General features: G+C 38.6%; 1 protein-coding gene across 2 annotated transcripts; it reads left to right on the plus strand.

Annotated features, from left to right (window-relative positions):
- The first annotated feature begins 3527 nt into the window (after window positions 1-3527).
- On the plus strand, window positions 3528-47163 carry ONECUT2 (one cut homeobox 2). Of its 2 annotated transcripts, XM_063456826.1 has the most exons (3): window positions 3576-4623; window positions 41458-41487; window positions 46830-47163. In XM_063456826.1, exons 1-3 carry the CDS (start codon window positions 3576-3578, stop codon window positions 47114-47116), a joined length of 1365 nt encoding a protein of 454 aa, XP_063312896.1. In that variant the 3' UTR covers window positions 47117-47163. The 2 variants fall into 2 exon arrangements, with proteins under 2 accessions (XP_063312895.1, XP_063312896.1); XM_063456825.1 differs by lacking the exon at window positions 41458-41487 and having other exon boundaries at window positions 3528-4623.
- Window positions 47164-72089: the final 24926 nt, after the last annotated feature.

Below are 72089 nucleotides of genomic sequence, written 5' to 3' on the forward strand. Positions count from 1 at the left end.
ACAGACAGATAGATAGACAGACAGACAGACAGACAGACAGATAGATAGATATGGGTGTAGATAGATGTGTGTGTGTGTGTGTGTGTGTGTGTGTGTGTGTGTGTGTGTGTGTGTGTGTGTGTGAATTAATGTATATATTGAGTGTTCTAGAATCTCAGACATATCTGATAACATTCTAAGTAATAACATTCTAAGCCTGCCCCTCCCCCACCCAGCCCAGCCATAATTAATGTTGGGCATTCTATATACAGTGTATCCCTGTGCATTGTGCTGATTTTATTCCCCAGAAGGAGCAGTGGCTGAGGCAGGGCTCAGTGAGAGTTACACTGATTTCTGACTCAAACCAGGCAGATTTTGTAGTTTCCTTGTTTTCTTACCAAGTTTTCTCTAACAGCTGGAAGTGGTCGGAGGGGGCTGTCTTTAAGGAGACCTCCTGCTCGTCCTTTGACAGCTGATCAAAAGAAAATAGGTCACGCTTTTCAAACGTATGTCCACCCTTTGCTTAATTACTGTGCCTTTAAACAAAGGTAACATCTGCGCAACCTCAGCTAGCCCAAATCTCCAGAATGAGGGACACCGACCTGCTCCTCCAGGATCTGTCACTTTCAGCCCTTAGATATCCAGGATCTCCTATTGTCCTCCCTGATCCCCACCGATTTGGCTTTTCTCTAGCTAAATGCAGCAAGATCTCCAATTACATGTATTTTACAACTAAAATGGCCATTTTTACAATAGGCTCTCTCCTGCTAAATATGGAATTATTTGGGGGTGTTTTGTTCCATTTACAATTTTGACCCTCTTGAAATAACGACAAGAAAATTTAACATGAGATCTAGCCTAAAAGACACACATATATACGTGTGTGTGCATGTGTATTTAGAGATATTGGGTATGTGCGTGTGTGTATATATATATATGTGTGTGTATGAGTATATACATAGTTTAAATATACACACAATATATGTAAATATATATCATATATATATATATTGGCCGAATATATCAGCCATAGATGCGCATAATGGCAAAATATCCAATTTAAATAGCTTGTGTAACAGTTTATAGACGTATACAGTTGTTACAGTATATTTTTACAATACATTAAATTATATTTTTAAATTGCGTTGCTTTCCTCTAAACTGGGTGCAGAATGGAAAATGTATCTCTGATTGCATACAGTTTTATAATGATGGTAATACTGGTTGATCAATTTCCCTAAGAATATACAATGCCTTACTATGTGTGGCCTATTACCCAGCTGTTTTAATGTGTAAAATAAATATTAAGTGAAAGAAAATTAATAAATAAAACAAACAGCCTTCACAGCATGTTTACTTCCTATGCATTCTGTCTCTTTGGATTTATTTTAACCAGGTGAATACGCTACATCTTTGGATTTTATTATTTGACATAGAACTGTATGGGGCTAGCTGGGCATCAATTGGCACAGAAATAGTTAATTTATTCATGGTCCTGTTAGAACCGTTGTGGATCACCAGGGGCTGTGGAGCTTGATAAGGACTCTGATGATGCTCAGCCAGCCACTGGTGGCTCAGGACAATTAGAGTGCCAAAGGTTACAGTGACAGCATTTGCACAACATATTTTCTTTTAACTCCGTGTGTAAAATCTATGCAGCCTAACAGGTTAGTAAACAATGAATCATTCCCTTAAAGAGTTAACTCTCACATATCACATAGGACAGACACAGAATAGCATGTTAGACCTCTCTGGCCAGGAAAATGTTAACCAGTTCTTCACAGGCTGCAGTCTATCCCTGGTATGAGATGTGAAACCCTTTGGGAATCAGAACTGCACAATAACAGACCTGCCTGCAGTGTATGCCCAGCCTAGGAAAGAGTTAATAATTTTTCATGACATATTAACCCTTAAGAGTGATAGAGCTTGACAGGCATCGGGGAGCAATATTAACCCTTTAGAGGGACAGAGTTGTTTAACCCTTCCCTCTTGGCTGTATCCCCACAACCCATATAGTGAGGGTTTGTTTAACCCATTAAGAGGGAAAGGGTGCTCAGTGTAATCAGTGCTGGGCAGGAAGGGGTTAATAATTTTCCTTGGAATGATAACCCTTTAGAGGGACAGAGTTGGTTATTCCTTTCCTCTTGGCTGTATCCCCCATCCCCCATATAGTGAGGGTTTGTTTAACCCATTAAGAGGGAAAGGGTGATCAGTGTAATCAATGCTGGGCAGGAAGGGGTTAATCATTTTCCTTGGAATATTAAGCCTTTAGATGAACAGAGTTGGTTAACCATTCCCTCGTGGCTGTATCCCCATAACCCCTATACAGTGAGGGCTTGTTCAACCCATTAAGGGGGCCAGGGTGCTCAGTGTAATCCATGCTGGCCAGGAAGGGGTTAATAATTTTCCTTGCAATATTAACCCTTTAGAGGGACAGAGTTGGCTAACCCTTCCTTCTTGACTGTATCCCCACAGCTCATCATACTTTAACCCATTAAGGGGGCATGGGTGATCAATGTAATCAGTACTGGGCAGAAAGGGGTAAATAATTTTACTTGGGATATTAACCCTTTAGATGGACAGAGTTGGTCAACTCTTCCCTCTTGGCTGTATCTCCACAGCCCCCATACAGTGAGGGTTTGTTTAACCCATTAAGGGGGCCTGGGTGCTCAGTGTAATCAGTACTGGGCAGAAAGGGGTAAATAATTTTACTTGGAATATTAACTCTTTAGAGGGACAGAGTTGGCTAACCCTTCCCTCTTGGCTGTATCCCCACAGCCCCCCATACAGTGAGGGTTTGTTTAACACATTAAGGGGGCCTGGGTGCTCAGTGTAATCAGTACTGGGCAGGAAGGGGTAAATCATTTTACTTGGAATATTAACCCTTTAGATGGACAGAGTTGGTTAACCCTTCCCTCTTGGCTGTATCCCCACAGCCCCCCATACAGTGAGGGTTTGTTTAACCCATTAAGGGGGCCTGGGTGCTCAGTGTAATCAGTGCTGGGCAGGAAGGGGTTAAGTGCTGCTCGGCCGCTATTTCACCCTTCTACTGAGACTGAAGCAATGTGAAGCTCCGCTCAACCAACCTCCCAGAGGCTAGCCCCGCCCCCAGCCCCCGGATTGGTCCGCGCTCTCAGACGCCGCGCCGGGACCGAGAAGCCGCGCTCCGCGATTGGTTGCAGGTCTTGTCAGCCAAGCGCTGCGCGGCCCCGCCCCCCGCCCCCCTCTCCCAGCGGGTTAGGTAGCAACATTCAGCAAAGCCATTCTGGACAGCTCCGGCTGGCTGCACACACGGCGTCAGAGGAGGAGAGCGGCTCGGACATGTCGAGGAGGAGCGGCGCTGGCCCGTCTGACAGAGCTCGGTGAGCGGACCCTCCCTCACAGCCAACTGCCCCCTCACCCGCACTCAGCACGCACTCACACCTTCACACCTGCACTCACTCACCCTCACACCCGCACTCACTCACCCTCACACAGCAACTTCCGAGGCCTTAAATCCCCCCCCCGGCCCCCAGACCGGCCCCTATGGACTGACTGAGCGCGGGCTGCATGAAGACTGCCTTTAGATGCCTGACCAAGGAGCCGGCAGCGTGCGCCATGAACCCGGAGCTGAGCATGGACAGCATGGGCGGTCTGCACGGCGGGAGCAGCCATGAGCAGGATGCCATGAACAGCCACAGCCCCCACCATCACCACCGCAGGATCCACCACCACCACCAGGAGCGCTCCGCCATGGTCTCCAGCATGGCCTCCATCCTGGACGGGGCCGGGGACTACCGGCCGGAGCTGTCCATCCCCCTGCACCACGCCATGAGCATGCCCTGCGACACCTCGCCCCCCGGCATGGGCATGAGCAGCACCTACACCACCCTGACCCCGCTGCAGCCACTGCCGCCCATCTCCACCGTGTCAGACAAGTTCCACCACCACCACCACCCGCACCACCACCACCACCACCACCAGCGGCTCTCCGCCAACGTCAGTGGCTCCTTCACCCTCATGAGGGATGACAGGGGGATCCCGGGCATGAACAACCTGTACAGCCCTTACAAGGACATGACTGGCATGGGGCAGAGCTTGTCCCCCCTCACGGGCTCCCCGCTGGGGAATGGTCTGGGGTCCATCCACAACACCCAACAAAGTCTCCATAACTATGGACCTCCTGGCCATGAGAAGATGCTCAGTCCAAATTTTGATGCCCACCACACTGCCATGCTGGCAAGGGGGGACCAGCACCTCTCCAGGGGTCTGGGGACCCCCCCTGCCTCCATGATGTCTCACATCAATGGGATGCACCACCCTGGGCACCCTGGCCATGCTCAATCTCACGGGCCTGTGTTGTCCTCCAACCGTGAAAGGCCACCCTCCTCCTCCTCTGGATCTCAGATGAACACCTCTGGACAGCTGGAAGAGATCAACACCAAAGAAGTTGCTCAGAGGATCACTGCAGAGCTGAAAAGATACAGTATCCCCCAGGCTATCTTTGCCCAGAGGGTGCTGTGTCGGTCACAGGGTACCCTTTCAGACCTACTAAGGAACCCAAAACCTTGGAGTAAACTGAAATCTGGGAGGGAGACCTTCAGGAGAATGTGGAAATGGTTACAAGAGCCTGAGTTCCAGAGGATGTCAGCACTCAGGCTAGCAGGTGAGTTACAGGGTGGCTTGCTTACTATGTCCTTCAGGAAACCCTTCTCATACCCGAAATCAGTTTATTTTATCTGACATCAAGGTGGGTTGAGTGTTAGGAGAGGAGCACGATTTACCTATAAAATTATACCAATTCATGGTTTGTGGTGAGTCGTTTAGTGTTTTGTCACTTGCTGTCTGTAAAACTGAACATTTTTTGTTTAAAAATAAGAAGAGAACGCTGACAAATCTTTCCTTTGTCAACAAAAATATTCCTCTTTTTCTGAAATGCAGCATTCTGTTGGTAAAATCTGTTAGCAAAGCACTTGAGGTTTGGGTCATTTTCATGCACTGCCTGATGGCTTTGGAACTCAAGTGTGTTTGCAAAAAATACATGAGAGCACATTGGATTCCTTCATCTAGAAAGTGTAAATTATCTTAAAATAGGAGGATTTTTTTGTGAACGTAATGGTGTTGAATTTTTTTTATATTATTTAAAAAAGTCACACATGATTGTCGTGTGCATGAGCACAAAATTGGTTTACAGACACCTGAAAATCAGAGAAAACAATCGATTTTAGGATTCTGCACTGTACATTGTTCCTTTTTTATTGTGGCTTTATTTGCCCCCCTCTAGTGGTTGTAAAGTGGATTGATTGTGTCTTTTGTTCTGATGTGGTATGCTGGCCTCACCAGTATTAACCAAAATATCATATATATAAAAAATATTTTTCTTTTACGGAGAGAGTTTTGTGAGTGTCAGCATATATATTGGTTAGATTTTTACAACAAAGCATTTTCTGTTAAATTACAAACATGCTAAAAATCTGGGTGTAGTTCACATAGCAAATGATTTCTAGTATTGAAAATAATTCTGCTTTTCTTAAGTAATCTCACAGAGCTTTTTGGACAATGAATACAATTCCTGATGTGAATGAATTATCAGATGGACAAAAGAATTGTACACTCTAGATAGCAGGTCTTATAATGCACCCAATACACAATGTCAAACAACCCTTTAAAATGACACTTGGCTATAGCTGCAAACTAAGACTGTAAAATCAACATTTACCAATTTTCCTTCTACCTTTTACATCATGGTGATCCTAACTGTTGTTTCCTTGTGATAAAATAGTCATTATTGGTTATTGATTAAGTTAACCCTTTGTCATCTGATGTGGTGCATGTTACTCCTCACTCCGGGGATAATAGTAAAGCGGTCCAATGGCCACTTCAATGCATATTCTTTTAAACTGTATGCATTCAGTTGAAAGAGGATTTATTATTTTTCTTTGTTCCATATATAGTAGCAATTTATATTTTGTTGTCACAAATGCATTTACTGTAGAGTACTGATTTACAGAGTAATGTGCCATGCACAACCTCATAAAATGCAACGTCTTGCTTCTGCAATTTTGTGTATGGTAGGAACAAGAAGATTTTGTTGTGGGCCACTTGAAATTTTAAACACACAATACCTTTCTTTTTGCACTTAATTATTGGCCTGTAAAGTGAAGCCCATGGATTGAAAAGGAAAATGGCCAGCGATGTATGCTGGTCACGTAGAAAGTCAGCACAGAGTAGAGACTTGCTATGTGCTTCTGATTTTAATCATTTGGAACAAATTAATATCGATACAATATTTAAAGCACATTTTACTAGCTGAAAATGTCCTGTGTTACTGCTAAACATGTAGACAATTATTGTCTCAAGTGATCGCACAATTTGCAATGTATGCACAGACCTTGAATGGGCATATTAGAGACATAATTACATTATATTATTAACCCTTTATTTTCATAAATTCCAACTGCATCTCATAGACCGGTAAGTTAATATGGGTATTCTGTAGTACAATTAAATTGCATTTTATGTAATAAGGAGGAGCTGGACATGGGCAGAGAAGAGCATTGTGTGCTGGTTTAGCTACAGGGAATTAAGAGAGAGTAGAAGCCATTTCTATGAATTATTGATAGAAATCTCAGATCTGGAGAGACCAGTGTCACTTGCTTTGAGTTAAACAGGCACAATCCTGCAGTGTGGGGGTCTGCAGATCAGACACTGTTCTGTAAAGCCCCCAAGCTGAGAGACTCTTGCAAGGTGAGAGATGTTTAGATACAGAGCTGTCCTGGGCACTCATGATAAATCTCTTTTGTTCTGGCCCCTTTACAGTCTGTATCTTCCAGCAGTAAAATCCCCAGTACGCAATGATTTATACACAATGTACAGAGAACTAATGATTTTTATATAGATAGATATATTTTTGCAAGTGCAAAGCAAAACATTAACTAATATATAAACAAATCAGACAAAAACATGACACTGGAAGGTTCTTCAAATACGAAATGAAAATGAAAGTACTAATATTAATGTTTATATATTTATAAATGGTAACATTATTGAGACACCCATATCTATCTATCTATCTATCTATCTATCTATCTATCTATCTATCTATCTATCTATCTATCTATCTCTCTATCTCTCTATCTATCTATCTATCTATCCATCCAGAGACAGGACGAGAGGCTGGTATTGCATTTAGTGTTTTGGTAGTACATTTTGATGTTTTGTGTGATTGATTTTTCTTAGATGGAAATGTTGAATATGTATTTTTTTATTGAGTGATCTAGCTGTCATAACATTACAATGCACCTTGTTTTGCGGTTTCCTTTCTGAATACATGCCTATAATTATACCATAAAGGCATGCTCTTTTTCTTTTCTGGATATTCTGAAAGGTGCTGGTTCTTGATTTATGTATTTATTCCATTCTGGAAGATCTACAAGTTTATTGTCTTGAAGGGAACTCCACTTCTTCTGTTCTCATTGTTAAGCCCCCACCACCAAAAGCCTGACCGCTTCATGAAGTTAGGTGTTATTGTCCTTAAACCTTGTTTGCCTCATGACTGTGTGATCACTAGCATTTTAGTAAAATGATTTATAAATTATTTTATATATCCGGTTTAGATTGTAAGCTTGTTGGAACAGGGTCGTCTTTACCTCTTGTCTTTGTTTATATCCTGTATGTAAATAACTTGTAAAATATACCCATTCTATAATTGTAAAACACTGCGGAATATGTTGGCGCTATATAAATGATGATAACAATAAGTTTAACTCAACATAATGAATGCTGGCCTTTTTAAAAAAAAATATTTTTTTAATTGCCATTGTTTTTGTAGTTTAATATACACCTTTTCTGCATACTAGGGCACTTATTGTCAAAAAGTTCATGCCAGTATACTGAGTGTAAGTGGTTTAAATGTGTGTGTATGTGTGTTTAGAGGGTTCACACATTGCTTCAGTTTCATTACTGCCAAAGCAGAATATTTATTTTTTTGGTTAATTTCATGAAAGATCAAATGGATATCCTGCATGGGCAAAAATACATTTGAAAAAGGACACTGTTGGAATTACAAGGGAATGGCTGATATTTTTTTCCTTTTTGTACAGTAAGCATTGTATTCCCCCACATGTTCAGCTTGTTGGGCTGAATATATAAATAATTAAATATTTTGCCGCTTGACATTACCATTGAAACCCCCTATGGATCACTAACAGCTTTTTAATATGCGTTAGTGCGGGGGGTCTCTTTAAATATAGGTCAGTGTAGCGGGAGCAAATCGGCACACAATGGCCAGTGAATTATAGGGGTTCCACATTTGTCTCGGTATTTAATCTGTAGGATTTAATGTGTCTTGCGTCTTTCGTGATTTTTACAAATTACATTTTCCGCACAAATCAATGTTGTTGCTTCTTAGAGTTCCGCTGCCCTCCATGTACTTGGATATGTTGGACGATAATTTGTATGTTTTTTATGTAAAATATGAAGATGGTATTATCCGTTATATTGGATAATGCTATGCATGTATTTAAAATTAATTGATTATACTCGCGCACACGTATGTATGTGTATAACGCACCATATTCTACTTTGTTAAAATGATTAGATATTTGGATGTTTGTCTTTACTAGTTACGGTGTTTATTTAATGTGTTTGAATTTGAATGAGCTACACCTTTCTGATATTCTTCGCTCTGACGTACATTGACATTAAGAGCAGTGTAAACCCCAGACTAATTTCCATAATCAGGAATATTTAGGCGGGGTGGGGGGGGTTGTGTCTACCCTCTCACTGTCAGAATTTCACACATTCTGTATATGGTGCCAATCGATCCACACAATGTTCAGAAGATTAAAAGAGCACTAATTCTACGAGCAATATTACAAATGTGTGGACCCAGTTTCGATTGATCTGGAAAGCGATCTGCCTTGTTTCCAGTAAAGCAAGATGCATTTCCAGCATGAAACCTCCTCTGATGCCCCCCTCCCCCACTTGTCTCTCTTTCTCCTCCTGTCCCAGGACATCTCCAATTCTCTGGGATCAATTTGTTGAATAAGCAGATTGGGAGAGATAATTGCTCCAACGTGGCATTTCCTCTTTTCTCCTGAATTCATGTTCCTATCACACACAAAGATACGTAGCACTATGACAATAAAGCAGTCTGCCGCCCTTAGGAGTCCTACACAGTTTGGTTTTAGTATTATACGATGACAGTTGTGCTACACTGAAAGGTCCAATGTCCAAAGTTCACGTTTATTCATGGTTACTTTCAGAACTTCACTTGACAAACTTTATACAACGCTCTACAAAAATATCTTTACGTACTATAGCCAAGGCTTATTCTCTGCCACAGAAATAACCATGTGCTATGACCCAAACCTCATTGCGTCCTACAGAAATAGCTGCACAAGCTAAGAGAACATCATTTACATGTCCTACAGAAATATCTGTATCTCCTTTAACCAAGCCTTACGACTTGCCATGCAGAAACACCTGTGTGTGCTATACATTGTATTGGATACCCTAGAAGTATATTTATATGCTATAATAGTTTATCTCACAGAAACCATAGGATCATAGGCTATATCAAATATATATAGGCTAGTAAGACAAATGTACATGATATATACATATATATAACATTATTAAATAACATTTATTTTTACAATATAAATACATGTTAAAACAGAGTTTTAAAATGTGTTCTACAGCAATTCCACTGAATTCCCCCAACAGGCCTTTAATAAAGCCCTATAGACCTCTATGTACAAATTTATTTTCACACCGAGAATTAAAGTAATTTTCTGAGATAGGTGAAATTACATGGAGCATAATATTCTCTGCTTTATGAGTAAACGTAAAAAAATAAATAAATACATTGAAAATCAATATTCTTCCTGTCTCTTTGTCTGTCTACATACATACCCAAACCCCAAATATAAAACACTCATCTTTATTAAACTAACAGGTATTAAATTAAAGGTGGGTGGCCTGTATTCAAATCTAAAAGCAATAAAGACATGCATACAAAATACATGGTTGATTAATGTTTGCTGGTATTTTATACCCACCATGAGCAGTGATCTGTTGACTGTATTTCTAAACTTTATTAGCATTATTTTCTAAGTATTTAGCCAACAATAATACGTTTAGCCGTTTCGATTTACAGGTGTAAATAGGTAAAACTAGTATGTTGTAATACCTATTTTCCAGTAAAATATATCTCTTCCTAGCCTTGTATGACCTTTTTAAAACTCTTGTTTATAAATAATAATAGACATAGAACTAATACAACCATTATTATTAGAAACAAGACAATCCTGCTTAAACAAGCTCCATCGTTTAATAATGTGGGTACCAACATTCATATACATATTGAAAAAGATGAAAATGTGTATTAGATCATTGATATTTAAAAGGGGAATGTAAAGGCCATTCTTGAGAGCCAGGCATATTGTTTTCATGGTTGTTACATGTAGCAATTACTAAATCTGTGGCCCCTATACCGAAATTGAGTAGTATGAAGTGGCCAGGCATGTTGTTCTCAGAAATTATTGGTGGGGTTTTTTTTTTGTTTTTTTTACAATTTCTTGTTCTATGTAAGACTGGCACTAAGCTGGAAAATATGTTCATGTAAACTCAAATTAGAATCATTGACGTACTGTATATGGGAGAAATAGGGTATTTGCATAGAAGGAACCAAGTTATAAACTATAGTAAAAAAAGCTGCTTCTTAATATGTTTGCATAAGGATAAGAGCCTAAGAGAATTTTTTTTTTTTTTTTTTTGCTAAAATGTGGCTTTATGATTCTGCAATAAGACAAGCTCCGTCCTGCACAGAGTCTACACAGAGCTCAGCGTTGGAGCTCAATGTGCAGGCTTTGAATCTCTTGTATCCTGCAGAGAGGTGTGTTTATCTGTAAAGAATACAGCTTGATGCTGCTCCAGTCTGTTCTAGTGTGTTGTGCAACATGATTGGTTGAATGTGTGAGGTTCGTCGAATGCAAAGAAATCCTTGCCCATTGGCCTTTGCTGATTAAATATTTGTATTTTCTGCAACGTAGAAGTTAAAATGATTTCAAATTCTGTAGCTATAACGCTTTTATTGCTATATGAAGAATGTTGGATAATTCCAATCTAATAATTGCAGTTGGGTAATTCTTCATTCCATTGTTAGCGACATTCTGCGTTGTTTTGTTTAATTCTATAGCTACCAGGGCTGAAATATGATGTGTGTGTGTGTGTGTGTGTGTGTGTATATATATTGGAGAATCACAGTAGGTTGATGGGGAATCTCAATTCATGTAGATATTCTATGAAAGTAATTCAATGAAACGTGCAAACATTTGAGTTATTTCATGTAGTGTCAGACTAAATATACTAAGGTCATGAAATATCATGAAATCCCAATTTTCCTTATAAGAAAAGTGCTTTATATAGCTTTCATAGATCCTTTCATGTTTCTTGATTTGAATTATTAAATAAAGACACAGAGGCAGTGTAAAAGGCACAAATAACGTGTCTACAATATGTTGGATCTTTGTAAATATTCAATAGTGGTTTGGTATATTTTAACTGAATTAAGATAAGTATATATACAAATATACACACAGAGACCCATAATATGGCAGAAAAGAAACTATATATGCAGCCTTTCAACAAATGGTATGTCATTTTATTGTAACACTAATAGAATAAATCTGGCCTTACAGCTTTAGTACTCTTTATCATGCGTATATATATTTTAACGTATCCACTCACTATCATATAAAACAAGCGCACCCTCTCTAATTGAGGTCATGGAGAAAGGCAGGCTTTGTGTAGGCTATAAAGACCGTAAGATAATTTAATCAGGCCTGGACTTTGCCTTTCCTAATCAAATATAGATATTTTCCCTCACAGGGGATGGACGAATATAAAAAAAAAAAAAATGAGTCTTTGTGTTTGTCTTTGCAAGCGATTTTATAACTCACAAAGGATACTGAAAGGGTTAAAAAAATGCAATTAGCTGATCAATAGTTGGTATTTTTTTTATTGGAGAATATTTATATCCTGGGATTCTGTATTGGGATTTCTGTATACCGTGATAGCACATGTGCCATTTTTTTTATTTACAGTCATAAGAATGGATTGTAAGCTCTTTGGGACAGTCACGATTCCTTGGTTACAGAGCAGGTGGGAGGTGCCAAGGTAACACAAGAGGGGGAATTGTGTTGGCAATGGGAGGGCTAGCCTGTTATTGAGTGTTGTAAACACATATTCATTGATTTACATTTGTCAGAGAAGAAAGTTAACGCACTGAATAGAAACCGTTAGCATTTTATGCAGGGCGAGGGAAACCTTTCCTATTGATCTTATTGATGTTTTCTATCCCTTTTACAAAACCACACAGTTAAAGACCCCTTGTGCTCAATAGATTTACCTCTCCTGCTAAAGACACTCACTTTAACTGGTGTAATGTTGTAAGAGCTCATTCCAAAGGCTTAGATACAGGCAATTGATACTGAATTGCATGGCAGACTGATTCACGCATTTAACTTTCAAAAAAAAAATAGAAAATATAACTATTTTCATAGCGTACAATAAATATCAAGCCAGGATGCCTAATTTTAATTTTATGAAAAAAAGAAGTTTAAATTTTTTTATCTCTACTGACTTTAATAATCTGAATAATAAAGCAATAAGGTATAATATCAAACAAAGAAACTAAGAATTCTGTTCGATTTCATGCCACAAAGCAGTAATGAAAACTATCTTAAATAAAACAAAATATATATTTTTATGAAAAACATATACCATGTATTTTCACACATCATTTCAAAATAATTGACAGATGTCATTATAGTTTCAGATTGAAACCTAGACTTTATATCTATCCGGGGCCACTACAAAGAGAATTATGCTAAATAAAAATTGTTCACATTTGTGTGTCTTGAAGTGCATTTATTATAATTTAGAGAACAAAATATTATTCTTCATATATATTATATTTTTATGGAGAATTCTGTGCCTTGTAAGTTTTGGTTTGTTTGTTTGTCTGTTTTTTTTACAAACTCCATTTTATTTAGTTAAATAATATTTTTTTTAAATCTTATATTCGTATTGAGACACCCCTGTGCTCTCATATATATATTTAGACTTATTCAAAGTGATATATGCTATTGTGAGATTTTGTATTTAGGATGGGTGTTCTTTATAAAGCATTCTAAGATTCTAAGGCCAAGTTCTAAAAATGGAACAATCCATTTGTTTCTGTGCTGACTACATCAGTTTTACACCTTTGTCCCAATATATATGTCTTTTATTTAAGATACACTTCTGTTTGTAAATAAAATATCGCTAGACTATTACATTTACGATACATTATTTAAATGTGGCTAAATAATTATGAGCACGGTGATAATTCGTTATTCTTGTGTAAGAAAAGTAACCAGAACTTTTGAAAATAATGTTTTAGAGACAAGTGTATAAAGGACAACTTGGTGAAAAACGTTTCAGATACTCAATAATAAATTATTTAACGTTTAATAGATTTAATCTACATAAAGCGTGTACAACATTTTATTTATATCAAATGAAGTAAATGGAAATTAAGAAGGAGATGCTTGTAAAAACAAAGAAAACAAATAATTGTATGAATATTGTTACAATGGCAGGCAGTCTGTAGAGGGATGTATAGGAGTTGCATGGTACCTGGTGGGCCTCTGGATGAAATATTTCTTCTTTAAGTATGGGACACAGTATTTAGCTTTGGCCTTTTCCTGTCACTTTTCGAGTGCCACCAACGCATTACTAGTGGGCAGGTTTGCTTCATTTGTCCTCCTTTTTGTACCCAGGATTGACCATTAGCTTGCATACAAAGTATTACTTTACTTTACCACTTCACCATTAAGCTGATGCATAACTGACCTGATTTAGCTTTGATACAGGAAATCATAAGACATTGCCAGGGACAAATGTTGGGAAAGCCAGACCCTTAATCAGGACTCTGTCACTAAAAATAAAAAAAAAACATTTGTTAAATCAATCACAAATAAAGCTCATTTTTTTTGTATTTATTTTTATTATAGAACCATCATCTCCTGCACATATATATATATATATATATTATTTTTTTTATTTTTTTTAAGGTGGACAAAGTCTACTATAAACAATTATATTTTTATTATTTATATATGCCAACTCCTTCCTAAGTACTGGACACCATGAGGCTCTGAGCCCAGACAAAAGGATAACAATCCGAACCCTGGAAAGATTTGCATTTCTGAATAAAAGCACATAAAAGAGAGCATATTTTAGTGTTTGATTCTTTATTATATATATATATATATTTAATTTTTATTATTTTCTTTAATGTTTCTTTAGGTAGTATTTCTTTCCATTTACTCCTGGCCTGGAAAAATACAATGGAGGTGCACAAAATATATTGTTTCCCCCATTACTCAGTTAAAATATGCAAATGCTACATCTCATTCAGAAGAAAGACATATTTGTAATATTTTTTTTTTATTTGTATATTATATTATATTATACTTTTCTAAAACCTAATACTTCCATAAGTAAATGTGCTTAAATACTCTTTCTCATATTATTTTTATATTAAGTACAACATAAGATTATTCATTTATTTGTTTAATACTAATGGACATTATATATAGGAAGTGAGAATTCGAAGTGAATTTCTAATTTAAGGCCAGATTCTCTGGTCTGCAAACATAGCTGACATAGAGAATTTTTCTAGTTTGGTTAGTTTGACCTCAAATTTGAAATTCACTTTGAATTCTAGTAAATAACCTTATGCATCGTCTGCACATAAACATGTATACAAAAGAAAACAGTATGTTAAAGATTTAATGTTTATTGATTTTTATTTAACTGCATCTTTACTGGTGATTTTAGCGGAACTCCTACAGTTTGTGTGTATTTTGTTTTGTTTTTGGTTTATGCATTCTGCTCACATTTATAAGGAGCATATATGTCCTGTAATCATGTATTTATGTTTATATGTTCCTTACATGTATTGCTACACTATGTAGACTTTATGATTTTGTTTATCTCGCTCTCATTGCGCCGGTCTTTTGATAGAATATAAATATGATTCATTCTTATGCAATAATAGGTGACTGTTTGTTTTACTGAATTCAAAGGGCAGAGTTCATCTTGGGTTGTTTGTATTCTGAACACACTTAAGTTTTCCTGAAATATATATTCCTGTATAATACGTTATATTATTTTCTCAATCCAATATTTAATTTGCAATCTCAAATATTTATATTTATCATATATGAAAGAGAGTACAGGTAATTTTTATTGTGTCCCCATTAGCCCATAATATATCTAATCAATTTGTGCGAATAAGAACCTAGAAGAGACACTTTTAAACATTTTGCTTATTGATCCATTTTCATTACCAGAAGACATTCTTTTTATGTGTTTGAAATCAGATTTCTCAATATAACCTATTCTACTAATTTGTGATATTTTTAATGGTTTTAGTCTTGTGTTTTCTATGTAACTGTAAGCGTATCTTTTTGTTGTACGGTGTATTGTATGCAAACCTGTTTAGGAGGAGGGGTTTCTGTTCTTGGTTTCAGCCGCCATACAGGGCCAGATCATTTGACCTTTCACTTCCCATTCTCTGTGCCAAATGCCAGAGTCTGTCGTTTGTGTAAAACGCTTGTAGACCTCTGCCTTTCCTTGCGACGCTGGACTCTGCTGCATCAGAATGACAAGTGAACTAATCTATTTTTCTACAGATCTGTCCCCGTATAAAATGGAATTTTGTAATAATGGAAAAAAAAAAGCAAATGAAAAATGTAAACTCAGAATGTATATTTAAAAAAAATATTTGATGAGTTAAACCACATAAATAGATTTATGAGTGTATTAATAAAATATTTGGAAAAAGAAACGCATGGATTGAGAGAGATGTGTGATTTGTTGAATCAAACCTGTCCTATAAAATACACACATATATTTGTTTATCAAATGAGCAATACCCACACACACTATTGTTAAATGAAATTCAAAATTGATTCTTCTGTTTATACTTTGACACTACTTATTTCTTTGGATTTTCTATTATTCTTTTTCCTGTTGTGTGCATATATATCTACATGTCTTTCTATCTGCCTGTCTACCCTTTCATCTGTACGTCTGTCCTTAATTCTATCAGTCCGTTTCTCTACTCTCTACATTTATTAATTTACCACCCTTAGTTGATATCGTTTGGTAATATTAAAGACAAGGTTTAAAAAGAGGAATAATGATTTGGAACCTCATATCATATAAAAGGAAATACATGAACAGGGTCTAACCCTCCCTGCCTAATACAGTGTAAACGGTAAATATTAACTTCTTATTGACCAATGCCTAACTCCTAGTTTTGAAGGAGGTATATTTCACTCGAAGTCTTCAGAGTCCAGTTTAAAACAAAATTCCATTCTCTCTATTTCCCCCCCCCCCCCTTCTTTGAATCCTAGTTGATGGGTATTTTATATATCGTAGAAGGACAATTCCAAACACTTGATGAAAAGGACCTAGTTGTATTCATGTTAATATTAAATGAATACTGTACTTGTATAACATGCTTCTTATATTAATATTAGTACATGTTTGACATGGTTTATTATTGTCTATTCGCGCAGATTCTTAATGCGACAAAAATATATACTGATTGTATGTTAATTAATGCATGATTGTATGTTTGTGTGTTCACTAGTCATCCTCTGTACACTAAGGTTCAAATATCAGAAATATTTGACAGTAGAGAGTCTGGATTATTTCATTTTTCTGAGATTTTTATAATTACTAATGCTGAAAATATTCAGTGCGAAGAAGCCATTTAGGCAATTTTAGGGTGATATTTTCAAGATTAATGATTTAATCTTTAAAATATTTGACATACTAAGGTACAAATGTTACAGTAATTTGACTAACAGTGGAAGGAGGGGGAAATGATGGTCAAACAAAACAGGAGTATATATAGGAAATGTTTAAAAAGAAATGGTGCTATTCCGGGGCAAATGACTAAATAAGGAGCAGTCACCATGGAAATGAATAGAACATCTCTCATCATATATCACTTTGCACCCAAAGTAGCAACAGTTTTGCTCTTGATAAATCTCCCTGTGATTTTTTTTCTGAGCATTATTTAATATCTATACAGTTTTCATCAATATTCACAAAGCCAAAAAAGTAATAAAATTTGGTTCATGGAACGTTAACCCTGAAAAATGCAGTTCCACCTAATATAATTAAATATTATTTGGTATATATGCCTTTCATTGTTAATGCTATTAATATGTGTTCTAGCTATCACTCTTGGTACATAAATAATGTATTACATAGGGTGATCCCAGGGTTTATGTGCTCAGAGTAGAGTAGAGGTCAAGGGAATGGAAGGGTTGTAAAGCAGTACTGTCACCGTCTGGGGACTATGCATAATTTACCATGCCATTTCTAGTGGCCAGGTGTGGCAGAGAGATTTTCTCACCTGAACCTGTCCCTCGCGGGTGCCACCATCATCTGCTGTCCAGTCCTCCTCCGCTCTTGGCGTTTTCAGCACAGGAGCCAACGTCACTGCTGTACTCTCATGCTTGTGCAAGACTATAACATTGAGGTCTATGGAGGACCCGCGAGACCGCAGGATCCTCCATAAATACAGCTGATATCTCTGCAGCCATCACAAGTGACAGGTGGATGATTGACACTTCTAGATGGTGATAGCGCCACCAAGTGTCTAGTAGTGCCAGGTATAGTCCCTACTTTGTCTCAGTCCATCTTTTAACTGGGTTTTTAATATCAGTGAAGTTCTAAAACAGTCAGTATGGGTATTTCATAAAGATTTTATCTTTATAAAATGCCAATTTTTCGGGGGGTGGGTGTGTGTGTTGTGGTGGTGGGGGGGGGGGGGAGAGTAATAGTGTCACTTTAATTAGGGTATGTTAAGGGATGATAAATGGGGATGCCCTGTTGAAGAACCAAGGTTTAGTTGACTGAAAACTGGGGTGGTTCTCTGCTCTGATTGTGAGCTTTGTGGTTCCAAATGAGATGATCAGAGGTTGAACTTTTTATTTTTGTGGTTGTTTTGTGCAGTGTCCTTTGTGCTATGCGTAAAGAGCTTAAAGAAGTGGATTGTTCCTTCACTGGCGTAGTTTGAACAGGTTAATGGATTTTGTTATAATTGATATGAAGGTAACTTGATAGCAAATCTTGAATGCAGAAGGTGTTCTTGTCACCTAGGTATACAACGACATGTAGAGTAATGGTCCATTTTATTTAATTTTTGCTGCTTCCCTTGTTTTAGACTTATTCTTCATATAGAGTGCCTTGGCTGTGGTTCTGTGGAGGGGCAATCTAAAGGACATAACCTATTGCATTTTTGGTGGAGGATGCAAGGTCCGTAACATCTTTCATAGTCTATTAACTGGTTTTGTTCATCTCAATACAGGGGGTATAGAACAGGTCCACATCCCTTGTATATGTGTATTGTCTTTTCAGTGCTGTGTTATAGGCAAGCATTAGTGGCATTAGCTGTGACTCTACTTTTGTTTGACTGTGACTCATGTCACTCTATTTGTCTAAGGTGTTGCAGTCCATTACCCGAAAGGTCATAAGTTGTTCATATTTCCCTAAGAATTCTAGAAATAGACTGAACACTCTGCAACTCACTCCCTTCCAGAGTTTAGCTCAATAACTATTGAAATGTTTTTGTCTTAGTCCTCACCTGGGTGCACAGAGGTCATTTGTTGATGGCTATAAATGTGCTACACAAAATGACACTATACCAAATGACACACTTTATGTAATATCCACCGGAAAGAAGTCTATCAATTATTTACATTTCCTCATTGCTGAATCACACCGGGAGAAGAGAAGCGATTAAGCTCGTTAGCACATGAAAGACATTTGTTACCAATTTGTAGGAGATGAAGCCACAACTAATCACTGTAATATCAATAGTCTAATCATTTATATTATACATTGCCGAAAGGAATTAATCTGCAAAGGCGCAGTGATGGAAGAAGCACATATGTATCAAGGGAAATGACGACAAGATAAATACAGGATCTTCTCTGGAAAAAAAACCTATAACTCTGCATTGAGATCAAATTGTACTACTGCACTATTGGAAATCTTGACAATAGTGCCATCTACTGATTTAACATGGTCATCATTTTCAAAATTCTCTCTTTTTTTCCAGTATAAATGTTTTTTTCCAGAAAGGAATTACAAAACAAATTACACTGCTTACAAATATAGTATTTGCAATAAAGCTTCTGCACACAAATCAGATCATTTGTTTATAATATACAATATACAATATATATATACATTTATAGGTACATGTGGCTGTTTTCTTAGAATCTCTTTGTAAATTACAACATTTTGGTACCTTCCAGTATTTGATATGATGATTATTGTCTCTACATGCACACTTTTCCATTCCCTTGTATTAGTGGGCAATGCCCATAGTTAGCAGTGCAGGTAGTGTGTTTGCAATTTATTTGGAGTTTTCTGACAATTTCAGCACCATGGACAGTAACATCCACCACTTTCTCAATACTCAGACTCTTTAATGCAGCGATTCCTAACTTGTGAATCAGGATCAAATTGGGACCACATGCTGTTTTAAAGGGTCATACTGGTTGAATTAATCACACACCAATCCACTATTACAAAAATGTTTTATTATAGCATTGATGCTATCCTCTGTGCAGTGCTGGCCTCTGCAATACTAGCAAGTGTCTAATTAAATTATCTTTTATGGCATTTTATTTTCGTATGCATTGTATTGCAAGAACTGGCCACATTTCTAATTGTGCGATTTAAAGAATGGTCACCATGTCAATGCCATGTACATAAAAAAAGGATAAGAACCCCGCTGAACAAAATATCTCTAATAAATCTTGCTTTATTTAAAAAAAAAAAAAAAAATGGTTAAGAACCGCTGCCTTGGTGATATGTATGCCACATTTGTAACACTGACAGGTTCTGCGGGCAGTTTTAGAATAATACTAGTATAATAACCATGTGAGAGGCTATAAGATAAATGAATTACCTTACATTCTGTTACATGGGGGAATATGCTTTACTGTTCCGGAGATGACTGATCAATGTAGTAAAATAGAGATGAATAATTCTTGACACTCAGCCATTTCCTGGTAGCATGAAAGCTATGTGCACCGTTTTCGATACTATAAGCTGATGTGTGGTCTGGTGGAAAGGGATGTTGAATAGGCCTGTGTGTTTTTATCGATGTGTGTGATGTAGTTGACATTGTTTAACAGGAGTTACAGTAAATTGTGCTTTAATGGAAAAATGTAAGTTAGTGTAAAGTTTTTCTCATAAGTATGTGGCATTACATGAGTGATGCCTAGCCAAAACACAACATATGTTTGTGAAGCACATTGTCACAAAGAATGCCACTGGGCTATGTGTAGCTTTTCACAGGTCTGCAATAAATAAAGCTAGATTTTGGTGTGTGTGTGTGTGTGTGTATGCATATATGTGTATATGTATATTTGTGTGTGTGTGTGTGTGTATATATATATATATAAAACTTTTGCAGCCCTCACTGTCACAGGTGCCCTCTTCCAGGGCCCTATTTAAACTTGTACTGCAGAGCCCTAGGAGGAAGCATTTCCCAAGTAAGTGGGTTAATCTCATAAGAGCAAGCATTAGGTTGCTACAGTAGGACCTGCTAAGAATGGGGTACATTGACGTTGGCAGGCTTATGCAATGTATAATCATATACTGTAACTAAAGCCCCATTATTTTTGCCTAGATTAGGTGTGTTAAAAAAAACCAAAAACATTCTGTGAGCTTTGATATTGCCATTTAGTAAATGAGTGTACTGGATCTTGTACATTTTATATAAATATATATTATATATCATACATACACATATACACAAGGTAAAATTCCCTCTTGCCTCTAGCCATTGGCAAGTTCAAATGTGACGAGTAGAAAATTCACCCCATGTGAGCATATGATGACTTGCAGTGGCGAGTAACTTTGAAGTCCTGGCTAGTAGCCATGTGCATGAGTATATATAGCACCAACAATATGTCTAGTGTTGTATAACTAGTAATCAAGACATATCATTTTCTGTGATTCAAAATATCAACATATGAGATGTACTAAAGATGAGGAAGATCTCTTTATTATAGTCTATGTGTTGTTTATTCTCCCATTAGCTCTCTGTCAGTAACAAATATGGGATAGGAAAATCAGTCCTCAACTGCAGTTCCACTCATGGACATGGTAAATGAACTGATGGAAGCGATATCACTGTTTGTGATGTATTTCTTAAACAAAATGCTGAAAAATATATGCATGTCTAAAGCAGGGGTAGTCAACCTTTTAATACCTACCGCCCACTAATGTATCTTTTTTTGATGGTCTAATTTCCTTATCGCCCACCGGTGCCACATTAACTCTAATATAATTTACATTTAATACATTTATTCCCCCCCCCCTTTTATTACAAACACCAACAACGCTGTATTATGTGGCCATTTTTATTATGTGTCACCATAAAAAGAAGCTCCCCTTTTCTATTTTTTTCCTTTTTCAAAAATGTTTTCCTTTTTTTGCTTTTTTTATTTTTCTCCTTTTCCTTTCTTCTTATCTTTTATCCCCCCTCTTTGCAATCACCAGCAGGAAGGCTGAACTAGGTAGCCCAATTTATTATTAGCCAACAACAAAAAATAAAACAGAAAAATTGAATATCTATATATCAGAGGTCTCTTTTTCCTTTCTCTTTATTCTCTCCTCCTCCTTCCATTACTTCTTTTTCTTTTCTTTTCATTCTTTCTTTTATTTTATGTTAAGTAAACCAAGTAAACAGAAAATAACTGAAGTAAGCTTGCTAAAGTCCAATATCACCCATTTTAAACGCCACCCTTCTTCCTGTCCCTGCTTTCACAGTAAGTGCATCAGCTCCCCTCCTCTTACCATGCGTTACATCATCACGCCTCTGTCCATCCCAATCAGGAGTGCAGCTGCTTGCGCCCTTTCCTTTAGCCATCAAGAGAGATTTAGCAAGCAGAGGTGTTTACGCAATGTATTTAAGCATTTTTCTGACGTCCCCCTCAATGGCTGGACGGAGGTGTCACTATAGCGTGCCTTTAAAACTACTGAACTACAACTCACATGATTCTTTGAATTACAGAGATAGACAGAGAATCATGGGAGTTGTAGTTCAGCAACATCTGGGGGGCCGGAGTTTGAGGACCCCTGATATAAAGGGTTATTACAATGAAATGCTGCCATGTTGTATTGAATAATATTGTTAAACCAGGATACCAATTCCACACAGATCTACCAACAAATGATTATTTTTAAATGTATTATTTTTGAATCCCATAGTTCTAAAAAGTAAAAAAAAACCCTATACTAATAAAAAACAAAAATTTTGTGTAGTTTGTTTGCATTTTTAATTATAACAGTAGGACACCATTTGCCCAAAGAACAAAATGTTTTGTATTTTATATTTGTGCTGCATACCAAATTTATCAGAAACAGCAAAACTCTTAAAGGACCACTCTAGTGCCAGGAAAACATACTCGTTTTCCTGGCACTAGAGTGCCCTGAGGGTGCCCCCACCCTCAGGGACCCCCTCCCGCCCGGCTCTGGAAAGGGGAAAAGGGGTAAAACTTACCTTTTTCCAGCGCTGGGCAGGGAGCTCTCCTCCTCCTCTCCGCTTCCTCTCCGCCCCGTCGGCTGAATGCGCACGCGCGGCAAGAGCTGCGCGCGCATTCAGCCGGTCGCATAGGAAAGCATTTACAATGCTTTCCTATGGACGCTTGCGTGCTCTCACTGTGATTTTCACAGTGAGAATCACGCAAGCGCCTCTAGCGGCTGTCAGTGAGACAGCCACTAGAGGATTAGGGGGAAGGCTTAACCAATTTATAAACATAGCAGTTTCTCTGAAACTGCTATGTTTATAAAAAAAAAATGGGTTAACCCTAGCTGGACCTGGCACCCAGACCACTTCATTAAGCTGAAGTGGTCTGGGTGCCTAGAGTGGTCCTTTAAAAAGACATACAGAGTCCAACATATTCTCTATTTAAATGGAAAATGGAAAAGATAAATATTATTTGAGGTATATCGATGGTATCCAGAAGAGAACATTAACCTCTACCTGCTACCTTTAAATTCTTTATTTATATTATGCAGCAGCTGACCGACTAAGGCTTCTCTGAGGTAAATTATATTTGTGAATGATACATGCTCTTCTAAAACCCATAATCTGTCATATTCACTGTATTTCTTTTGTTATATTTATTTTAACCCCTCCAGTACCAGGGTTAGCTTCTTTTTCATTGTGACACTTCTATTTCCATTGTGACTTACAGCATTTATTTTAGTGGTTTATTAGAGAGACCACAGACTAGTTATAAAATGTAGGTGTAAGTAGACATATGCCAAATTCTGTACCCAGATTACTGTTTTGCGAATAAACTTAATAAGTGTTATAATGTTACATGGAAGGTAAAACCACGCTCCTATCTAGACCAGTTGACAAATTCCGTAGCCAGAAATGACTGTTTAGCGAACGAACTCTTCGGTAACTCTTCAGTAAGTGATTAATATTACATGGAGGCAAAAACAGCACAGCTATCTATTTCTTTTGGGGTTTTTTTAAGATGTAATACAATATCATTAAAATTTTGGCACGGTGGCCTATATCATATAAATTATTCAAAGTACAGAAATCCCAGCCCCTCTACTTTGATGTATTTTTGTCATTCCTTTATCACATCATTAATTTAACATTGGAAGAACGGACTGTACCAGGCAGGGAGAGGAGAAACAATCTGCTTCTTTTTGTCCCAGCTCAGTACTAAAGCTCATTTATGCAGCAAATAACATGGAACAAAGTCATTACAGGAACAAACTCTGCGGAACATTATTGAACATCTAAAAAAACTGCTTTGAGCAGAAACTATCTTTTCTCAAATGTATGGATTTTTATGTTTGAACCTATTTTGGTGAACTAGGATGAATCCCTTACAACTGAGATTTACTCGGAGACTAAGGCACGTGAAATCTTGCTAAATGTTCTTTGCATTTTCACTTTGCAGAACAGGAAAAAATAATCAATGAAGTTGTATAGCACCTTAAGGCAGACGGTGATTTCAATCAGTTTACTAATTTTACTTGGCTGTTTATTTTTAGATTTTTATTCTGTTTCTATGTATAAAATGTTGGCACCATCCTCGCCGCTTGCCAGTGTTCATATTGTCATCAGTACCAATATGGCCAATCCTTTATCAGATGCTCAGAAGCTGTAAAATCTGCACAGTTATGTAAATCTGACACATGTTCAATAATAAAAATGACTTTAGAGGTAACATTACTCCTCAACGAATCTGCAAATTGAAATACAATAGAACACATATTGCTTACACTTATATCGCTTACACATTGCCGTATGTACATGTACAATAGAAAGATATTGAACATTTCACTAGTTAACCATACTTTATTTCCTACTGCTCAACCTTACCATGCATCATCATATAGATGATCTTAAAATACATAATTTTACATAACAGTGAAGTGCCCTGACTCTACTTATGTATAAAAAAGGGTAGTGCTTTAGTTTCAAGCATCCTTAATAACAGATATGATAAAAAAAAAAAACATAATATGATGTTGGAAAAGTTTCTATCTAGAAAAAAAGAAATCCTTTGGAGATCAGTACACCGTACATAAATTTAATCACAGCGCCACTTGTGGAGTGTACCTTTTTTTTTTACAGGGAGAGGCATTTGCAAGTTCCAACACAGCCTGTATCATAATAAAAGAAAAACGTACTTCAAACGAAGAAGAACGCCTCAATCCACTTGAACGGTTAAAACAAATGAATCATACCTTTATTCGTGTACGTAACATGGCTTGAACACACAGTAGGGAGCACTGGATTCTCTAACGCATTTCACTTGATCAGAGACTGATTTCTGATGAGGTGCTGTCAAGGCCCAAAAATGGTTTAAAGTGTGGATCCAGTGCACCCCACTGTGTGTTCAAGCCATGTTATGTACATGAATAAAAGGTATGATACATTTGCTTTTACTATTTAAGTGGATTGAGGTGTTCTTGTTAGTTTGAAGTCCTGTTTTTCTTTCATACTGTTTCTATCCACGTGTATACAACCGCCTAGTTAAAAAGAAAGATTCTAATGGTAGAACACTAGCAGACAATCCACCTGGAAAACTATACCTACTTATATTTCTCTCCTGTAAAAATATAACTGACTAATTTATAACAACGGATTTTATTGTTACTATTTGTAAAAAAAAAAATATCCTGCTAAACTATACATTCTAATTTATGTATTTATGTAGTCCATTTTTAAGTTAAATAAGCCATTGGAGATGTAGTTGGATTAAGTCTCCAACCAAACTTTCTGTTTCTACACCCCCCAAACCAGGCAAAGAAGGGTTATTTTCTCCAGCATTGTACTAATTGAGCAATCAGATTAGTTTAATTACTCTTCACTTTTACACAATGGTAGCTATCTAATTGTAATTTATTTGCCGAAATCAATTCAACTAAGCCTATTTTTGTGTTTAAAGCAGATCTGTTTGATAGATACTGTTGACTTATATATACATTGACTCAGGTTGGCTCAAGTGTATGCAGAAAATAAGGTACAAATTAGCTACAAGATAACGCTTTCTGAACTTTACAGTCACTATGCTAAACATTTTACGTTAATTTTGGATGAACTGTTTTGATGCAAGTGAGGACTCTGCTTTTCCAGCAATACAGAGGGAAGATAGTATACTCCTTTTTAGAAGGCAGATGCTCTATCATGATGGTAGCTTGTCACTCCACATGTTGTATATTGTTGGTGACTGTGATACTGTGCCAGTCAAATTGCATCCTAGCAAAGCACCATGGGAAATTCAGCCTAGCTCATCTGGACAACCAACTGTTTGCAGTTACTGTATATTGGCTATAGTGTGGGTAGTTGTATAGGTTTAAAAACATTGTAATACTGATGTTGCAATACAATATACTTCTCAGATTAGTAAATAATTGTCACACTGACAGAGACCTGCTTTGTTGCTCAGGCAAAATTTAATGAACCAATCACACACAGTTGTTGTAGGATACACATTCTATTACAACTAGGTAGGTAAGTGCCCTAGGATGGTTATTCTTGAATAACACCAGTTAGGACAGGGAGATGTAATAGTTGTTGTTTTGTTACACCTCTAGAACCGTTCCAATGTAGGGTATATCTAAGGTAAACTTTTAGAAATATATGTATGATAATGGCTGTATCAGAGTATATGTTTGTATTCATGAAATTGCAAGCAAATGTATACATTTTCTTCCTGATCCTGCTTGTGGATTATACAATGCCAAACATTACAACCCATAATGCATGTGTGCTCCCTAAGCATTCTGGGATGTCACACTTAGTTTTGTATGTCTGCATTAAACTGTGTTTGTATTTAACGTTTGTAGACATACTTAAAGGGACACTCTAAGCACAAAAATAACTTTAGTTTAATGAAGCAGTTTGTTGTGTAGACCATATCCCTGCAGTTTCTCTGCCATTAAGAGTTTAATTACTTTGATTATGCAGCCTAAGCCACTCCTCTCCTACATGTGAAGTACACAGTCTTCATACACACTTCCTGCAAAGAGAGATGTGATTTGTAAACCTTATTTATTGCAAAGTGTACAGATGCTCCTCACTTAACGACCTACCTACCTAACGACTGAGGAGTGCCTGTGTAAATTAGAAAATTATTGTCTTTCACTCGGATAATAGCCTGCTAGAGCCTTCAGGATGTTCATGTGTGTGATTAGAGTTTAATTAACAGAGCCGGTGATAAGAACGTCTAGCAAACACACTGTGCTGTGATTGAAAATTAAAACATCCTTTTTTTCATGGAAAATGTGTGAGTCACAGCCAGGGAATATGTAGCTAGTGCTGCAAAACAAAACTAAAAGTTATTTAACTCCTAAATTGCAGAGCAATAAGCAGTGAGACCACAGGAGCTTGATATATACACCTAACGGTTTCATTAACCTAAAGTTGTTTTGTTGCTTTGATATCCCTTTACCATTTGGGACTCTAAAGGGATACTGTTTGAAAGGATGTGCTGGAATATGTTTCTTTATTTTGAATACATATACTGGCTTTGGCGGAGACGGAATCCGTTCACCCTATATGGCAGGTGTTGTTCCCTCCAATTTGTATTTAACTTCATGTAAGCCTGATACTCGCGCTATTCCTAATGATACGCTCTCTTTGTGCGCACACCTACCTTCCTGAAGCATCAGTGATGCATATTGTGTCACTGGTACACCAGCTTTTCAGCCTCACCCCCTTTATAATACGCAGAGGTTCCATAGAAATTTAATTTAAAGTCTCATACTAATATCTGTTGGCAGAATAAGCATGGTAATTAAAATGCCTGTATTATAAAGTGGCGCCATGTCCATTTTGTAACACAGCGACACTCTAAGTATATTTTATAGTTTGCGTAAGTGTGCACACTAGCATTTTTGTCATTGTAATTCTCGTTGCAACTGCCAAGTGCTGTGATCCTGCTGAATAAGACATCCATTGTCATCGTAACTGTATCTGTGATGATACCCTGCTCCCAGCTGGCAGTCACTGAAAGCAATTACAGTAAAATTGCAGCTTCTGCTTCAAAGTGTGACATATTTTCTACCAATCAGTATGACAGACCCACACATGTAATTTTGTGAGACCCTGATCACAGCTGGGAGACTCTGATCCAGTTCAGTGGATACCACACCATTTTGGTCTATCCAACAAACTACATCAGAATCTCCCATCTCCAGGACTCAAGCCAGAGGCATCGCACATGCTTTTTTTGTATCTTTGATAAAATCTAGTGTTTTGTTTTGTATGATACGCATTATATAGCACCATCCCATGGCTTGATTCTGAAACATAAATGGGATCAAATCTAACATCCTTCCCAACAACCTGCAGAGATATAGTATAGGCTAGCTTACTGAATGCAAAGAGGGTGCACCTTGCATTTTCCTGCAACGTTTAAAACAAAATACTAACACATTCAATTCTGAGGCTGTGATAGTAACCCTTAGCGTTCCAAGTGTTTTTGAATCATGTTACCCTATTGACAAGCCTGCTAACAGCTGGAGTGCCAATGGTAATTTATAATAGTAATACTTTTATCAGAGCTGCCTATCTTCTTTATCAGCAACTGGACGCACAGTGGGAAACGTCCTTTCTGATGTCATGCATGACCGACTTGTTTTACAAGACACCATCCAGTGAACAGAATAAATGTCCTTGGAATCAGATTCTAGGCTGCGTGGCCTATTGCTCAGATTTAGTCCCCGTTGCTCCAGCTAAAAAGCCAGAATACTACTGATAGTGGAGAATTGCTGCACTGTTTTATTACAACTACACCTCACAGATATTATAACAGTGGGCCCCGTTGCAATTTAATAAGGTCTCAATGCTTTTAGAAAGGAGCTTATATCATTCGCTAGCAGTATTACAGCAATATGTAGTTACCTATTTTACAGATAAAATAATGGTATAACTAACGTATGTAGGCAGATCATGGTATTTTAAAAAATGAAAATCTTTACTGTCTGTCTATCTATCTCTCTATTTATCTATCTCTCTATTTCTCTATCTATCATCGTCCCATGTTTAGGAATTAATATGTTCTCAGGAAATATTATTTTTCGATAACACGGAAGTTAAATAAATGCTCTGTGACATCACTTTCATGTGTTTCTGCTGTCAATTAAAAATGCTTTGCAGGGTAACCGTTGAATCAATGTCAGTTATTCAATAAGCATACATAGAAAATTGTTATGCATGCACTCTAAGTAAAGATGTCTAAAAAGAGCTGTGTCCATAGTCTAAGACAAATCACCATGCGGCATGGCTTGTATATTCACTGAGAAAGATGTTTTGTTCCGTGTGAAATGCTTTATGTATAAAAAGTGTAGGGTAAGATTAAAATAGCATTATTGCTATTTTGTGAACTCACACTGCCTTAATAACTATCTCCACAGAGTCCTGCTACTGCTATTGGTTATTCAATAGACACACTTACTATTTACACTTTTAACCGCAGGTGGCGGTTATTCTTGCAGTGACACAGTGGTTATGGTACACATATCTGGTCTCATCGTTTAAAATTTGAGAGCTATTCACCAGTGTAAGCTGGTGTTTATCTATTAAGTTACCTTTGAAAATCATAAGATTAAAATAGGTATATGGTTAGTGTTAATGTAAGCATAAGGGTAGAGTTGGGATAGGGTTAGCATTAACTACCAAAAATTAACTTAGGTCCCAGACATATGAGGCGTTTAACAATCAGGACTGATACGTGAATCTAGATTGAATACTTTTTCTTGACTTGCACTTTTTTGTGTAAAAATTATAAGCTGAAAAATTGTTTATTTTTCCATTCCAAATTCTAGGTTTAGTTTCAGTTCAGTTACATTAAGAGGACATCATTAAGCTTCATTCAGTAAACATTAAGTACATATAATGTCTGATTACTATATTTCTAAGCTTGGTTCAACACTCCACTGATAGTCGTCAACAGTCCTTATTTCCATCTGAAATCTTGCATAGTGTATTTTTCTAGATCTTCCCTAATCTATGGAGCACTCTAAACTGTCCTTTCTCACTTTCTAAAAAAAATCCTTAAAACAAATTCCTTATAGGAATAGGCAGTCAATCTATTGTCTTATAGGCAGTCAATCTATTGTCTCAGTAGTTAATCCCTGCCTCCCTACTTAAATGTTTTTCCTGTGTGTGTCAATGCACCCTTAAGATATCTTATTATCTTATTATAATAGATATAAAATTATTTTTCCAGAGCTCATGTATGCAGGTAGATATCTTAAAGGAACATTCTTAGCAATATAACCACTGCCCACACTGCACATTGTTGTGATTATGCTATCTAGAGACCCCTGGCACTGTCCCCTCCCCAGTGTTAAGGGCCATAACCCTTCTGTGTTCATTTCATCCAACCTGGAATTTTTTGGTAGGATGAGAGTGTTAGGGGCAGGTTAGCGCGGTGCTCTCAGCCTATTGGCATTGGTAATGTTTCCCTTTTTATTACACCTGCCAATATTCTCTTCTGGATACTTTTATATTTTGCTTTAAGGGACACTATAGTCACCCAAACCACTTCAGCTCAATTAAGTCATCTGGGTGCCAGGTCCCCCAGGTTTTAACCCTTCAGATGTAAACCTAGCAGTTTCAGAGAAACTGCTATGTTTACATAGCAGGGTTAATCCAACCTCTAGTGGCTCTCTTCCTGACAGCCGCTAGAGGCGCTTCTGCGATGCTGGATGCGAAAATCGCATCCAGCGTGCAGAACGTCTATAGGAAAACATTGACAAATGCTTTCCTATGGACTGTTTGAATGCGTGCGCGGCTCTTGCCGCGCATGCGCATTCGGCTCCCTTTAAGCCCAGCGGGAGGGGGACCCTGAGGGTTGGGGGGACCCTTAGGATTGTATAGTGTCAGGAAAACAGCTTTGTTTTCCTGACACTATAGTGATCCTTTAATGAGGGCCAAAATGTTGCCACTGTTTCCAATTAAAATCTGCCTTTGGATTTAACCGTTTCTATGCCCAGACCGCTTTCAATAGACTTGATGGCAATTCTGTGCAACTTCACCTACAGGGAAAAAAAACAAAAAACAACCCGACCTTTGCTTGAATACAAAAAAAATAACACAGATATGTCAGAAAAAAACAATGTTAAGTGAAAAAAAATCATTGTTTAATTGAAAGCACCTTTTTGCTGTTTGAGTTTGGGAACAAGTCACAAAGAAGGTTGAATTATCTCTGTTCTACAGTTCAAAATACTGTACCAGATCAATGCCCCTCTAAATAACTACCTGTGGTCGATTTTCAGCCTGGCTGCTGCAATATTACCCACGGTGCAAAGAGGAATTCCATGTTTCGTCTTTAAAGATGAGCAGATTTATGATGCCTTCACAAATAATTCCAGCCTTTCTTCTCCAACTGCTGCCTATAAAGCTGACAGATGATTTAACGGGTTGTGCGCATCACTTGGATGCACAGATGAGTTGTGATAATGATAGATCCATGATTTGTCTCCAAAATGCCGCACTGACTTCTTGCTAATAATTAAACCAGTCCCAATGTGTTGTGTAAGGAAAAGTTTCAGCTATAAATATTAGTCATTCTCATAGAACCCAAACCAAGATACAAATATTTTAGCTACAGGTTTAAGAGTAACAGGAAAAGATATCAGCATGTAATAAATGTTCATATCATGAGTTGCCTGTCACTGCAATAAATATTCAATCTCCTTTTCACATATAGGGTTGCCTGCACTCGAGGCACACAAATAGAAATAATAGACCACACATTAGTACATTGCTACATATATAATGCATTCACCTGCAACTGCATGAGAATTAAACACATTTATTTAACGGTTTGTTTGTTTGCTTTTTAAAACAAACACTAACTGTAACGGACCGTTTTGGACACGAGAGGTTAAAAACCGTTTAGGCGATATTCCCCTTTCCAATGCACAGACAGCTACTGCAAGCACCAGTCTCCCGAACTGCAAACTACACGAATTCTCCAACTCCCGAACAGGAAACACACGAACACTGGAAACAGCTGAACAGGAAAAGCATACAATCCGCTTACATTCCTGGCAATCAGCATACAATCCAATTCCCCCAATAACGAGACGACACTTTGTTTGAGGGTCAAGCAGAACTGCCTGTACTGGCACAAACAGCCTCTTTTATTCACAATCCACAAACATAATACTGCCCACAGGGTTTTGAAATACAACCAATCAATCCGTACAATACACACAGACACTCCCACACAAAATCCTCCCCTCTGCCTGTGATATGATTACTGAACACAAAGGGTAATATAATTATCACAGGCAGAGAAATACAGTTTTATAAAACACATCACAGGGACCCCAAAACATGCAATAACCTCGGAACCGGGGGATCTGGGTGAACCACATATCCAAAATTCACCCAGATCCGTTCAGTAGTTTGGAAGATACAGTTTAATGCAGATTCCGCAGAACATATACAGGCTATATGAAAAATAATTACCGTATAATGTGTCCCCTGTTGTATAGTTTAAAACTACTGCACAATGTCTTTGTGCACCAAATACCGGCGAGATGGCACCGTATAGAAAAGTCCAAACAGTGTCTGTGAGTTAAAATGGCCGCCATCCATTGTTCTCACCATGTGCTACATCCATTGTTCTCACCATGTGCCTCTGATACATGAAATTGTGGCCACCCAGTAACTCCACAGTATGTCCCCAGATGCTTCTTAAAGGGCCAGCAGCAGCATAATAAAATACAATATGCCCAAATCTGTTATTTCAAGGGCCAAACCTCCCAGGGACCATAATCACATGGCAAGAGGCTGGCAAGCAGTCCTCTCCAGGCACAAGTGGCGGGGCTGTTACCGCCACACTAACATATAAAAAATCATTGATGGCAGGCAGGAGATGGTGATGACCCTGCTAAATTTACCTTGCAGTCTAAAGGAATTGGGGTTTAATTAAAGGGACACTCCAGGCACCCAGACCACTTCTGCCCATTTAAGTGGTCTGGGTGACAACTCCCACTACCCTTAACCCTGCAACTGGAAATATTGCAGTTTTCATAAAATGCAATATTTACCTTGCAGGGTTAACTCCTCCTCTAGTGGCCAATAGAGGGCACTTCTGGGTTTATAGCACACATTTTGTGTGCTATAGTGTCGCTGGACATCCTCACGCTATGTGAGGACCTCCAGCGTCTCTGAAATCCCCATAGGAAAGCATTGAAAGCATTTTTCAATGCTTTCCTATGGGGAGGTCTAATGCGCTCCCCCGCGGGTAACCACACATGCGCAATAGGTCTCCTCGCCGGATGACATCGGCAGGGGAGGAACGTGGGCGGACCCTGAACCAGCGCTGAGGGTCATCGGCGCTGGATACAGGTAAGTCACTGAAGGGGTTTTAACCCCTTCAGCAACTTGGGATGGGGGGTGGGAGGGAGAGGGGACCTGCAGTGCCAGGAAAACGGTTTGTTTTCCTGGCACTGCAGAGTCCCTTTAATATGTAGTCTGAACACCTTGGCTAAAAACGTGTAGAATAAGTGGGTTTTTTTGCTTCAGATTTAAACTGTATGCACCTCCACTTTGCCAAACATTTCACATTACAATGTGTTACTCGCATTCATTCTCTTAAAACTCTATTGGTAAAGAAAATATCTCTGCTGACTTTATACAGGTATAGGTCTCAAACATGCAGTCTGTATCAGTCACAGCCAGGGGAGGTGTGGCTAGTGCTGCATAAACAGAAAAAAGTGATTTAACTACTAAATGGCAGTGAATTGAGCAGTGAAACCTCAGAGGTCTGATCAATACACCAAAACTGCTTCATTAAGCTAAATGAAAGTATTTAGAAAATTGGGAAGACTAGATGGGCCGAATGGTTCTCATCTGCCGTCACATTCTATGTTTCTAAAGTTGTGACTATAGTGTCCCTTTAAGTACATTTGGGTAGCACAATATAAAAATAAAACTTTATTACTGCAGTATGCTACTATGTAATACTAGTTTGGCAGGTACAGTTTAAATTTAAACTAAAATTAGTGAAACCTAGAAATAATTCTAAGGAGCTGCACACAATATTTTGTTGCAATGACTACTTGAAGAATTCAGTTGATTATTATGCAATTACAAATTAAATGATCCGCTAATTTACACTGATGCTAAACCAATAGCATAATTGACATCATCAAGAGTGGAGACTTGTTCACCTCATTAATCAGCAGCATAGCCCATAAAACATTTAAATATTAAATGATTCTAAAACTGCAGCTATATTACAGCATAGTACAGGTTTGTACGTTGAGTTCTGGGAAAAAAAGTGTGCGTTCAATAGAAAGGGGCACTTTTTAATTTGATGCTCTTTGCAAAAGTGAGATTCAACGGTTGAATTTTGTAGGTAATTACGAGTCATTTAAATGCACGCACACATACAAAAAAAAGTATTTTATTGATTTTTGATTGGATGAGGCTAAAAGAAAATGCAACCAATATACTCATTAAATCCCAACCCTTTTTACCCTCTTGCTATCACATCGTAAAGTTTAATTCACATGTCTCTATACTCCATCACCGGCTGCTTGTAATTAGCAAGTAACATTGCTGAGTTGTTTTTCATTTGTTTTGTAGTTTCACATTAATAGGGCATTAGAATAGCATTAATGCACGGCTACATTGGTTACGGTTGTGTAATGAGATCTTTTTAAAACAATTGCCACTGTTATTTTGTTGTAGAAAAGTGCTCTTCCTCTTGGGTTTAAAAATAGATTTATCAGTTTTACCAAGTGCTAATAAACTGCCACACAACCTTTTAACAACCCTTTTTATGCTACCATGCGAACAGGAGTTTTGGGGAGTCTTTTGGGGGAAAAAAGGCTGTCCGTTTGATTTATGTAATTTGAAGCAACACTATAGTGTCAGTAATGCAAACATGTATTCCTGACGCTATAGTGCCTGTGTGGCTGTTTAAGTCTTGCCGTGGCTGGTCCTACACCCATGGCAGAGATGATTAAAATTGATGATCTCAGCCAATCCAATGCTTTCCATAGGAAAGCATTGGCAGCCTATTGCGCATGCGCAGCAAACAGCCGCAGTGCAAAAATTCTTCATTCATGACAGGCTCATGAATTAGCCCTGCATAGGCCGCATTGACAGTAGCCTGCTTCGGATTAATGGTGATGTGTATGTGTGCCAGAAATATTTCATATTTTTGTATCTGAAGAATGAAAGTCCTCAATAGTAAAGTCGAGTAGATGTTTGTAAAATGGCTTGCCTCCTTAGCATCACTATGAGAGGTGATTTGCTCATTTGATAAATCAAGAATGTAGGCTTGTGTAGATGAATTGTATGAGCAATTATTTCAATTTGAATGTGGATTTTTACTGATGAATGCTTTTTGAATGTTCTCTTTTTATTAAGTTAAGTAGTAGATTAGTACAAAAAAAACCATTCAGTGAACATTAAATGACATCTGTGCGTAGCTGTGTGACAAGCTTAGGAATAATTTCATATAATGAATAAACCCAAAGCACACCAAGAATAGTTGCATATAGAAAATATTTTATTCATATAATGAAACCGTCAAACCATGCAAACAAAGTGCAAATATACAGTGCAGGCATGCTGTGGAACATATATGTAACCACATGAACCTCAATATAAAGTGCTCATAATAAAAACCCATATTTTAATGTAACCACAGGCATACTGACCTAGAGCAGGGGATAATAAGTACTCGACCTTTCGGCACCCGTATTAGTGCTACAATAGTAAGCCCTAGTTGAGAACAAGTGTGGGGAAGATCAAGAGAGTTAATTAAACCAAACTCCCAGCACCAGCCACTCAGGGTGGTTCCGAATTCTGTATGTAGCTTCTGACATCATCACGTCCACGCGACAACTCACGTCACTGAGCGTACGTGACGTCACAGCTTTCGCCTTCCGACACGATAGTTAAAACAAGTGTCCAGAAATCTTTCTGAAAGAAAAGGGAGTAGACTGGACTGCAGCAGCTGGGGCTGCACAACGTAAACACCCACTAAATCGGCTCTAACGCCATTACGTCCGCGCAATGTTTACATTATCACGCGTATGTGACATCACCACGCTCACAGTCCGACACTGCGGGCTGCACTGGGGGAATAATTTAAACCTTCCCATTTGGTCTGAAAAAAAGGGACTATCTTTGTGCACCAAAACCGCATCCAGGTCCTTAAAGTGTACTTCTAATTAAAACTTATATAGTAAACACATTGTACATTGTTGCAGGATATATCGGCACTATGTAATAAGAATACATAATGTTGCTGGGAAATCTAATTCTTACAGATTTGCTCTGGAAAGGCACATGCTTTTACCATGGGAATCTGTCATTCTACCCATTGTCTTACATTAAAAATCCAAGCAATTAATCATTTACAATTCTACGAGGAGTATACAGAATAAAAAGAGTATATCAAATGTACAATTTGATTTAAAACCTGTAGAGCGTACATTTCCCATTTTTTTTAGTAGAATATGTATTTTCCATTGATCATAATATTCTACCAGTGCAATATACAACCCCTCTTACATTTACAAAGTAAATGCTCATCATTTTAAGAGTAATGTGCTTTCTTCTTGCAGATAAACATTGAAGCAGCACAGCATTCTAACAAAAGAATATACATATTCTGCTTGTGCATTGTGCATTGAGAAACTGCATTCTATTTTCCTGTGGACATTGAACAAAGCTCAACATTCTAACAGGATAATGTACATTCTCTTTAGACATTACATTGAGAAAGCACAAGGAACAATAACCTTTTAATGTGCTTTCGCCTCATAGACACAATAGGGTTACATTGAGCAAGCACAAGATTCAGCATAATTTCTAAGCCATTGACTTTCATTGCATTCAGCAAAATGAATATCAAATGCTTGCCAAAAAATACAGTGATCATTTGCTTAAGAAATTCAGTAAACATTTGTTTATTTTGGCAATTGTTATAAGATAATTCACCCAGTGTTAATAAAAAGGATGTTAGGGTTATATTTGGTGCAGCAGAAAACTACACCTTTTATTCACCTATTAAAGGACCACTGTAGGCACCCAGACCACTTCAGCTCAATGAAGTGGTCTGGGTGCCAGGTCCATCTAGGGTTAACCCTGCCTGCTGTAAACATAGCAGTTTCAGAGAAACTGCTATGTTTACATATTGGTTGATCAAGCCTCTAGTGGTCCATTGACAGCCGCTAGAGGCGCTTCCGCGCTGTGAAAATCACAGTGAGAAGACGCCAGCGTCCATAGGAAAGCATTGAGAATGCTTTCCTATGGACTGACTGAATGCGCGCGCATGCACATTCAGCCGATGACGACTGAAGGAGGAGGAGAGTCCCCAGTGCCGAGGGAGCCCCGCGCTGGAGAAAGGTAAGATTTTAGCCCCTTCCTCCCTCTTCAGCCCGGCTTTAAAGGGAAACTATAGTCACCAGAAAAAACTACGGCGTTTAATCTCCCATTAACTATTGGTGCTGTATGTGTCTGTATTAATCACTGGGCAGATTAGAGAAATGTACACATTTGATGCAAAATGTTTGTAAAAGCGTGTGTGGCCTTCATAGGTATGTCAACGATACGTATGCTGGGCTTTATAGCATTTATAGCCAGTATGTTGCTGTTTCCTCCATGTTTTCCATATCACTTGTAATGGGCTTTCCTATATTCTGTATAAGTCAAATGCTGCAGGTAGTAAATCATATGATACATCAGGCAAGGAATCCTGCCTCATATAAATTCTACATACTGCAGGGTAGCTTTTTCAGGTGCTGCTAATCAACTTGCTGAATTTATGTGTTTAGAATATGACAACTGTAACGATTCTCGGGTTATGCAACCTTGCTATTATTTGTGTCTATACAAGCTTTTGTATTACTTTCATACTTGTGTTCCTTTGTATGTACTGTCTCTCAAATGCTAAATTCAGTAAAAAGAGATTGACAAAAAGAAAATGACGATTGTGGAATTCTCTGCCCAAAGAAGTGGCTTTATCAGAGTCCGTACAGATGTTTAAACTGCAACTAGATGCATACTTGCAAAAACAGAATATTCAAGGATATAATCTTTCAACTGTAGGGTAATAGCTTCTTGATCCAAGGATTAATCTGACTGCCATTCTGGGGTCAAGAGGGAATTTTTTCCCTAGTTTGGGTGTTTTTGCCTTCTTTTGAATCAACAGCAAACAAATGGGAGAAAGGCTGAACTTGATGGACACGTGTCTCTTTTCAGCCTATGTAACTACCCACATTCTAAAACTGCACAAGTTTGAATCCCATCATACACACAGTGCAGTTTCAGTGCTTTGGAACTAACACCTTGCATTTTAATCTGTCTGTCTGTCTGTCTGTCTAATGCATAAACAAGACAAGCCCCGTTCTTACCTGTTTTAGCTATTGAAAACAAAACAAAATATCCTTGGATTTTTATTTTCATTGTATTTTTTTTATATACAAAATATACTTGTTTAAATAAATATAGAATCTATTTTTGAGGAATTTGTCTAGCAAAATGTATATCAAAATTGTTGGGAATTTCAGTTACCCTGGTCATATTTGAATGGCTGGTGTGGGTAAAATAAATAAGGAATTAAATTTGTGAGCAGACTAAACTTAGCCAGAATCCTCCATAATTACATATATCATAGCTAGCCTTGACAATGTGTTTATTTTCATATTCATTCACAAAGCATCTTGTTACATGATAGTTTCATACACAGCGGGCTACTTAACCTGATTCGTATTGATCTCGATTGCTCTCAGTTATGCATACTTAATTCAGAGAGGTAATCAAATTGATTTCTAAAGCCTACTAGCAGAGATCATAACAGCATTGGAATCCGCATGGCTTCTTTATCTATATTATACGAGTCAAACATCCTTCTAGGAACAATCTCTATAAATGGACATCTTAATTATCATCACACATGACTTCAGGAAATATTATTTTTGCTAATCAACATCTATGTTTTTCCCATTTTTATTTTCAGTAAAAAAATTAAGTATGCATTAAATTTCCTCTGTTACTTAACATTAATGAAAAAAGTGTTTTACAGGAACAAACATTTAAAAAATATAACTTTTAATGAATTTGAAGAAAACTAGCACTAATATATAATCTGAAAAATAAGGAAATAACTCTAATTTTCTTTAATAATTGCCAGATGAACAGTTTGAATATGTTTATTTCTAACCATACACGTTTCTGAATATTGTGTTTTGTATGTACGAGTGATTTGGGAGAATGTTGTCACTATTTTAACTAATTTTATGAAGTTGATGCTCAGAAAAATACTATTATAACTTTGGCCACAAATAGTCCAGGATTCAAAGATTATTTTCAGTCTCGAGCTTGGGCATGTGGGTTTGCCAGTGACAGAAGCGTATTGGTGGAATTACTGACAATTAGTGAGTATGCTGAATTAGGACACAAATTTCCAACTACTTACCTGCACAGAACACTCGGAAGTATATGACGCTTTTTTCAGAGCTCTCTTTTGACAACAAGTGAATTCAGAGCTGCATTTTTGGAGAGTTTGCTCTGGTGTCTGTCCCAGAAAAGTGGGATACTAGAATAAAATCCTGGGACAGTTGTACTTAGGAGACTATCATATCAGATCTTGTTCAATAGAGGAATTATTACTATTATCTTATCTGATTGGAATGGATTACCGGACAAATTAGCTTTACTAATGTTATAAATCCAGCTCTGCAACTTATGTCAACATTTATTGCAATAGATTTATAACGCACCATCAGAACTCTAAATATTCAACTAATCTCCACACTTTAGAGCAGGGATAGGCAACCTTTGGCACTCCAGATGTTTTGGACTACATCCCCCATAATGCTCTTACAGCCATGATGCTGGCAACGCATCAAGGGAGATGTAGTCCACAACATCTGGGGTGCCGAAGGTTGCCTATCCCTGCTCTAGAGTCTAGCCAATGTACATCTTATTTGCTGTTTGACTATGGTACACTAGATGTTTATGTCTATCACATTCATTTTAACAGTAGTGTTAAAGTATAGAATACAAGGCCAAATTTAGAATTTTAGCCCAAAAGAAAAATAGGATTTGAAGTGAAATGGCAAACATTAGAAACTTACTTTTTCTAAAATTAAAATTGTTACTTTATAAAAATGTTGTAATGACAGATCTATGTCAATATCAGTCCAAGATGTTTGTTCGCTAAACTCTGAATTGTAGTAAATTGAACTGGGAGTGTCAAAAATGTCTGATGTGGAACCAGCTATAGTCACATCTATTTTAGCCTAGGTTCAGTCATTCAGACGTCAGTTTGCTACAAATTGAGGTTTTGTTAATAAACTTATTAAACCCCTCTCTCTAGTTTTGCATTATAATGCAACATAATTTGGGAATAATTGATTAATAGCAGATAATATTAAACAGAATAATTAAATAAACATAAAATAAGCATAGAATGTGACGGCAGATAAGAACCATTCGGCCCATCTAGTCTGCTCAATTTTCTAAATACTTTCATTAGTCCCTGGCCTTATCTTATAGTGAGGATAGCCTTATGCCTATCCCACGCATGCTTAAACTCCTTTACTGTGTTAACCTCTACCACTTCAGCTGGAAGGCTATTCCATGCATCCACTACCCTCTCAGTAAAGTAATACTTCCTGATATTATTTTTAAACCTTTGCCCCTCTTGTTGTGGTAGTTTTTCTTCTTTTAAATATAGTCTCCTCCTTTACTGTGTTGATTCCCTTTATGTATTTAAATGTTTCTATCATATCCCCCCTATCTCGTCTTTCCTCCAAGCTATACATGTTAAGATCCTTTAACCTTTCCTTGTAAGTTTTATCCTGCAATCCATGAACCAGTTTAGTAGCCCTTCTCTGAACTCTCTCTAAAGTATTAATATCTTTCTGGAGATACAGTCTCCAGTAATGCGTACAATACTCCAAGTGAGGTCTCATCAGTGTTCTGGTGAGAACACGTACTAGCTTGCAACCATCAAGGAGTTTCCTCTCTTTTAGTTGACCATATTATCAGTTTATTATTATTATTTATTTATTTATTTTAAAAAAAATCTTTCTAAGTAAGTAATTCTCCTAGAAGATTGTTTAAAGAGGCATGCTGGTTGATGTGATCACTACCGTGGTGATAGCTAACATCGGTACTGCAGATGTTTGTGAGCATAATGGAGTCCACAAATCTCTGCAGTGCCAAGATTAGCAATCACCGCTCTAGTGCCTCCGATATGTTATAATCTAAACATTAACTGAAAGTGTTTATCTATTTGTAATATTTATTTATTTTTCTAAAATCTGCTAATAAGAACATAATTTTGCACATATTTAATTTTATTTTGTTTACTGATGATTTTGATTTATGCCATCCGCACACATTTAAAATATAAAAAGTGTGTGTATGCATTTGTGTATGTCTGAGTGTATATGAACATAATGGAGTGGGCTGCACTCACAGTTTGATTAGATTATGTCTCGGTGCTAAACTGTAAGAAGTTTATTAACCCCTTAAGGACACATGACATGTGTGACATGTCATGATTCCCTTTTATTCCAGAAGTTTGGTCCTTAAGGGGTTAAAGAGTAATCCAAAATAACTTTTTTTTTTTTTTATATAAAACACGGTTAAAACGGCAGTAGTCCTTTCGATCTTTGGACCTTTATCAAGACTTTCTGATGAAGGTCCCAGGATTGGCCAAATATACAAACTTAAGATGAACACTGTAAACATTTGTTATGTTAAAGATAGGATAGAAAAGCATGTTAAATATTAAGGAAAATGGGAAGCCATGCATTTTTTAATTATATTTTTTTTCTTTTCATATTTACACTTGATGTTACTACGCAGCTCCTGAATTCGCCGGTATCTTGCAGTCCTGTAAGTGTTTAATCTTATAATATCAGGCTATTCAACTGGGATATGGGGACTCACTAGTATTTCTCTTGACATTTCATTCAAACTGCTTTCCATTAGAATACCTATCCATCTACATGTCCATATATATATAATCAAAACCACACATTGTATTTTTTATTTACTGTACTTTTGTTCATCTTCTGTGATATTAAACATATTGAGAAATGTGACTCCTCTTGAAATAGTAGACATTACTTAAATCCATTCAACTACATGCAAACTGTTATAATGTAAGAACATATTTTTAATTTGTGCTAGAATGTGATGTCGTGTTTGATATGTAGTGTGTTTGTTTGTCTAACTAGCTGCGTATTCATTGTAGTTACTTAGTGATAAGAATCATTTCTAACAGTTTATTCCTAAAAGTGGTGGAAAAAAGCCAAACAGAGTTGGCTTGGAGAATTTTTCTAAATAGACTATTTCGGCCTAAATTTTCCAATTCACCTTCATTCACTTTGAATTGCCACCAATTCTTTAGTGAATGATACTGTAATTCTGTCATCAGAAAGAATACATTGATATTGTATTAAGTCTTGAGCTATCGATGCCATTATTACCAATCTGAACAAAGCTCATTTCATATATCTCATCAGGATCAAAGGTTGAGTTTAAAAGTGTAAAAAAAAAAAAAAAAAAAAATCTCAAATATAAAGAATTAAAAAAGGGGGTATTCTAAGCACCATGACCACTCAGTGATTTGAAGTGGTCGTGGTGCTCAGCGTTTGCATGTGCAGTTTTTCACCAAGAAACACTACACAGACAGTGATATTACATTTCTCATTGACATCTAGGAAAGAAGATAGTTCCAGGCTGCTAGTGTGAATTCTGTCCATAAACGGCATCTGTTGTCTGGACACATAGCATGCTGGTGACAAACTTCTATGTGCGGAACAGTCGCCAATCCCCTGTTTTTGGGAAGGGAGGGGAGAGGTACAGTAAGGGACAGGGAAGGGGAGAGGAACACTAAATATTCTTGAAAACAAACAAATCGGACTGGCATGTATATTTTTTGCATTTACCACTTAATAAAAAAAAGAAAATTAAATAAATTAAGTAAACTGTAGATTTGTGTAGAAATTGTTTCTTTTTTCAAAACGGTAAATGTACAGAATATCGGTATCGGTTTATCGGCTCTCAGCCTAAAAGTCAAAAAAAATATAAATATCGGGCGATCCCTAGATAGGAGCCATTTGCTTTCTAGGTAGACCTCATGTGTGAATTTATACAGTCATATTATCTCAAGTAGAAAAGATATGTGTCAATAATTCTATAATTCATAGGATTATTGATGTTACTTTCTCGTTTTATACTTTTTCCCCCCTAAAATTACTTAAGATAATTATTTCTATATATATTTTTTTTTTTTATCATATTCAATTCAGAGCCAAATTGTTGCATTATGGCTAAAATAATTGATGTGACCAAATCCGATATTTTACCCAGCTCTGGTAATTTAGCATGCATTTATCAAATTGGTTCTCAGGTTGCCAAATCTTATTATTTAATTAATTAATTTGACTATTTGTCTCAAGGAGACTGGACTTTCCATCATTATATCATGTGTGGCTCTGTTAGAAGACTCCCTATGTCAATGGGGATAAAGAGACAGGAATACACATCACTGCTTTCCAGATTATTAGATATCTCTGACACCACTGCATTATTGTATTTGTTTTTAATTGTTTTCACAGTCTATACCTATTGCAGGATTTTTTTTTTTAGCTCTTTTCTTTTCAAATTAAAAGTAGACTGCCACTCAGACAACTTTGAGATAACATTCTGAGCAGTAAAGGTGCTAGTTGGTATATGTATATAAACTCAAATGAAAAATGTAATCTGATAATCTGATGATACATTTTTTTCTATAATGTGTTGTATCCAGGAATCCCGGCTGTAAAATATATGAAATGAAAATTCAGACATGCCGCAAATTAATTACTTGGTTAAAAAAACCCTGTAGGCACCCAGCCTACATCATCTCAACAAAGTGGTCTAGGTGCCATGTGCTCCCTGTATTAACTCTGCAGCTGAAAACATTATCATTCTGCAGGAACAGCAATTTTTACTGCTTTTCATTTATTTTTTTGTGTAGGATTAACCTGCCTCCAGTGACTGTCATACTGACATGTTTGCGTTCCTTTAAATGTAGTGATTTGTAATATAGTTTGGTTAAATAGTGTGCTCTTTTTTTATTAGTTTGGCTAAATGTACTTATATCTTGTAGTATGGTTGCAGTTTTACATCTTTTTAGTTGGGGAAAAAACATGTACAGCATTGCTCTGTGATACACTGAGAGCTCCAACAGCAGTGGCGTGCTTTACTGCATTGAGTGCATGCAGCCCGTGTTAATATACTGAGGTCACTATTTCAGAGGGCTCTGTGTGCTTTTATGAATCGGCATCTACGAAGTGGCATTATTTCTTATTGTCCTGCAGATTTGTCACATTGTTGGTTACTTTTAAATTATTTAAAGCAGATCTGTCAATTTCGGGAGTCTTTGCATATTTATTTTTTTATTATTATTATTATTATGTTATTATTTATATAGCGCCAACAAATTCTGCAGCGCTGTACAATGGGTGGACGAACAAACATGTAGTTGTAACCAGACAAGTTGGACACACAGGAACAGAGGGGTTGAGGGCCCTGCTCAATGAGCTTACATGCTAGAGGGAGTGGGATAAAATGACACAAAAGGTAAGGATAGTTTTAGACTAATTGCTCAAAGACCCCCGAAAAGGACAATGGGGAAGTGAGATTTACTTACCTTCAGCTGTCTCTCTCAGCCATTTCCATGCCGCAGGTCTGTTCGGGTTCAGGCACTTCCACTGCCAAGAGCCACGTCAGCGCTGTACTCTCACACATGCACAAGAATACAACACTGAGGTCTATGGAAGAACCTGTGAGACCACAGGTCCCTCCTTAGACTAAGCCTGGATCCCACAGGAGCACCTCCTTTTGTCAACTTTAGTCAACCTAAGGCTTTACCATAAGACAAAGTAGTCTCTACTTTTTCTTATATCATCTTTGGATTGAGTTGAAATTTCAGTGCAGAATATCTTTATGAAATACTGAAAAGTGACGAATCCGCTTTAATACAGTACACTTATTTCTTATTGTCATGGTTTTTTGGTGTTGTGTGTCGCCATTTATGAGGGACAGTCTCTATTTTTAGCTCCAATGCCTCTGTCTGTTTATTTTATTTTTTTGAAGCTCTGCATTTTTGGTGTGTCTGCGTGTGTAACAGAGCTTCACAGCAATAATACTCACAGTAATGTGTCTTTAAACTACAATAAACATGTTTAGAAATATGTCTGTGTAAATGATACATTTTTTTTGGTTCTAAATTACGTTTTAGTTGCGTAAATTATTATTAGTAAGTCACCTAAAATTTCTCAGAACGGCCCTGCCTCTGATCACACCCACACACACTTCATTAACATATTGAGAGGTATGAATAATGCATACTTTTTTTACTGATTGATATTCGGTTTTAGATATTCTATTTTCATCATTCCTCCCCTGCCTAATATATAAATATACAAAGGATACAATAATTTAAGAATGATTTTATGTTGCTATGCAACACACCTGTCCTTGTCATGTTGTCACATGATTATAGACTACAAATAATTAGCCCCTATGAACATATTTGGCATGATTAAAAAAGTATTTGTATTATTCATGCATTAAAAGATAATATTCCTAGTTCTAGTATGAATTTTAAAAGTAAATAATGTGCATCTGATTTATTTGTGAATGGTGATGATGATCTATATGAATCTTCAGTTGTGAGAAGACAGCTCTTAAAGGGATACTGTAGTGCCAGGAATACAATGCTGTATTCCTGGCACTACCGCCCCTAACAGCCACTGAGAACAGACTTTCTTTGGAACTGCAGTGTTTTACATTACAGCCTTAAGTACAAAAGGGACCGTGCATCCAGACCACTGCAATTAGCTAAAGTGGTCTGGGTGCCTAAATTGCCCCTTTAAAGAAGAAATGTTGTAGATCCATGAGATATATCCCGCTGACAGAGCTGGTAGAGACTAATGCAACGGACAATGTCAGAAAAGCTTGCTTTTAACTGTTGTCACAATCTTTCTTTTTGTTGAAGGGACATTATGGGCACCAAAACCACCACATACAAATTGGTCATATAGCTTTTTCTTGAAGGCTGAGCAGTGTAAATGCTTTGTTTTCTAAGAAAATGCATTGTTTACATTGCTGCTTAAAGCCACCCTTTTTGGCTGTCACTCAGACAGCTACTAAAGGGGCTTATTTTGTTCAATCCTGCAAAGATTACAGGACTGATGTTCACCAAGCATGGGGAAGCTGAATGTTCCCATAGAGAGGCATTGACTCAATGCATCTCTATGAGGAGATGCTGACTGGCGCTGTGGATTTACACTATCCACCCAGTGCTCCATCTAGGAACGCATAGGATTGGCTGGGATTATATGGGTTGGTGACCTTAGCTGGGGAGTGGGGTAACCACTTAAAGACCAGTGCAATAGGGGACTAAAAGCAAATTAAAAGCTTTTTTAATGCACACAGGGTTCTTCAATATTCTAAATAGTTTTCAGAACACAATGTTTGTATTTCTGATGCTATATTGTTCCTTTAAATACTCAAAAAAAGATAAAGTGCACTTATATACCGTAGTGCAAACTTGTCCCTTTATAAGGTGTGTGCCATCTTAAAAGCACACAGTTTTGGTTCTATTTTACTTGATTCCTATATTTTATTTCACGTCATTTTATTTTATATTAGTTATATGCCTGATACCCTCAACCAGTATTGGCATCTTCTATACACATAGTTTGTTTTGTACAATTATCTTTTGAAAGGGTGCAAGTCAGGGTAATTCTCCCATACTGAGCAATAGGATTGGCTGTAATATCCCAGCCACTTCCTGATTTAAGAGAGAAGTATAGAACAGTGGCTGGGGAGCTGTTCCAAAACTGTAATAATAAAGTATTTATCATTATGATTTCACTTTATTTTAAATCAATGTCTAGCTGATATATTCCAAATAATGAATGTTAATACCCACGCAGGTCTTATAATAGTTACTAAGTACAGTGTTCCACCTGTTGAATGTCTTTTATTTCTGCAATGTTATTAATGATTCAGGAGGTGGCCCCTAATTCTGGTTATACATTTTACAATTCCTTTTATGTTTTTAGCATAACTCCTTTCTTTATACTCTGTATTATGACTGTGTTAACAGAGTTATACATTATTAATGGTTGCTTTCTCTCTCTCTCTCTCTCTCTCTCTTTTTTTTTTTTTTGCCAAAGCTTGTAAACGCAAGGAACAAGAACCTAACAAAGACAGAAACAACAGTCAGAAGAAATCCCGCCTAGTTTTCACTGACCTCCAACGTAGAACGCTATTTGCCATCTTCAAAGAGAACAAGCGCCCATCCAAAGAAATGCAGATTACCATCTCCCAGCAATTGGGCTTGGAAATCACCACTGTCAGTAACTTCTTCATGAATGCCAGGAGGCGAAGCCTGGAGAAGTGGCAGGACGATTTAAGTACGGGGGGAAGCTCCTCAAACTCCAGCACTTGTACCAAAGCATGAGGGCAAACAAAGGCTTCTAAGTGGGGCACAACTCAACTGTAACCAAAAAAAAAGGAAAGAAAGGATATATATAAATATATATATATATTTTTTTAGCGGGGCTATTCACTGGTGATACTTTTCTTTGTTTTGTTATACATTATATTCACCTGGGTTGATGCTCAGAGATGCCTCTACAAAACTGGTGCCACATTGGCCTTTTTCCACCCTGATGGCAAGACCAACTTTCGCATCAACAGAATGGCCAAATTTCAATTTCAGAGCCTTCACACACTATGGGTCTTGCAAAGCCGATGGCACTCTCTTTTTAAAGCACTCTCTCATCAGTTTAAGGCACTTGGTTTAACATGTCAACCAGCAATTACAATGAGGATCTTACTGTTTTAAGCGTATCTTCAGAACGCTGATACCGTCCATAGCACAAGAAACCAAAGATGACATTGAGCAAAACCGCATAACTCCATGTCCCATACCAGAGCACAATTTCTTCTATGCTTCAAGAGAAAAATTCTATGTACTGTTTTGTTTTTATTTATATCAGAATGATTTTATTTATTTTTAGATATATTTTTCAGCCTTTATATATTTTCACAGAATGACCATACACCTTTCCGATACAGTAACAAAAAAATAAATAAATATATATAAATACTATAGTATTAAGCACAAAATAGCACTGATATCCCACAAATAAACCTCAGTTTACGCATACACTCAGTTGGTAGCAACATTGAAATTCACCGGGCATGTTTCATGTCGTACACAGAGATGTACACTCAGGAGATCACTAAAACTATGTACCGAAAAAGAGAAGCTGTTCAAACTGTTTTTTTTTTTTTTTTAGATCAGCTTTTTACATTTGCCAGATACAGAAAAAACATGCAAAAAAAAAACACCCCAAAACAATGGAATATGGAATATCTGTCACATGCAATATTTTTTTAAATTACTTTTTCACTTTACTTTTATTTATTTATTTTTTAGCCAACTCATTTATCTAACTGCTTGCCATTTTGCCATACGGCACAAAGTTAGAAAACAGGACATATATACATTTATACTCATCTTCTCACTTATCTGAAGACAATACAGCAAACCAAAGAACAATGTCTAACCAAAGAAAGAAAAACAATTATCTAGTTTTACAACCCACAAATACTGTGATTGCTTCAGAAATCAGAAAGCCACGTAGTTTTCAGCTTATCTTATACATTTTTTTTCTTTTTCTTTTTTTACTTGCTGGGAAAGCAGTTATACAATATCTTCGTGGACATTTCACGCTGCCGGAGGATTGGCACAGGTAGAAAATACAGCTGCTATCCGTCACCGAAGAAACAATGCTTATGGTTACTTTATGTTCCTGCTCACCAGTGAATGGCCCCTCTTAGAACACTTGAGTCTGTGTTCCAAAGCTACAGCCAAAGGCTATAATAATTCTTTAAAGACACTTGAGACCTTTTTTTATGTACAACTTAATCGAAACCAAAGAAACGTTTTTTTTTTTCTGCACCTACTTCTGCAACAAACTGTTCCATTAAAGAAAAGGAAGCACGTCAGGAAAAAAAAAACTACAACAAAAACAAACACATAAAAAAACCAAAAAAAAACAAAACTACACACTGTGTTTGGACAGACATCTTAGGAAGCAGATCTTATAGATAGGGTTTGAAAGGGTTAAAAAAGCAAAGTAAAGAATACAGTACGTGGTTGCTGCTTCATTTGACAACACACATAATTATCTTAAAGTTGAAGATTGTCTTTAATTTGTGCCTATGCAGTTTTTCAAAGAACAAGGATTTGGAGCAACGTAAACCTCAACAGCTACAATACCAAAGATGAGAATTTCTCACGTTGTGTTTTTTTATTTTAGATCAACTCATAGTCTCTCTTCTTGCACAGCTTAAACACGGTATCACCATTGATTTTTGTTACCAATAATTCTATTTCTTTGAACAAAAAAGATTGGTACTATATCCCTTATCCGTTACTCCAGTCTTAAGGTGTTGGGATACTATACTTATAGTTATATATGCTCTGTGTTCAGGTGAAATGCGTCAGGTTTCTTCTTGAAATTTATAGTTGTTTCTTGCTCACTGATTTCCTTTTCATCCAGTCAATAATTTAAATTAAGTCAATAAGTCAATAATTTAAATTATTGACATATATGTGCATTTAACAGCTTTTCTATGATAACTCTAGCTATAAGACTGAATCTGTGTGGACAGACAAATACAGTGTTGGCTGCATCACTAAGTCTAATGGTTGATAAATGATATTGCAGAGATTTCTGAATTACATTTCCTGTAGAATGACTGAGTATTATGGGAAATGTACTACAGACATCTGTAATGCTAAGGCTATCCAACTCTAACTATTATTAACTAAGCCAACTAAGTTATATCTTCTGTACCAAGCACTGTGTGATACGTTGCTGACTATGTTTCAAATTCAGAATGGAATATCCCTGTGTAACAGCTGTCTAGCTAATCCTAAACTATAACTCCAATTACTTTTAATTACAGTCTATCATAACATATGGATTTTAGCTACAAAACATCTCTAATCCATAAAGAAAAAACAGTTTTGGCTGCAATTATTCAACAAATATTTTGAACAAATCCATTCCAAATTATATCACTACAGTGTGATGGAACATTTGAACTGAAAAACAAAAAAAAACTATTGAAATAAGTTTTTGAAATATAAACGGTCTTTGAGCAAGAAACCTATAAATATGAATCTTATGAAGAAACACTGATTTACAAATGTATAGTGGAAAAACAAATGCATTTTCATAAGAACTACAGGTTACCAAAGATAAAAAAAAGAAAATAAATATTCTCTTAATTATAATAGGGATTTTATTATTTGAATTTAGGTGGGGGTGGGTTTTCTTCCCACAAAATAAATATTGTGTTAGCTACTAAAAACGTATAGCTGACTTCTACATCTCAATACCAAAATATTTTCACGATTTATAGGCAAATTCATGTTACAATTTGTGATTTCCTTGACCGTTCTCAACGATTCACAGCCCTAATGTGGAATGAACTGTCTAAAAATAACGCTTTCTCTCCGTTTTGTGCACATTTTGCCCTTACTATATTACAAATGAATGATGATGATATGTTGTTGGCCACCTGTATATCAGCAGTTATATTAGTCAGCAAGCATCACTTTGGTTTTAGCCTAAGCCAGGGGTCCTCAAACTCTGGCTCCCCAGATGTTGCTGAACTACAACTCCCATGATTCTCTGGCTATCTATGTAATTCAAAGAATCATGGGAGTTGTAATTCAGCACCATATAAGGGGGCCGGAGTTTGAGGACCCATGGCCTAAGCAATGAACCATGCCCCTATTGAACTGTAAACTTAAAATCACAAAAACCTGTCCATTGCAAGTATTTGATAGAGAAATTGTGGAGTATTTTGCAGTATTGATAAAGGGCACAGTTCATCGTTCAGTATGTCCCGTAAACCAGTTTTCTGCAATGTCCTGTTGTAGTGTAGATTTTAACTGGAAAATATACATGCCAGTAGAAAATTCAACAAGTCAGATATTAAACGGGCCTCTGTGTTAGGCAAACTAGCCCGCTTGCTCTGGTCACCATATATAGCTGCTGAACTTTTCTAATTTAGAAAACAGAACATTCAAGTTTTATTTTCAGTATACAAATAGTAACATGGAATCATTGATGGTAATATCTAAAGTGTTATATAGGAAATTGACCTGGTTACGATATATATTGAGATATTCAGGGCAGGATTTCAAATACAATTAGTGTAGGCCTAATGTAATTTAAGATGATATTTCTTCGAGTCCATTACAATTAAATGTCTATAGATAGCTTGGCATTGTACAGCATTTGCTGTGAATATTCTGGATCTTAGAAGAGTAAATCTGGCTCACGGATATGAGGAACATCTAGGGCAAAGTGCTGGACATGGTGCTGTCACCATGGAAACTAATAATTAATTTCTATTCCAAGCTTAGTACTGTGCTTCGGCATAGCTCTTTGTGCATATGGCTTATTATAATATAAGCAGCCCTATGCTTCAAGTCCAAATATTAGATTTAACCATGTCAGAATTAAACCAATAGCTTCTATGCATTACAGAGCACATTCAGAAGGGAATATTAACCAAAGACATCTTATTTAATGAAATATTTCTAAAATGATCAAAAGCCAGTTCCCTTCTGATGATCGCGTAATTAAATTATTTTGATGCTTGAACAGCATTTGGTATCCCAATATCTTATGCATGTGCTGAGAGTTTATACCGTGGGCACATCCAAGATGAATTCAACTTTCAAGAAACCTTTTTATTTAGTCATTCACGAAAGAACAACGAATGTGTTTAGTTACTTCGGTTCTATAGCTTTATTCTAAATCTCTTTTAACTCAAGCTAAATCCAAAGATCTAAGAAAGACTTAATTAGCAAAAGCAAGACTTACTCTTACTTATATAACATAATTCTCTTTTAACTGACGTTGACAAAGCCCTATTGGCAGTGCCCAATTTGCAATGTAGTTGCATGTCATTTGCTTATCATAGAATGGTCGTATATATTTCAGGTTTTAGGGTTTATTTTTATTTTTTTAACATTGGCTGTTATTTATTTATTAATGCATTTGATACAAAGTTTAATTATTTATAATTTAAAGTGAACAATGCTATATTTTTAAATTAATTCCTTTTTTTTCTTGACCCCCCACCCTTAACCATCCTATCTAATTGGTTTTACGTTAAATGTACAATTAATTTATTACAATCAATTTTAGGGAAATAATGTATTGCATATTTCTGTAATTATTTAATTTTTAGTTTGAATTTGTAAATGCCTCTGTTTATTTAACTAATATTTTGAAAACAAATTTCAGCATCAGAGATGCATTCATCCTGTATTTTTATCTTGCTTTATAAGGCAGCCAAATTCTGTTACATACAGGGAAAAATACAGGTTACAAACAAAATACTTTTCCAAAAACAAATGTATTTAATTTCTCAATGTCTTTTTAGGTTCTGTAATTAAATTATTTAAGTTAAACCTCCCCCCAAACCAATTGTGGACAAAATGGGGGGGGGGGGATAAACATGATTTTTTTAGCATTTTATGCCACTGTGCGACTTATTTATTTAATTTATTCAGCATCCACGTTAAAGGTGCGTTTGTACAGTTTATATTTTTATTTAAATCAACTGAAGCACTACATTATTTGCTGATTAGAACAACAGAGAGGAATGTGTGGACAAGCATTTATATTGACTCTCGAGTTATACAGTTTTAGGAAAGGATGACACTGCTGTATTTATTCACCAAAGATTTTGCCAGAAACGTTATAGCTTTAAGGCTTCTATCACAAGCTGTAAAAATAATTAAAAAATAAATGAAATAATAAAAAAAATAAAAAAAGACATTCCAAACACAAACACAAGTGAGAGAGAAAACCCTTTACTAGCTGCTTCCAAGAAAGAACTATGTGTGTAATGGAAAAAATAAAAAAAATAAAAAATAAAAGAAAAAAGAAAACAAAAAACATTTCTATTCCAAGTGAGAACCAAAAATAGGCTACCTCACTGACTTTTTTCCTTTTGTAATTTTAATCGTGTTGATGATACCAAAGATACCAAAGATTTGTTTCATGTGCGGTCTGTTCCTTGCATCTGCTCATTTCCATCTTCTAATCTTATTTGGTTGAAGAAAGGCCTACAAGGTTGTATTGAAGGTCCTTCTCTAACTAAAATAATCTCACTCTCTTACATATATACAGCTGAAGCTCAGATACCCCAAAGAAAAGTCTGTGTGGAATTTGCCTATTGAAATCGGGGAAGTCTTTGGTACTCATAACTGCAGAGCTTAAGGTGGCAACGCAGGGTGTTGCTAGTTCATGTGACAATGGATCAAGAAAATAGTTACGTTGAGCAGACACACAATAGAATTTTCAATGGACTTTCATATAATTGTTGATAACAGATGTTTAAAGATTAAAGGTACAAATTTCGCAAAGCTTACAGTTTCTGAAAGAATTAATGACCATCACAGTAGATAAACCCTCTCTCAAAATTGAGGCCAAGTGCAGATGGCGATTGATTCAAAGTTTAGTTAATTATAATTGCAGTTTAATGCAGAAACCCAAAACAAGAGCACGCACTCTGAAATAGCAGTATCATGCTTCTGGTTAGACAGATTGTAGCATGCAGGCCATCACAGCTAAGGTGTGAGTATGTGTATGTTGGGCAGACTAGATGGGCCGAATGGTTCTTATCTGCCGTCACATTCTATGTGTTATATATACACACACACAGCACTTGGTATCAAAGTGACTAGCAACACCTTGCAGTGAGTAACGCTCCTCGCACCGGTATGGACGAACTGGGCAATTCATTGCTGAGAATTAAAACACTCCAGCTGGTGAGGGACAAATCAGTCATTGCCCTCAGCTGAAGGTTGTCATGAGTTGAAGTCCCAGGTGTTGGATATAATGTTACTCACAGCTGCCTTAGGTAAAGAGGTACCAGTACCAATAACCCTGACGGAATAGCTTCCTCCACACTCACTGTGTTTCCTCTCCGCATCACACTTTGCTTGCAGAGTATGACGTAACTATGGGACAAGTGCCTTGCTTGAACCAAAGCAACTGTTAAGTTGATCTAGCCTGCCCTTTTCTCTATTTTGTTTCCCCATGGGAATATGTCTGTAGAGCTAGAACACCCATAACACCATAACTGGTGCACATAACATCAGTCTAGACTCGAGCTTTAAACTATATCTTGCTTTTCAAAAAAAACTATGTACACTAATACCAAAGTTCCTCCTAACTATCCTATGTCCCAAGTTCTGCGCTTTCTGTAGATAGATATATATATATATATAAATATAAATATTTTTCTTTCTTACTCTCTTTGTATCTTCACGGTTCCAAAGCTTTAAAATGGAATTAGGCAGCATGGCAACGCAGACCGCACAATTCCTTACCGATTTTTCTCAGATATACCTCATAGATAATAGTGTTTAGAGTAACGTTATTATAGCGTATGTAAAATATTGCTCACTGTTTCTTTTAGTAACTGTGATTTAAAGAAAACAAAGCTTTATATGTTCTAGGTTGTGCTTTTGTAATAGTCAAGAAGGTGCGCTTTATGATGAAACAATGTCGGTCTTTTTTTTGTTTATTTTTGGATTTTATTTATTACGGATCGGGGGAAAGTTGTAGAATGAGGCCCAACGTTTACAGTTTTCATATTTTGTTTTTATTTTTTTGCTGAAGAAACAACCAATATTAACGTCTTTATGGTCAGAGGGACTTTGCTGAGCAAAGCGTTTTATGAGCTCTGGCTTGAAAGAGATTAATTTGTTTTGTTGAATAAAAAGAAAATAAATACTGTTTTCCACATTTGTGCTACGGTTTTAAAAATTGTAATGTCTGTGCTTTTGTTATTTGTAACTACCAGTCAATGCATGAGACAAAGACAATTCAACATTAGTTACAATGTACTGCATCGTGGTTCTTAATTGCAACATTCTCTACTACTCCAAACAAATTGGGGTTTTTTTGTCTATTTTTTTTCATTGTTATTTTTACGTTCTGCACAGTGAGCTACTATTTTGTTACAAAATGGTGCGACTACTGTACAGTATATATAAAACTGTAAACACATGCACAATGTACACTTATGGAGTTGAAATACAAACAAGATGTATCAGGTATGCAAAGTATTGCATTGTTACGGAAGATCAAATTAAAAGTGCAAACATGTATTGTTATGTAGATCCTAGTAGTAGACAGCCTGCAGCTATCTAGCTGTTGATGGAATAGAAATCCAATGATCCTTTGCTGCCCTGTAGACTGGCATAGGATTATGGGAGTTGTAGTTTATCGATAGCTGGAAAATAACAGGCTGTCTTTTACTGGCCTAGGTCTTCATAATTAATACAGTTTAGTATTCGTACACTCATATATATGTGGAGCAGATATGCAAAACTGGGGTCTATCACTCCAGGCATTCAAAGAACATTTCTGCTTTGTTTTTAACCCATATATATATATATTTCAAACACTGAACAGTTTGTTACATGATTTTGTTAAAAAAAGAAAAATACCATATTGTACAGGTTAGTGACTGTAGTGTCTAGCATCCACCCTTCCTGCTCAGTATTGCACAAACTTGGACCTTAAGCAGATAACACCTGTACCTTGATCTGTAAACGGGAAACATGATATGGTATGATTTATATGTTTTAACTTGTCCCATCAAGGAGTGCATGGACCAGTAATGTCTCAAACTTTCTGCTCCCGCTGGTGAAGTTCTATATTAGAAATCTCGGCCAGTATTGAATGACAAATTCACGTCCTTAGCACACAGCATTCTACTTGATGCATGCGAAATTTCAAACAGTGCATTTCTTTGCGATTGTTTCTATTTGCCATACCATACAATAAGCATTGAATATGGGCAAAAACATGATCTCAAAACAGTTCAGAGAATCTTTATAACAACCACACCCGTCAGTTTGCGTAAGAACAAAATGGTGTGCAGTAGAAAGGCCAGGATGTGGCTGTTATGAAGTTTGCCCTCTTGATTGTTTCAGTGCTAGATAACACTCAATAGTGATTAGAGGGAGCATTAATAAGGCATAGGCTATCACTGGATGAGAATGTTGGGAATTGACATTCGGATTGAAAAAAACATTAACTGCCACCCTAGCAGATTTAACACTGGAATTGTTTGCCACATTGTACATCTCTGTTCCTGTGTGCTCATCAAATATTAACTCTCTTCAGTACTTATGTTGGGTTGTACAATGTCACGTGTTCCACAGATATTTACATTCTGTGGATTTTGTTATATGAAGACTGCGGGGTTGGAATAACACCCTTTGGTTAAATTTACAGCTATAAGCACCAAAGATGCATGAGTCAAAAATGTTTAAACAAGTAATGTACACACTATCCAATATCACATTGTATTGATTTCTGTTTTGTTGTATTAAGTCATCATGTGGCATTCAAAGAATCATGTCTTTGTTTATGTTTTTCTGTACTATGTATGTCTATTTTCTGCCAAAGAATACCAAAGGTTTCATAATATTCAAATTTACTACAAAGTGTTGGATGTCAGCAGCAGTTTATAACTCAAAACATATTCTGTGTTCTTCCACTAAAACGTGTTACCATTTGCAGTTCGGAATCTTTTGAATTTATGATGCCATGTATATAAGTGTATGGATTTAAAATTAGCCACCAAATGAAGTTTGCCAAAGAAAACAGTGCTTTGTGGTATTTCAGTTCATAATATATGTAAAAAAAATATGCTGTGTTGTTTTCTAAGTTTGTATTTTTTTTAATTTTTTTTTCTTGTTTTATCTGATTCAGTATTCAAACAAACAAAACACATGCAATGTGGGTGATCTTACATATAATGTTCTTCCTCTGTTTTGCCAAAGAGTACAGCATTGTTTATTTGCCAAAAATCTGAATTTGTTTTCTCATGTTTAAGTGTTCTACAAAATATTAACGTTGCTTTCTACTTGCCTATTTTTTTTACTATTTTGTTTGTTTGTTTGTTTGAATGATGTTTGTATCTATCAAATGTTACGTTTACCTTTCATTTTTCAAAGTGCATTTCTAATTTCATTTGCCAAATCTATAACACATGCTTCCAGGCTTTTATTTTCTTTTGCCAAATAATCCCTATCCCCTAACCCCTCGTCAACAAATCAGGCAGTAAAGAAAAAGTGTCAGACTAACCTCCTTGCAAGGTAACCTTAAATGGAGTATACTTGTAATTGAAGGAAGTTTTAATATTGCTAGATAGCAAATTTTAAAAAAATTCACAGGATTCACAGGATTAGTAACGTATTCCTTTAAAAACATGTTGCATATAAACAAGTTGGCAAAACCACAGAAATTACCATAGAACCAATTAGCAAGGCCTATGTGGTTTGATAAGTAGAAATTTACTATAAACAAATATAACGTAACATGCACAACTAACTAAAAACTTCATGGAATTTATTTATACGATTTACACTCTAATACAAGTATACCTGGAACTAAATAACAGACTACCAAACTCGTTCCAAAACTTGACTCAAAAAATACAAATAATTATCACTATATGTCACAGTTTTGTGGTGTAGGTGATAAGATCTGATACCTTGATACGTCACACATATATACACATACACAATCTTCTACTAATATTAACTTTATTCTTTTCAGATATATGTACAGTATGTATATAGGACAGGGTAGGAGATGTGCTAAGATTTGATACATTTTATTGCATCCACTCCAGCAAGAACAATTCCTCCAGGGTTCTGCCTGATTTTATACAGAACTGAAAAGGTTTCCTCATATCACACTTTTATAGATCACTCCCTTCACTAAACTGCTATAGCTATAAACATTAAGTCTTTGAGCGAAAGAGAGGTGACCAAACGCAATTCTCACCACTCTTGCTCTCAACAGGTTGAAACAAATTTACCTACTAAACTTTATTTTATTTTCCCTATCCTTCTAATATGTTTACATCTGCATACTATGTGTAAGGTTTTTTTTGTTTTTTTTTTACACTTAATTTAACCACCTGTTACTCCTTTTGTTACTGTGGTCCTTATTTCTGCTGCTGTTTCGACTAAAGGTGAACATGCTGGTAAATAATGATGCGTTCGGGCACCTCAAACCCATCGCTAAATTCCCAGTTCTCCCCTGATTCTGTTTAGTGTTGAGAGGCTATTTTGTATTTGATGTTTTTTCAACATAATGTCATCATTGTTAAACACTAATGTTTTGTCTTCAATGTCGCTTTAACTGGTTTCTTTTTATTTAATTCCTATCATTAAATGATAGTGCTGTAAATTCTGCAATTAATGTCAAATAAACAGCTTTAATTCACTCAGATTGAATGCCTTGTGTTCTTATAAATCTATGGTCAATTTATGTTTGGTATTGTGTATACATTTATAACCCCTTGACAAACTGTATCCACTGCAAAATGTAGCATCTGTTACATGAGATAAACTAAATCTTTCCACTCCCGTCAAAGATACTGCACTGCAGATATTGATGGACTCCATTCCCGTAATGCACAGACTGTTTGTTCACCACGAAGAAGTCAGTAATGACTACTTCATCAAAATGCACTGGAGATGAAAATTGGAGGATTTTCTATAAAAGCAGGAACGACTCCAGATGTTTGTGAGTTATATTCCCCATGAATCTCAGAAATTACATTTAGGTGTCAGTGTGCACCGAGGCATCAAAGTGTGTGTATGCATGTGTGTGGTTGTTGTTGATTGTCAAAAAAGTGTGTGTGTGTGTGTCATGAATTATGTAAAAGATATGAATGGGGACATCAGGCAACCTATTGACAATTATGATGAGCAACTTCAAATGTCACCATCACCTGATGGCAGCAGGAAAATGGAGTACATAGTCTACATAGCTGCTTTTTTTGTTGGGTGTGAGATATTTTGGTGGAGTCTGACTAGAGAGATGTTAAAATGATGAAAAGGGAGGGGCGGAGCTTAGCGCCGGAGCCGACCGCACACGTTTTCCCGCGGCTCCGAGAAAAAATTGAGAAACCCGCAAAACTTTGGGGTAACCCGCGACAAGTGGACACACACACGACACCCCACCGACTCCAGAGAGGGGTAGCAACAGCCCCATGCCTTTTTTATACCTGAAAACAGTTAAGAAAGCCAGACACACACCTCGGGCCTACTTGGGCTACACAGCCACATGGACCGCCGCAAGGGGACTAGAGGCTGAGCTGGCTGAAATATACTACTCTGACTGGCCACCCGACAATCTCCCAAAGCCCACAACAGACATGGGCCGCAAAACCCAGAAATCCCAACCAGGCCCCAGCAAAGAATCCCACGACATAGGGGAGATGCTGCAGCGTCCGAACTCCAAGATGGCGACCAGGCCAGAAGCTGGTGAACACAAATCAGACCCCCAAACAGGTACAACCACCCCTGGGGACTCACCCATAATGTCACCTGCCATGACACCCCTAGAGGCAATGGCAGACCAAGACCCACAAGCCCCGGCCACCAAGCAGGATATCGCCAACCTCCTGCGGGAACTCAGACAAATGACTGCAGCTGACCTGGACGCAGTCCACATCGAGATACAGGCGGTTAGTGCACGCACGCAGACTACAGAAACTGAGGTCCAAGACCTCAAACGAGAGGTGCAAGAGGTGAAAGACCAAATGCACAACCTGCTGCATTCACACACTTTCCTGACACTAAGAGTAGATTTAGCTGAGGACCGCAAGCGACGTGCCAACATTAAACTCAGAGGGGTGCCAGACACCATAGATCAGGCAGAACTGCCACACTATCTAAGAAGGCTTATGGACTCACTCCTACCACATTCGCAAGCCAAGAAAATTTAGATGGAAGGGTGCTATAGGATAAACAAGTCACAACAGGCCCCCTCCAATGCCAGCCGAGACATAATTGTACGCTACCAGTCAGTTGCAGACAGAAATCGCAACCTAGCAGCAGTAAGGGGCAAAACCCCCCTGGACTTTGAAGATTCCAAATTGACGTTTTTTTCAAGATCTCACCAGGAATACACTGCATTGGCGGAAGTCCTTGGGTTCGATCACGAGCAGACTACGGGAACACCGAGTGGAGTACCGATGGACCTTACTGCGAGCACTCACAGCCAAAACGGCCGACGGCAAGGAGCTGAGACTCACCACTATAACAGACGTGGCTGCATTCCTACAAACTCTGGGACTAAACCCACGCTCAGAGGAACCCACCGCCTCCTCCGACACCCGACCCGGGGACCTGAGCCAAGCGAGATCTTTCACACCAAGAGGGAAAGAAATTTCGAGTGCAGCGAACGCAACCTAACCACCAGCCAAGCACATTACTGCAACAGTTTACTTTGTTTATGTCCCCTCTCATAATTCATAATTGTTAAGAGAATGTTCTTACTCGTGCCACTACACGTCACAAACCCACAGTAGCCACGCTTACCCTTACAGCCACGACACACGGCGGCCGCAAAAGAGACCGGACCACCGAGCAGACCCCGCAATCCCCCCCCCCCGCAGTCCCCCAAGGTTAGGGAACACCATCGTACAATTAGCAACACTGGTACCTACCTCTATGTTGACTCTCCCGACTCACACACACGACCTAAACGCGCAATATAATCCCAAATCGAGACACTTACTGACTGGACCTGACTTCTCACGGGCCAAAACCATCACCAGACCCTGAGGTACCGCTCTCAAACGCCACCAACATACAAGTCACACGACCCCCATATCAACTGGACACACACACGAGAAAAAAAAAAGTAAGAGGCCTGAAAATGTTGTATGATTGTACAAGTTCATGTTATATGGTTTTTGCCTTATCACAACGTATTGAGTGTAAATATCGACCTTGTAAACTTCCCTCAATAAAACAAAGATTGACAAAATGATGAAAAGGCACAGTCACTTACTCAGAAATCCGTTTGTTCAGAAGTGCACTGTACACAGCCCTTCAAAGTGACCTCTGCCTGGCCACCAGGGCTGAGACTCGAACCCTCCAGCTCCTGCCTCTATGGTAGGTTAAAAAAGAGGGAAAGTCCATATTTAAAATGCATGGCTGATGAGTAATAATATGTTAAATGATTATAATTCAGCATGGACTGATGAGAGATTCTCTTCACACTGCCTTGTGCTTTCGAAACAAAAGAGAGTTTTAAGGAATCAGAGAGCGCGGTGTGGGTCGATTAAATAATGGGAAATAAAAGTAGGCCATAGAATAGCAGGTTAAGGGAAAACAATCTGGATGGGGTGGAAAGCAGAATAAAATATTTGATGAACAATGGTAACACAAATAAATGCATATTTATTATCATTATTGGCATTTATATAGTGCCAATGCCGTTTGCAGCACTTTACAATAGTATAAAAGGGGGAAATTACAATAAAAATAACAGTTACAAAATGTTACTGGAACAATAAGTTGATGAGGACCATGCTCAAACGAGCAAACAGTCTAGAGGACTTGTGGTATAAAAATACAATAGGAAGGCCACCGAAGGGGATAGCAACCAAACAACAAAGTGGGAATGAAGCAGGGCAGGAGGTGAGGGTTGAGTGTGGACATTTAGGAGAGAGCAAGAGACAGGTTTGTGAGATAGAGGTTGTGGCTAAACCAACCTCGCCACTGGGCATTTGAGAAGCCTGTTTGCCCGCCTCCTGCCTGCTGAGTATGGCCCCTGGGAGATTTGGCCCTTTAAATACAGTATATGGGCATATTGTATTTTAAAAGACTTGCTGCCCCTTTAAATTGTATTGGAGCAGTTCTGCAACTTTAAATTGGCACTTCTGATGCAGCAGAAGTAGTCGAAGTGGCCGCCATTCGACAAACAAACACGTGGCGGCGGCCATCTTTGTTCATTCGAACAAGGTCAGCGATATGTGTAGCCAAATCCATGGAACTGAAATCGGCTACACATTTCAACGAACACCGCTGACCCTTACCTTCTCCTACACTCCGTTTTCAGCTGCAGAGACTAAGTCCCGTTCGGTAGTTTGAACTCACTGCTATACTAAGCTAAATGCACGAACGGCCCCGTTCGTGCATTCGAATGGGACTTAGTCATTTTTCTGGGTAAAATAGACCAACCGCACAGCACAAATCTATGGAACTGTTTTGGGCAGGAAAATGTGCTTGCGGTCGGTCATAAAGGACTCCCAGCTAACTTTTGATCTACTGGATGGATTTGTCTGATTTTTGAGTGTTTATGTTTAAAATGTGCTGATTCTGAATATGTAATATGAACATTGAACGTATATTTTTAAAGTTATAGTACATGTATAAAAACTGTATTTTTCCTGCTTGTGATAATTATGTTAACCCATTGTGTACCATAATTATATCACAGGCAGAGGGGAGGATTTTGTGTGGGATTGTCTGTGTGTATTGTACGGATTGATTGGTTGTATTTCAAAACCCTGTGTGCAGTACTATATTTGTGGATTGTGAATAAAAGAGGCTGTATGTGCCAGTACAGTCAGTTCTGCTTGACCACAAAACGAAGTGTCGTCTCGTTATTGGGGGAATTGGATTGTATGCTGATTGCTAGGAGTGTAAGCTGATTATATGCTTTTACTGTTCAGCTGCTTACAGCATTCATATGCTTGAGAAAATTTGTATGCTTCTCCGGTTCGGTGGTAGTGGTGTCTGCTGTAGTGCTTGCAGTCCTCAGGAAGCGCTAGGAGCATCCTTCAACGGAGGTACCCAGTCGGGGTGCCCGTCGATCCGTTGCAGAGGTTACTCTGGGAAGCCATAAGCTTTCCTGAAGAGATGGATTTTGAGGGACTTCTTAAATGAATGAAGACTAGGGGAGAGTCTGATGGGAGTAGACAGGCTGTTCCAAATAAAAGCGCAAATTAGCAGTAAGGCAGGAGAAGGTAATTGGTAGAGCGGAGAGACTGGGAAGAGGCGTACTTCTATTAGAGTTGTTAAGAGCTTTATACGTAAGGGTAACTATTTTAAATTGACTCTTATAGGATACAGGAAACCAATGTAAGAACTGAAAGAGGAGCGAGGTGGGAAATGTGTGACTGGAGAGAAAAATCAGCCTTGTGGCAGTATTAATTACAAACTGTAGCGAGGCAGTACGGCTTCTGGGGAGACGAATTAGGAGAGAATTACAGTAATCAATGCAAGAAATTGCTAGAGCATAAATAAGCTCCGTAGTATCGTCTTGCATAAGAAAGGGGCGGATGCGGGCAATGGTTTAAAGATGGAATCAACAAGTTTTGGCAGCAGATTATACGTGAGGTAAAAAGCATGGGTGCAAGTCAAAGATAACATCAAGACAGGGAGCTTGCAAGGACTCTCTGATGCAGGTACAATTAACCTGCAGGGAAAGCAAAAGAGGAGGATCAGTATTATGAGGAAGAAGCTCAGTTTTAGAGAGATTGAGTTTCAGAAAGCGGGAAGACATCCAAGCAGAGATGGAATAAATGCAAGCGGTGACACATTGTAGGACAGTGGGAAAGAGATCAGGTGAGGAGAGATATATCTTGGTGTCATTGGGGTACAGGTTGTACTGAATCCAAATTAATAAGTTTGCAGAGAGAGGCAATATAAAGAGAAGGGCACCAAGAACAGAACCTTGGCATGCTGCTACTGAGGCAGGATGAGAGAAGGAGGTTTCATTAGAAAAGGAGACACTGTAGCGGTACTTACCCTCTCCAGGGGCCGGCCGTGGTCCTCTGTTCTCGCCTCGCGAGGTCCTGCTTCGGCACGAGCCGCGCGCGGCTCATCCGACGGCGAAATCAGAAAGACGGGCAGTGACCGCGAGAAGCGGTCACATGTCCCGCCTGACTCTAAGAGCGCGCCGCGTGTCTCGGGCGCGCTCTTAAAGGGACAGTGGGAGCCGAAAAATGGAACGGTCTCCCATTGGCCCCTGTCATGCCACATTCCCCATACACTCACGTTTTGGGGGCGTGGATATGACAGGGGCCAATCAAATTGAAATCTAGGGTATTTATACTCACCTTTTCCTTAGTACCTTGCCCTATCGTGGTTTCTGGTTCAGTTCCCTTTAGTGCTTGTATCGTTCAGTTGGTTTTTTGGTGCTAGACCTTGGCTTTGTTCCTGACTTCGTTTTCTCTTTAACCCTGCTTGTCTTGTTTGCCGGTTTGCTCTCCTGTGTACCGGTCCTTGGCTTGTTCTAGTTTATGCTGTCTCTCTGTCCCCTTGACCTCGGCTTGTTCTGGACTCTGTCTTTTCTTGTCCTCGTCTAGTCCAGCCATTCTAAGGTCCGGTAAGACGTATCTTGTTTTCTTGCCTCTAGACTATCTGGACTATTCTTGCGTGTTGGGGTATATTACCGTGACATTACGATAGGGCACATGGACCCCGCAGGTTTAGGACAACAGGACAACTCATGAGGCTAGATTTGCAGAAAAGGATCACCGTATGGATCAGATGGCTCGAGCCATTCAGACACTTTTATCCAGAACAGCTCCGGTACCTGTACCAGCGCCTCCTGTAACCCCTGTACCAGACACAGCTAATATGCCTAACCCTTCAGCACATCTAACCCCTCCACCTAGGTATGGAGGGGATGCTAAGACATGCAGGGGATTCCTTAATCAAGTGGAATTCCACTTTGTGATGTATCCACGTTCATTTCCCACTGATAGATCTAAGGTGAGTTTTCTTATGCACCAGCTCACTGATAAAGCACTTGAGTGGGCAAATCCTATTTGGGAGGCTAATGGACCTATGGTACATGATTTCAATAGCTTCCTCATGTCTTTTCGTAGAACATTTGACATAACTAAAAGGTCAAAGAATGCCGCCAGGGCGTTAATGAGAATTAAGCAAGGATCTAAGTCTGTAGCTGATTATGCTATTCAGTTCCGTACCCTTGCTTCACAGGTAGATTGAACTAACAATGGGCTTACTACTGCGTTCATGGAAGGCCTATCTGAAATTATGTTGGATGAGGTAGCAGCTAAGGATCTTCCTGTAACCTTAGAGGACCTTATCGACTATCTCATCGATATAGATAACAGGATTCGTGACAGGCTATATACCAAGTCTAGAAATAGACGCTTTGTTTCCTTTAATTCACCTAGAGCTGAAACTCCTGAGGGATCTAAAGGGTCAGAGGAAGAACCCATGCAGTTAGGGGTTGCTAAACTTACTGATGCCGAAAAACTATATAGGAGAAAAGAGGGACTTTGCCTTTATTGTGGTAGGAGGGGCCATATGAGACAAGAATGTCTCGTGCGTCAGGAAAACTATCGCACCTAAGACCGTATAGGGGACAGGTCTTGGGTGTGACATCAGAGTCCTCACATTTGCCTCTTAATAAATTGCTTCTCCCTGTTTCCCTGCACCTTGAAAAAAACTGCATAGCAGGGAATATACTAGCCCTGGTTGATTCCGGTGCTGCCGAAAACTTTATAGATTCTGGTTTTGTTAAGGAAAATAACATACCCACTAGAGAGAAAAAGACACCCTTGGTCGTTGAGGCCATAGATGGTAGACCATTATGCTCCCCAGTTATCACACATGAAACTGAACCATTGCATATGTCTACAGGGGTGTGACACTCAGAAACCATTCGGTTTCAGATCATTACTTCTCCTTCCTCTCACCTATTGACTGGGAGTCAGGACAAATAGTATCTTGGAGTGATGCTTGCCAAGAGTCTTGTATTGTTAAAATCATCCATTTGAATTCTACTAATATTCCTCCTGTGTCTACTGTTAAACCTCCTCAGTACATGTCTCTTAAGTCTGTTTTTGATAAAAGGGAGGCTGAAAAGTTGCCACCTCACAGACCCTACGACTGTGCTATTAATCTGCTACCTGGTGCTATACCTCCCAAAGGGAGAGTGTATCCTTTATCTCCTCAAGGAAATCTTGTTATGGAGGAATATATTAAAGAATTGTTACAAAAGGGATTTATAAGACGATCCTGTTCTCAGGCAGGGGCTGGTTTCTTCTTTGTATCCAAGAAAGATGGCGATTTAAGACATTGTATTGACAATAGGGGCCTTAATAAAATCACCGTCAAAAATGCGTACCCTATACCCTTGATCACTGAACTATTTGATAGGCTTAAACATGCCACGGTGTTTACTAAACTGGACCTTAGGGGTGCTTACAATCTCATACGTATCAAAAAGGATCATGAATGGAAGATCGCATTCAATACCAGGAGTGGTCATTACGAATATACTGTGCTGCCCTTTGGTCTTTGTAACGCCCCAGCAGTTTTTCAAGAATTTATTAATGATGTCCTACGTGAGTACATACATACATTCGTAATCGTGTACTTGGACGACATATTCATATATTCACCTGATTTACATACTCATTACATGCATGTTAAATTAGTTTTGAGGACTCTTCTTGTTAACGGTCTATATTGTAAACTCGAAAATGTTCATTTGATCAACCAGAAGTCCAATTCTTGGGTTATATAATCTCTGCTAAGGGTTTTCGTATGGTTCCCAAGAAACTTTCTGCTATCATGGAATGGCCTCTACCTCAGGGTTTGAAAGCCATTCAGCGTTTTCTGGGTTTTTCGAATTATTATAGGCGCTTCATTAAAGGGTTTTCTGCCATTGTAGCACCTATAACCCGAATGACTAAAAAGGATGGTAAAACTCATGTCTGGAAACCGGAAGCGCTTGAGGCCTTTGAATGCCTGAAAGCTTCATTCGCTTCTGCCCCTATTTTACAGCATCATGTCCCTTCTTTGCCTTTTATTCTTGAAGTTGATGCTTCTGATATAGGGGTAGGTGCTGTCTTGTCTCAAAGAGAATCACCTGAAAAGCCATTGCATCCTTGTGGCTTCTTTTCCAGACAGATGTCCAAAGCAGAAAAGAATTATGATGTAGGCAATTGCGAACTCCTTGCTATTATTTTAGCACTCAAGGAATGGAGACATCTACTAGAAGGTACTAAGGATCCCATCCTCATTTTTACGGATCACAAGAACCTTTCCTACCTTAGTGAAGCAAAAAGATTGTCTTCTATACAGACCAGGTGATCGTAACACTAAAGCAGACGCTCTATCCAGACAATTCGAAACTGCTGACAAACAAGAGATTGATGTTACCCCTGTCATTCCCCCGGACAGAATAATAGCTACTACTGTTATATCTATTTCTTCTTCCCTCTTGCAAGCTATACAGAATAAACAAAACATGGCACCTGGAGAGAGGCCTGCTGATAAACTGTTCGTTGATGTTCCCGACACAAAAACTGCTGGACACCCTGGCATTTCTAAAACATTATCAGCAGTTTCTAGATATTTCTGGTGGGCTTCCTTACGCAAGGACGTCACCGATTACGTACATGCTTGTACTACTTGTGCCAGTATGAAGTCCTCCCACAGAGTTCCTTGTTGTAACGAAAATATACCCCAACACGCAGGATTCAACTCAACAGAAGACAACACAGAGGGGAGATATGTCTACCGGACCTTAGAATGGCCGGACTCGACGTATATGAGAGGAGTACAGAGTCAGGAGCGATCCGAGGTCAAGGGCACAAAGAGACAGCGTAAACTAAGACTAGCCGGGGTCTGGTACACAGTAAACAGCAAGCCGGCAAACAGAACAGATAAGGATAAAGAGATAACGTAGTCAGAAACAAAGCCAAGGTCAAGTACGAAGGAACACAACTGAACACAACAAGCACTAAAGGGAACTGAAACAGAAACCACGATAGGGCAAGGAACTAAGGGAAAAAGGTGAGTATATATACCTTAACATCTATTTTGATTGGCCCCTGTCATATCCATGCCCCCAAAAGGTAAGTGTATGGGGAGTGTGGCATGACAGGGACCAATGGGAGGCCTTTGCCAATTTAGGCTCCCACAGTCCCTTTAAGAGTGCGCCCGATACCAGCGGCGCGCTCTTAGAGTCAGGCGGGACACGTGAACTGCCCGCCTTCCTGTCACAGACGGCGGATGAGCCACGCGCGGCTCGAGCAGCAGCAGGACCGCGCGCGGCTTGAACAGAGGACCCCAGCCGGCCCCTGGAAAGGGTAAGTACCGCTACACTTGTGGGTTGTTGCATCCGCTGCCCATACCCGAGAGGCCTTGGTCCAATCTATCCATGGATTTTATTGTTGAATTGCCCCCTTCGAATGGTAAAACAGTCATCCTGATGATAGTGGATCGTTTTTCTAAGATGGCTCATTTTTTTTTTTTGTAAATCTTTTTATTAAGTAATCATATGTCATGTAAGGCAATCAGTATGATTAAACAGGTGAAACTCGCAGGTTTCTAACAACTATAAGATAAACTGTAAGTCAAAATGCAGATGTCTCAGCATTAGTATCAGCAAGGAGGCACGCAGGGCTCCGTATGAAAAAAGAATAACTTAAGTGTGAGATAAATGGTACAATAACATTGTTCACGGGAGAAAGGTAACATACAGGATGACATTTTCAGGGTAAGTTGGAAGTATCATACAATACAATGATATGTCGTTAGCTATTACGTATCGTTATTAGACATAGTAATCTGGGAGCTTAATATAAACATATGCGGTGTAGGCAGTGCCAGAGGCACCGGACAGGGTGAAAGCGTTAGATTGGGATGTCGAAGGATCAGATCAATAGGTGACCCGCCAATCCCTTTCTACTGTGGGTTCCCGGGACGGCGTAAGGTTCTCAGGGCGATCCCTGGAGGGTGGGGGTGATCATAGTCGAGAGTCTAATTGGGCGTGCCCATGGTGCACCCCAGCATCTCCATGTTATGAGTGGGTCAGATTACGGTCTCCCTTCCCAACCCTCCAGTCAGGGTCTGTGAAATGCGAGAGTCCCAGTATGCTTTTGACCTGTCGTCCTCATTGATAGTGTAGCAAGCTCGCTTTAGTGCATATGAGTAAGTGGTGGTCTGTTTATCCAGCTAAGCTCAGTTTTGAGTGTGGTGTATGTCTATATGGTTAGCGTTGTGTGCTGTGGGCCTAGGCCTTTCTACGTCTCAGGGTTAGTCGGGGTGATGCGTGTTGCTAAGTTTAGCTCCTGTTCCCAGAGCACGGGGGTGTGTCCGAGCCCTGTGAGAGTTAAGAGTATACGTTCCCGAAAGGTGTATTGTGTTGTATGTGTAGTTTTATATCCCTTAAAATCTGGTTTATGACCTCCTGGTCTCAGTCCTCCGGTCCGAATCTTGTGGGGTGGAAAGAAGGTGAGGAGGGGATAGGTGGGGATAGAAAGGGGGAAAAAAAAGGGGGGGGGGAAGGTGAGGATAAGTAGGAGGGGGTCTGGTTGCGTCAAGTGGGTCCCACAGCTTGTGCCGCTCCGCTAGAGGTTGCGGGAGTGGTGTCCGATTGTCTATATCGAGTGATGTATGTGAACCATGGGAGCCACATTTCTAGATGTTTCGTTTCACGGCCTGTCAGGGAGGCCTGCATGCCTTCCGCCTCATATATATCTTCAACCCTTCGGATCCATTCTTTCTTAGTAGGTGGATCGCGTTGTTTCCAATGTGCTGGGATATTTGCTTTAGCGGCGTTAAGTAGGTGGCGTAGTATGGATCGTTTGTATGTCCGGATAGACAGTGGCGATATGTGAAGTAGGGCTAGTTCCGCGGTCCATTCCGGGATGTCTCCCAATATGTCGGAAACAGCGTCTTTAATCATCGCCCAATATGGAACGATGTCCCTGCAGTCCCACCAGATATGCATAAGTGATCCGCGGTCCGTCTGGCATCTCCAGCACAGTGGGGTGATCGATGGATAGATCCTATGGAGTACGGTCGGGGTCCTGTACCAGGAGGAAATCAGTTTGTAATTAACCTCCTGATAAAACGAGCTCATAGAGCTTTTCTGTTGCCAGAGTAAAGCCGTGTCCCACTGTGCTGGGGTTAGTGACTTTCCAAGTTGGGTTTCCCATTGGCGTTGAAAAGTGGTGGCCTGGGTCGAGTCTCCTATTAGCAAGTGTTGGTATAATGTCGAGATTGCATGCTCTAGTTGCTCGCCTCGGTCGCAAAGGCCCTCAAACCAGGTGAGATCTCGGTGTAGACGATCCCTGTGTGGAATTGAGTTGTAGTAGTGTTGCAACTGTAGGTACCTAAGTACCGCGATAGGTGTCCCGGGGTGTGTACCCATGAGAGAGGTGAAGTCACGTAATTTGCCCCTGTCAAGGACCTGGTAGATGGGGATATATTCCCTGTCGCTCAAAATGGGCCATGCACCCGATGGTATACCTCCAGCAACCTCCGTGTTGTGTGTGAGTGGGATCATGGGACTAGGGGAGGGTGAGACGTGGCTCGCACTTCTCAGCGACTTCCAACCAAGTAACGTCTGTCGAATCGGGCTTCCTTCTTCCTCGTTGGGTGTTCGTCCCTTTGGGTTCCCCCAAACCTCCACCTCAAGTGACGGCCCCGCTAGTCCCCTGTCTAATGTGACCCATTGTTTTTCCACTGGGCTAAGGTGCCAGTCCAGAATCCGTTGCATTATCGTAGCCTGATGGTATTTCTTGATGTCTGGAAGGGCAAGCCCTCCACGGGGCCTTGGGCGGCATAGGATATCATGTCGGATCCTGGAACGTCCTCCGCGCCACACAAACTTGATGATAGCCGTTTTTAGGGAGGAGAAAAAGGTGCTTGGGATAGCCAGTGGAATCGTCTGCATGAGGTAAAGGATCCTTGGCAAGATATTCATTTTGATTACGGCTATCCTGCCGTGCCATGTTAGATGAGGATGAGACCACCTTTTCAGGTCTATTATAACAGATTTGAGGAGGGGGTCAAAGTTGAATCGGTAAGAGTCCTCCGGGGCTGTGGTTACCCAGACTCCCAGGTACTTCATTCGGCTTTGGCACCATGTGAAGGGGAATTGCTGGCCCAGGGATATATATTCTTCTGTAGGGGTTGTAATGTTCAGGACTTCGCATTTGGAGAGGTTAAGTTTGAAGCCTGAAATGCGGCCGAATTTGTCGAATTCTGAGAGGAGATTAGGAAGAGTTGTCCTGGGATTTTGTATGAAAAACAAAAGGTCATCCGCGTATGCGGCTACCTTGTGGTTTGTTGTCTGCCATGTGTACCCTTGGATGTCCGGGTTCATGCGGATCGCCTGGAGTAACGGTTCTAATGACATTGCGAACAGAAGGGGGGAAAGTGGGCAACCCTGGCGCGTGCCATTATTGATCGCGAAGTCCGCGGTCGTGGACCCGTTGACTCTCACGGTAGCGCGTGGATTACTGTATAGTGCCGATATCCAGGCCAGGAATCTCTGCCCACATCCCATCCGTTGTAATGTTGCCAGCATGTATTTCCAGTCGACCCTATCAAATGCTTTCTCCGCATCTGTTGAAAGAAGTAATAGTCGTGTTTTGGTCATTCTGGCGTGTTGCTGGATGGAGAACAGGCGAAGGGTACTGTCTCTCGCTTCTCGTCCCGGGATGAAGCCCGTCTGGTCCACATGGATTAGGTCCGGCAGAAGGTGGTTCAATCTGCTCGCCATGACCTTTGTAAACAGTTTGGTATCAACGTTCAGAAGAGAGATGGGGCGGTAGTTGCCGCATAGTAGTGGGTCCTTTCCTGGTTTAAGCATAACTGTGATGGTAGCTGCTAAGGACTCCGCACCCAGGTTCCCACCCTCGCCTACCGCATTGAGCGCCTTCGTCAGCCAGGGCAACAAAAGGTTAGAGAATCCTTTATAATATCCGGACGAGAAGCCGTCCGGTCCCGGGGCTTTGCCTGGCTTGGTCGTTTTGAGGGCTGCCGCTAACTCCTCCACGCTGAGCGGGGCGTCAAGTGCGTTCGCTGGGTCTTGGTTTATCATATTGGTGATCGTGGTGGACAAGTATTCCGTTATGCGCCTATCGTGGTTTCCGTCTTGTACTCCTTGTTGGGGTGGGCGTAGGTTATAGAGAGTTTGATAGAATGTTCTGAATTCATCGGCTATTTTTTGCGGGAAAGAGGACAGTTCGTTGGAAGCTAAACGCAGTTTCCGTATTTGCGTGCGAGGCATGGGGCCTTTTAATAGCCTTGCTAGGTATTTCCCCCCTTTATTGGCATGGGCATAATAAAATCCCTTTGTGCGTTGTATGGTACGAAGGTGTTTTTTAGTGATGAGCTCCTTAAGTCTCCTCCTGTGTTCCATCAATTCCCCATAGACACTGTGTAGCTGTGAGCGTTTATGTTGACCTTCTAGTGATGATATCTTCTGGTATAGGTCTGCCATTTCAATCATAGTTGTTTTTCGTTTATGCGAAGCGATGCGTATAAGTACCCCCCTGATGACACTTTTGTGGGCTTCCCACACGGATATTGGAGAGGCGTCGAGTGTATCGTTCTCCCTGAAGTAGTGTTCAAGGTCCTGCTTTATCTGGTCCTTCACGGTGGGGTCTAGTAGGAGTGCCTCGTTGAGTCTCCATGTCCATGATGAGGGGCGGAACAGGGGGGACTCCAACTCTATCCAGACCGAACCGTGATCCGACCATGTGGCGGGGTC

This window comes from Pelobates fuscus, chromosome 5 (genome assembly GCF_036172605.1).
Source record: "Pelobates fuscus isolate aPelFus1 chromosome 5, aPelFus1.pri, whole genome shotgun sequence".
Classification (NCBI taxonomy): Eukaryota; Metazoa; Chordata; class Amphibia; order Anura; family Pelobatidae; genus Pelobates; species Pelobates fuscus.

Coding starts and splice junctions, on each gene's coding strand:
- ONECUT2 (XM_063456825.1), top strand. CDS start 3,528: ATGAAGACTGCCTTTAGATGCCTGACCAAGGAGCCGGCAGCGTGCGCC. Junction 4,624..46,829: donor GTCAGCACTCAGGCTAGCAG/GTGAGTTACAGG, acceptor TTTTTGCCAAAG/CTTGTAAACGCAAGGAACAA.